Source organism: Oreochromis aureus, linkage group 11 (assembly GCF_013358895.1).
Source record: "Oreochromis aureus strain Israel breed Guangdong linkage group 11, ZZ_aureus, whole genome shotgun sequence".
NCBI lineage: Eukaryota > Metazoa > Chordata > Actinopteri > Cichliformes > Cichlidae > Oreochromis > Oreochromis aureus.
In genome coordinates, this window is record NC_052952.1 from 4,000,377 (window position 1) to 4,072,465 (window position 72,089).

General features: G+C 42.2%; 1 protein-coding gene across 1 annotated transcript; it reads left to right on the forward strand.

Moving 5' to 3' along the window:
• Window positions 1–14,732: 14,732 nt before the first annotated feature.
• On the forward strand, window positions 14,733–37,989 carry zgc:114181 (uncharacterized protein LOC619255 homolog). The gene is made up of 12 exons (XM_031751587.2): window positions 14,733–15,684; window positions 15,971–16,081; window positions 16,899–17,042; window positions 17,633–17,795; window positions 30,107–30,195; window positions 30,747–30,944; window positions 31,046–31,130; window positions 34,328–34,488; window positions 34,855–35,019; window positions 35,113–35,254; window positions 36,831–36,978; window positions 37,632–37,989. The coding sequence occupies exons 2-12, from the start codon at window positions 15,971–15,973 to the stop codon at window positions 37,708–37,710; spliced, it is 1,485 nt and encodes a 494-aa protein (XP_031607447.1). The 5' UTR covers window positions 14,733–15,684; the 3' UTR covers window positions 37,711–37,989.
• Window positions 37,990–72,089: the final 34,100 nt, after the last annotated feature.

Sequence of the window (72,089 nt, forward strand, 5' to 3'; positions counted from 1 at the left end):
AATCGGGTAGTTAATTGAGTTTAAAGTTAAAAATTTGCATCTAAAATCGTGCATGTGTAGAGTGAGACACACACTCTGTAATAGTGTGTTGGCTGTAAGAGAGAGTGGGAGAAGTGTTCCCCCAGTCTGCAGCTAGGCAGAATGACAGAGGGAGGAGGAGCAAGTGGCCCAACTCAGAGGGGTGGAGTTGGGCGCGACAGTGTAACTGAGGAGGAGCACAAAGAAAGACAGAAAAAGAACAAGGGTGACATCTGGTGGACAGTGGTAAGTATTACAATTGAGAAGTGAAAAATGGCAGATTCAAAGGAAATGGTCAGAGAGGACCCTAGGGCCCAAATAGAAGATGGAAGCAAATGGAAGGCCATTGGAAAACAGAAGGAAGAATTGGGAAAAGCCCTGAAGAATACCATTACTGGAAACAATACAGGGAAGGATGGGAAAATATTGGAAATGCGGAGAGAAATTAAAGAAATATGTGATGAGTAAGGGGTGACGGATGACATGTTCCACCCACTGGCTAAGGTGTTGCTGGAAGCAGCACGAGCTTCTGAAGAAAAGGAAAAGAAGCTGAGAAAGGAGATGGAGGGAGTTAAAACATTGAAGAAAAGGGGAATTAAGAAACAAATTAAGGATGAGGAGGAGAGAAGAGCTAAGCTAATGAGATGGGGAATTAGCTGCCAAAGGGTGGAGCACTGGATGAGGGAACCGGTGCAGGAAAAAGGTAAGCAGGATTTCAGTCCTCCACTGCCCCGGCCCACTGTGTCGCCTGCTGCGTATGCTCTGCCACTTTATTCCGAAAATTACCCTACGCTAGTGGTAATGGATGGAAGCATGGGGAATCGGGATGGCACAGTGGTAAGGCTCAAATCTGAGACCATCAATTGTGATTATGAGCTGACTCAACGAGCTAGACCCCTGAATAAAACCTCACCAACGACTTCTAACTCGGACCTGAAGAACGCCACCTTGGGAATGGCCACAAAAGGGGGCCTTGAGGAGGCCTCGGTGGAAAGTGAAGGAGGAGAAGAGCTGGTCCACTTTAAAGAGTTACCCACTCCAGGCCAGACTGAGGGAGAGGACAGAGGGCGCAGTGCAGCCTGCGAGGAAGAGGAAAGTCTGGAGGAGTTTAAGTGTCAGATACAGAGCGCGAGGAAAATGGAATACACCTGGTGTGACCCTGGCCCCTAAGAAATTGGTGAAGAAATTAAAGGGAGATCTGGAGCAAGGGAGCCGGGAAAAATATTATAAGGGGTCTACTCCGCCGCTCTAGCGTAAAATGAAAATAAATGATAAAGAGTGGGATGATGATTCTTGGGGCTGTTGGCTGACGGCTGCATTGGAGGAGGACGAGGACCCCACGAAACAGTGACTGAACTTTAATGAGACTGAAGAGCCTGAAGAGTATGAAGCATTTTGTAGGCGGGACAGAGAGAACGACATGAGGAGGAGGAGCGAGGACCAGAAAGAGAAGGTTGTCGTATGCGCCTACGCAGCCACTCCAAAGGGGGGAAGGTCCATTGGGATCCTCAGAGCCAGGGTCCTAGAATGTACCCCATATTGGCTTCGGGCGACGGAGACAGAAGGTACAAACCCTATAGTGTGGGGATGTAACCAGTCTGGTACAGATGTTGCCTCCAATTCCTGATGGAGGGGCTGAGACAACTGGATAAAGTGACTTCAGGCACCCAATTGGCTCTGGGAGACTTTAGGGCCATAGCTGGAAGATGCATTACTATAACAGTGTTAGAAGAGGTGCAGGTGATAGCAAGGGTGGTGGATCTTCCACACCTTACTGCCTTGTGCAGGAGAGAGTGGGGAATGCTATCAGACAAAAGTATCCAACCCGAAACGCTTCGGCTATTACTAAGTTGAAGTGGAAATTAGACCAGAACCCCAGAGACTATATAGAGTAGGGCAAAGAGCAGTGGCTTCAGCAAACTGGCCACAACCCCACTACAAGGGGTCTTAATCAGGATTGGTTTATGAAAGCAGTGTTGGAAGGAGTTCCAGAGGAGGTGAGGGAGAAAATTTTGGGGGCAGAGGCACACAGTTGGGCGAAACATTTGGTGCATCATCTTGAAAAGCACAAACAGGGGAAAGGCAAAAAGAAAGGTGATTTGGAGGAACTCCAAGAACAATTATTGAAGTTTAAGGTGGGAGAAAAAAGGCTCAGTAATTCTAGTGTTAAAAGGAAATGGTCAGAGACTAGGGCCCAAATAGAGCAACAGGCAACAGGCAACAGGCGACAGGCAGAAAGAAAGAAGAGAAAGCCTCTAAGGTGATGGTGGCACAAGGCTACCCACCTGATTTTAATTGGCCTGATTTTTATTCCAATAATTATCCGTCAAATCCATATCCAGGACACTATGACAGACTGCAGGCTCCACCCATGGCCAGCTGGGGTGGTAATATGGGGCCCAGTAGTGGCAGGGCAAGAGGCCGTGGTGGCTCGGTGGGTGTGAGGGGGGCACCTGGCTACGGAGGGGGAGCGCCTGGGGTGGGATGTGGGCCGTGTGGCGTTTGTTGCATCTGTGGTCAGCCAGGGCACTGCGCCAGAGACTGTTATCAGCAGCACCCTCAACAATAAACTGGTCAGCCACAAGGGGGCAGAGGGGGACCCCAATACCAAGCACCTAACCCACACATGACATGACGATTCTGGACCATGCCCAAAATTGCCGACCTGGGAGGCCGGCTGAGACGGGCAGCAGTGGATGCAGTGACACCCCACAGAGAAGATGGGGAGACAGGGGAAAGACAGATCCTTTACTCCCAATGACGGTGAATGGACTGACTGCCGTTCCTGGTTGATAGAGGAGCCACATACTCCACCATTTGTGAGGCTCCACGCTTTGTCCCCACACTTATCTGGGGACGAAGTCAGTGTGGTCGGCTTCTCTGGGGTTCCAATGACGCTGCCTGTGACAACACCTCTAAAGACTGAAATTGGTAATCAAGCAGTGACGCACCCGTACGTGATTTCAGCACAAGATTTTCAGCTCTGGCACCCCTGGATAATGGCCTTGGATGTCCACTCTTCTCCCATTGACCCATACCACGTGACGCTCTTTTCCGATCGTGATAAAACTGAATGGTATGAAGATCTGTTCTTCGAGTTTCTCAAAGGCAAATCTTGGGAGATCTGTTCTAAAGACATTGTGGGACATGTGGAACCTCAGGGTGTTGTCGCCCTGGTCCTGTTACCGGAAGCCAAACAGAGCTGGTTCACAATGGGCAACGAGTCAGTCCCTCATGTGTCCTTGGCAGTGCACTCCAGACATCAGGCGAAGGACCTGGGTCCCATGATACGGGTGGCATCACGAGCAACCGATTGGCAACATACTCAGATTCCTGAGGTCTCCTTCGCCCTAAGCACAAGCATGTACAGAATCTCTACTACCCAGAAAGATGAGGGGGTGTTGGACTACTGCCCCATTCGCAGGTCTCATGGCAGGGAGCTCACAGACCACCCGGAGGCTGGTAAAGGCCTGGCAGGCCCCAGGTTACATTCCTGGGAATAGAGATCCAGCAGTTTTGGGTAGGAATGTTGGCCAACTTTAGAAGTCCACCACAAAATTCGACCTTGTTGTCAACCCAAGTACCACTTTTACCTTTAACAGAGAATTTTACTGGGATTATTGAAGCAGATTACACTAAACAGAAACCCAGACAACTGATCTCTATGGCTACTGGCTATAGGGATTGTAATTTGTGGTTAGACTGTGACAAGGTTTCGTAAACGGACTCAGGCGCAGACCAGGAGACTCTTGCAGAAACTGATAGTGCGTTTATTTACAGTGGTGTCACCGGTGAATATATATACAAGGTGCTTGGGAAAGGGGTCCGGGGCTCCAGGGTGCGATGGGAAGGAAAGGGTCCAAAACCACACTGGGAGATCTCTCAGCCAACAATCCCACTCAGGGTGTTTCCTCCAGTCGCTCCGGAAGCCAAACAGAGGGGTACAGGGACGGGTCCGGGTGTCTCTGGCAGTGCACACACACACACAGAAAAACCCGATTAGCTCTAACTCATCAGAGAAACTCATTGGCAACTTAGGCAGATTGCTGAAGCACTAAGCACACGGGTGGCTCAACGTTCCAGCGATGAGTAGTGTAGGTCTGCCATCTTAAAAGGCCCTTCTGATTGCAGTAAACAGCGACAGGTGTGATGAAGAGCACAGGTGCGTGGGCCAGGCGGAGCCCAGTGAGCACCGTCCGGCAAAATTCGACCTTGTTGTCAACCCAAGAGAGAGAGGAGAGAGAGAGAGAACAAAAACAACGACATATTACACTAACAGAATCAGCCAGTGAGGCACGGGGACCGTGACAGTCTGGCTAATTCAAAACTTCCAAGAGCAAAATGTGTCAGTGGCCAGACCACATCTGTTTACTGAACTGGCACCCCTCTATCCAGAGGACCGCTGGGGATTTAAGTGTATGCTCAGATTAACTAGGGAGGCGGTTTCGAAGGGTAACTGTACCACACTAGCCAGCCTGTTTCCCCCAAATGATAATAAAACTATTACGACCGTTCACACCGAGAAAAGCAAATTACACCTGTTGTAACTTTACTGTTTCTGGACCTTCCAGCCACAAGCATGATGTTAGGTTTATATTATTGATTGTCATTTATGCTTAGAAATATATACTCATATATGCTTAGAGTTTTATAATCGATTGCATAATGATAGAGGTCTGATCCTTAGTAGTCTCCAAAGACACTGTGTGCCTTCCAGAGTGTTCTGGCATGCACACACACCCTGAGGTCATGAGAGAGGTCATACCTTCTCTCTCTGATTTATACCATAGGAGGGCACCTACCTCCTCTGTATCTGTTTAAGTGAACTGCTGGACTCCCTGGTGCCAGCAGGATTGGGAGGTCTTCACACACACACACACATGCCTATACGTACACACAGACAAGGTACTCTTTGTTCACATGTATGCCTATGTAAGACGTCATATCTTAATGAACCTTTGCATATTCATGTAACCACAATAAAGAGCAGTGTACGTGGAAAGCTGGCTGAGAGCGACTGGGGTGAGCGACAGGAACACGCTTGTCACAGTTCTCTCCCTCGTGCACGAGATCAAAGAGCTCTACTTTGTGTCCAATGCTTTTTGCTGTTGTAGTAGAATTGTCTCGTTCCAGCAAGGGGTCTGTGCTAGACAGACCCATCACATGATGCCAGTGAAATTCCAGCTGACTGGTGTGTAAAAGTCTGTCCAGCCAGGGGGAACGCCCACAGGACAATGACACGTATATTGGTTCATGGGCACGATCTGATTTGTATTACTTTTGTGGAGAATATCGATTGTTCGTGAATCCCAAGGGGAACATTTGTCCTGTGCGCGCTGGTGCGGTTGGGGGCCCTATTAATCCTAGTGGGTGAAAAGGGGGTGAGACTGGGTAAACCCAGCACTACCCAATTAACGGTGAGGCGTAGATGCCATGTTTTGAGAAAGCGTTCGACAAGTTTGTTTGTTTGACCTTTCTGTGGGTTCACCAATGTATATAGACTCTATTGGTGTGCCCAGAGGGGTGCCGAATGAGTATAAATTGGCTGACCCAATTGCGACTGGGTTTGAGAATGTCATGGCTGTGTGCAGGCAGGCACGGGGAAAGGACCCAAAATGCAGGACTCGGAGGCAGATGTGAACTCAAAAACACACAGCTTTATTGCTGGGCAGAAAAAGGTGCATAAACTTAACTAAACTGAGAATACAGAAATAAACTACGCAGGCAGGCAGGCTAGCAGACGGAACACACAGATAACTAGAGGGTAGGAGATGTTAACGACGCGACAGTGAGCACGGGAAAACGCAGGGCTTAAATACACTGAGGCAGTAATCAAGGGATGAGAGACAGGAGGGAAACACACCTGGGGAAAATCACAACTGACGAGGCAGGGGAAACGTAAACTGAACATACTCACGTAAGACAAGGACCTTCAGAATAAAACAGGAAACTAACAGACACAGGACCAGACAAGACACCATGGACAGACAGAGGGACATACGGGCAGAGAAGACTAAGCACAAGCAAAACTAAACATGAGGGCAAGATAACAAAACCTAAACCAGAAATAATCATCATCATCATCATCATCATCATCATCATCAGATAGCTACAGAATCAGAACATAATTATAATCAAGACAGTATCACAAAGAAACAGCATATAACTAATAATCCCGAGAAAAAACATACACTTAAGAATTAATCCCTCACCAAGAATAAGACATATTTATAATCACAATCAAAGCACCAGAGGATAAGGAACAATCCATAATGCAGAAAATAAACTAAAACATAAGAAACTCAAAATGCTGGGTCGAACCAACCCAGGACCGTGACAGTACCCCCCACTCAAGGGCTGGCCCCAGACAGCCCAACAGAAACACAAACACGCCCCCAAAAAAACAGAAAACGACCCGACCAGGGTGGGCGGTGGGGGTCCAGGACGGAGGGACAGAGGCCAAACACAAACCAAAAACCCAGACGGTCAAGAAACACAGACCTAAAAAACAGTTCAGGGGGCCGACCCGGAGGCCGACCGCACAGGAGGCCAAAACAGTTCAGTTCCGGAGGCCGACTGTGTGAAAGGCAGCGGCAGCGGGGCAGGTCCGGAGGCGGGCCATGCAGTAGCCAGTGGCGCGGAAACAGTTCTGGGGGCCGACCGTGTGGACGGCAATGGTGTAGAAACAGTTCTGGGGGCCGACCGTGCTGGCAGCCACGGCGGCAAGGCAAACGAAGGCAGTCCGGAGGCCGGCCACGCGGAAGGCAGTGGCGGAAACGGAGCAAGCCCGGAGGCCGGCCACGCGGAAGGCAGTGGCGGCGTTCAGGTGGTCGTCCACGCGGGGGGCGGGGGCGGCAACAGAAGTCCGGAGGCCGGCCACGGTGGTGATGATGCCCAACAAGCAGCCTGACAAATGACCGATGATGTTGAGGCGGCAGTTTGGGACCTGAAGGTGGCGTGGCCCCCGCAGCACCAGGCGAGGCAGAGGCTGGACCAGACGAGGCAGAAGCTGGGCCAGACGAGGCCGAAGCGGATGATGAGGCTGGACCAGGTGACGCTGAAGCGGATACAGAGGCTGGACCAGGCGACGCTGACGAAGCTGAAGCGGAGGCTGGACCAGACGAAGGTGGAGCCGGAGCTGGACCAGGCGAGGGTGGAGCCGGAGCTGGACCAGGCGACGGCGTGGGTGAAGCCGAAGCTGGACCAGGCGAAGGCGAAGCCGATGCAGAGGCTGGGCCAAATGAAGCTGATGAGGAGGCCACTGCAGGCGACGTCGAAGCCAATGTGGAGGCGGGACCAGGTGAGGATGAGGCCGAAGCAGAGGCTGGACCAGGCGATGGCGAAGCAAACGATGAGGCTGGACCAGGTGAGGCGGAAGAGGCTGCTGCTGGACCAAGCGACGCTGGAGCTGATGCTGAATCTGGACCAGGCGAAGCTGAAGGCTCGGAGGCTGGACCAGACGAGAATGGCGCTGCAGGCGACGGCATGGGTGAAACAGCTGCTGCTGCAGGTGACGCTGATCCAGCTGATGAGGAGGCTGCAGCTGAAGGCGGCGCCGATGCAGCTGGCGAGGCTGATGAAGCTGCAGGCAGCGCCGATGCAGCTGGCGAGGCTGATGAGGCTGCAGCTGGCGAGGCTGATGAGGCTGCAGCTGGCGAGGCTGATGAGGCTGCAGCTGGCGAGGCTGATGAGGCTGCAGCTGGCGAGGATGATGAGGCTGCAGCTGGCGAGGATGATGAGGCTGCAGCTGGCGGCTGGACGGGCTCCTCGGGCCCTCCAGCTGACGAGGCAGGAAGCTGGCTAGGTTCTCCTGAACCTCCAGCTGACGAGGCAGGAGGCTGGACGGGCTCCTCGGGCCCTCCAGCTGACGAGGCAGGAAGCTGGCTAGGTTCTCCTGAACCTCCAGCTGACGAGGCAGGAGGCTGGATGGGTTCCTCGGGCCCTCCAGCTGACGAGGCAGAAGGCTGGCTAGGTTCTCCTGAACCTCCAGCTGACGAGGCAGGAGGCTGGACGGGTTCTCCTGAACCCCCAGCTGATGAGGCAGGAGGCTGGACGGGCCTCGGGACCCCAGCGGAAGGCAGGTGGCTGGACAGAACCGGGACCCCAGCGGACGAGGCAGGTGGCTGGACGGGCCCTGGCCCCCACGAAAACAGTCTCAGAACCAGTGGGCACGGGGCCCCTGGCGGGACAAGGCTGAACCAGCAGGCACGTGGGCCTCTGGCCGGGACAAAACAAAACCAGCAGGCTCACAGGCCTCTGGCAGGGACAAAACAGAACCAGCAGGCACACGGGCCTCTGGCAAACACACAGCAGACTGCAGCTGCACAGAGCATTGATTCTGCTCAGGCAGTGACGGCCGGGTGCAGTCCTCAGCTGGCTTCTTTATGTCCAGGGGGCCAGAGTTAACTGAATGCTGATATTTAACCTCTGGGGAGGCCCCGGAAAGAGTAAAAGTCTCCGATTTAGCCAGGTCTTGAGGAGCAGCAAAAGTCGGTGTGGGGCTATCCTCCTCCTGAAACTGAGTGGGTGGAGATGGTGGCTGAGGAGCGGGCAGTGCTAATGGCTGAGGTGCTGGCAATACAAGAGAGTGCACTGAACTCGACTGAACAGACTGGAGAACAGGACGAGATTGAACTGACTGAAGAACAGGTTGTAGTGGTGGTTGTGGTAAAGGTGGAACTGGTGATTGAGAGAATGACTGAGCTACAGGGGACTGGGCTGCTATAGGCTGAAGTATCGGGTGAGGAGAGGATGAAACTAGCGGTGGAGAAGATGGTTGAACAACAGGTAATGAGGACACTGGAGACTGACCTGATGATAAGGCTAGTGACTCTTCTGCCAACTGAGCTACTGACTGGGTTATGGATTGTAATAAGTCTGGCTGTGGTTGTGACTGTGCTATGGGTAATGAGGCTGAATGTGGTGGAGGTGGCGACTGGGCTTCAGGCCAGGCGGCTAACTGCTTCGGGCCGGGCAGCTAACTGAGCTTCGGGCCGGGCGGCTAACTGAGCTTCGGGCCGGGCGGCTAACTGAACAGCCATAGCCCCAGGATAAACACTTCCAGTCTTAACTCCTGGGTCCGAAGGAGCAACAGAAGCACAGTCTTTTGACTCAACGGGAAAACGATCGCTCTCAAACGAATACTTTCATTTTCCCCAACAGGAGAAACACGAATCTCAGAGTTCATGAAGCCGGCATTAGCGGCCTTGGGGAAACAGTCTGTTTATCCCTCGACACAGAAGGCGAATGTAGCGAGACTTTGTCACTCACCCTAGGCGGTTGTTCGAAAAGAGTCCCAGGCTCCTGCTGGAGCGGTGAGTGCTGGCGGCGCGTTCGCCGCTACTCAGAGAAGAGGGAGCAGCGCTGGCAGAATGCGACGAGGGATGACTCGGCTGAGGCTGCTCCTGCTGTAATGTGGAAACGCTGGGTGAGTCGGGTGGCACGATAATAATCCCTAACATCTTATAGAATGCCTGAGCCGGCGTAAGCTGGTTGCTTGCGGGCTCGTAGTAATCCTCCCGGGACCAGCTGGAGTGTTTTCTGCGAGACCGGGGCGTCCGAGGGGAGGAAGCAGATGAGCGGGCCGAAGGGTAGGCTGCTAGCGAGGAACGGCAACACGGAGGCCCTCCAAGCGCTAGCCGGGTCCCGTCAAAATGGGAGCTGCGCTTCCACCGTGAGTCCGCTGGGTCCGTGTACTGGTCGCGTCGTTCTGTCATGGCTGTGTGCAGGCAGGCACGGGGAAAGGACCCAAAATGAAGGACTCGGAGGCAGATGTGAACTCAAAAACACACAGCTTTATTGCTGGGCAGAAAAAGGTGCATAAACTTAACTAAACTGAGAATACAGAAATAAACTACGCAGGCAGGCAGGCTAGCAGACGGAACACACAGATAACTAGAGGGTAGGAGACGTTAACGACGCGACAGTGAGCACGGGAAAACGCAGGGCTTAAATACACTGAGGCAGTAATCAAGGGATGAGAGACAGGAGGGAAACACACCTGGGGAAAATCACAACTGACGAGGCAGGGGAAACGTAAACTGAACATACTCACGTAAGACAAGGACCTTCAGAATAAAACAGGAAACTAACAGACACAGGACCAGACAAGACACCATGGACAGACAGAGGGACATACGGGCAGAGAAGACTAAGCACAAGCAAAACTAAACATGAGGGCAAGATAACAAAACCTAAACCAGAAATAATAATAATCATCATCATCATCATCATCATCATCAGATAGCTACAGAATCAGAACATAATTATAATCAAAACAGTATCACAAAGAAACAGCATATAACTAATAATCCCGAGAAAAACCATACACATAAGAATTAATCCCTCACCAAGAACAAGACATATTTATAATCACAATCAAAGCACCAGAGGATAAGGAACAATCCATAATGCAGAAAATAAACTAAAACATTAGAAACTCAAAATGCTGGGTCGAACTGACCCAGGACCGTGACAGAGAATTTGCCTGTGGTTGCGGGGATTATTCCAATTACTCCAAATAAGAATGTGGACCATATTAACCACGTCCACTACGATATCCTCAGATTGGAAAACTTAACCTGTGATGCAGTAGAAGGATTAGCAGAACAATTAGGCCCCACTTCTCTTATGGCTGTGCAGAATTGAATGGCAATAGACATGTTGGTGGAAAAAGGGGGCATTTGCGCAATGTTTGGCGATATGTGCTGTACTTTTATTCCTAATAATACAGCCCCTGATGGATCCATGACCAGAGCATTGGAAGGCCTGAAGACTTTGTCTAACATCACGCATGAGCACTCGGGAGTCAATAATCCGTTGGAGGAGTGGATGACCTCTGTCTTTGGGCAATGGAAGGGTTTTATTATGTCTATTATGGTTTCTCTAGCCATTTTTACAGCTATTCTGGTAACTTGTGGTTGTTGTTGTGTGACTTGTATCAGAGCATTATTGGTAAGATTGATTAACCACGCTGTTGGGGAATCTGATACCAGGGCAGACAACATGATCCCGCTGTTGGGAACTGGGGAGAATCAAAATGCTGATATTATGTTTGATGATTTGCAGTAGTGTTGATCTGCCATTGGGGCAGATCAAAAGGGGGAATGTTAAAATGATGTTTCTGAAGTACCTTAATGCTGTGCTTTATATTAACCAAAATGTCATATAATCATATAGTGTAGTATTGAGTGGACGCGGCCCTGATAATAAAGGCATTAGACTATGTGACCTTCGCCCACACTTGTCTGTAGCAGTAGATTACAGGGAACCATCTTTTAGGGCAGTGGTTCCCAAACTTTTTTTGCCAGGCCCCCCTTTTTCACAAGGAAAATGTTTGTGCCCCCCACCACCTAACCCCCCCGCACAAACACATCCTCCAAACACACACACACCTATATTTTGTTTACAAACTACATTGCGGTTTATTTCACACCTCAAACATTTAGTAAACAATTAAGCAAATACAAGTAAACTGTAATAAATTACAGTTAGTAATAAAATATACTACTAACTCTTTTACGCTACGTCCACACCTACACGGGTATTTTTGAAAACGCAGCTGTTTCTATGCGTTTGGGCTTTTCGTCAACATGTAAACGGCGTTGCGATTCACCGAAAACGGAGATTATTTAAAACTCCTTTTTTGCGTTTACGTGTGGACGAGGAATACAGAGTTCGTCACGCAACGACAAGGGTATGTGCCTCTTTTCACGTCACGCTGTGTGCCACGTTATTGTTTACATGAGCTGGATTGCAGAATGGCAGATAGAGACAAAATACTGTTACTGTTAATCTGACTATCTTCAGGTTTTACACGCTTACATAGACACACACGCAGTTACTGTCCCTCCATTTAGAAAGGCAGAGGCATCACGGTGTAATTATTTTACGTGTAGTTGTTTTTTTTCCCTGTGTAATAATATTCAACAGTGCTATCAATACATTTTTCAAAAAATGCCTCTCTGTGCAAAATAGGTTCAAAAACAAAAACAGCTGTGGGATACTGTTTGTCCGTGATTTGAACCGGGGGAACAAATTACGGCAGGATCAGCCTGATATTATTTGTATCCCACTGTAACTTTACTGCATAAAGAGCTAACATGTCCAAAATGTCAGGAGTAGTTAGTTATTACAAGAAGTGTTTGTGAACTAAAAATCAAGAATGTTGGATACTGTTTGTCCGTGATTTGGAGAGCCCAGCGCATGCTCCCGACGCAGGGAAAACTAATTTTGCAGGGGAGACCTACCTTGTGAAGATATGCTTCACCATATTTTCTAGTCTTTGGCTTGGAAGGAAGTTGGTTTGGAAACATATTTGGCGATGCTTCATCTCCTGCTTTGCGTTTGTGTGGGAGCCCCGTCAAAAACCTGTCCATTATGCTAGCAGTGTCCAAGCGCTCTTTTTTTTTTTTTTTTCCTTTCATACCGCGCGCCCCCCCCCCCGCAATGGTTGCGGGCCCCACACTTTGGGAACCTCTGTTTTAGGGGAAATTTACTGAAATGATGTTGTTTAGACTAGAATGGAACACCTGGTAATAAAACTGTTAGGGGCGCACCGCCATTTCGAGATCCGTGGCAGCGTGTCATTCAGGACGCTTCTCCCTTCTAGAAGTGTTTTGTGAGAGAATAAAAGTGTTAAATGATCTACTGAGCAGTGTGTTGTCTTCCATCGGATGCCTATGAGGAATCAAAAGAACCTGGTGAAGTGTTGATATTTAACAGTATGCAGTTGTACCTGATGACTTATGCTTAAAGTTTTAAGGTCAACTATGGCTTGTGCAAGAGACTGATCATTGAAAGAAGCCTCTGCTCTTTCAATGAAAATATTTTTTTGTTTCACAGCCTGTGCATTTTTTTAGTTTTTCAAATCACATTTTATCCACCATTAGCTCAAACCTTTTGTATAAGCATGGTTGTGATTAATTTCAAAAAACGTAATTTTAGACATGCTCAGTGTTTTATGAAAAGCCATGATAGCAGAACAGGTACTTACAAAAAAGCAATGCATGCTTAATGCTTTGTTGTGATTAATACAAAATGTAAATAACTGAGTTTAGATATCTGAGGGGTTATTTAAAAAATTATTAGTTCTCTTTATGCATTTTATAGTGACCTTAGAGCACACCCAATCTTGTCTGATCTCAGACAGAAAGCTAGGTCAGTCAATCTTCAAGCTGGCTGGAGTTAAACATACTTAAAAATCCATCACTTGACTGTCTTAGGTAATTACAGACCAATCTCTAACCTTCCATTTATCTCAGAAATTCTTGAAAAAGTAGTTGTAAAACAGCTAACTGGTCATCTCCAGTGGAATAGTTTATTTGGACAGTTTCAGGTTTCAGCACTCACAGTACAGAAACAGCTTTAGTAAACGTTACAAACAACCTTATGGCTTCTGAGTGGACTCATCTCTCTGCTTGTCCTCCTAGATTGGATTCGGGAGAAATATACCCTCTCTACTTTTAAGATTATGTTTTAAACATTCCTTTTTGTTAAAGAATATAGTCAGCGCTGAATCAGATGCACCAATAGGTTTAGGCTGTTGGGGGATTCCCGTGATACATTAAGTGTTTTATTCTTCAGTCAACTTTTTCACTCTCTGCACCTCTCTGCATTTAATCATTATCAATCTCGGACTCTCTTCCACAGCATGTCTTTGTCCTGACTTCTCCTCTCACCTCAACCTGTCGTAGCAGATGGCCGCCCCTCCCTGAGCCTGGTTTTGCTGGAGGTTTCTTCCTGTTAAAAGGGAGTTTTTCCTTCTCACTGTCGCCACTGTAGCTTGACGATTGTTTCTATTGCTAGTTTTCTTGGAAGGCTCTCCTGAGCAGTCATTGTATACTAATACTCTTTGTTTGTCACCATCATCAAATTTGTCAGACAAGGAGACTTATTTCATGTCTCTTAAGAGAGAGAGTATTTACAAGAGTATTGCCAATTTAGTGATCATAGATCAAACATAAATTTCGAAGTTCAGGTATTTAGGGTAACTTACTTACTGTTTCTCACATTATTGTGGGTGAAGTTTGGCCCACTCATCTTTATGATGTTGCTTCAGTTCAGATCAGTTGAGGTTTGCTGGCATTTAATTCAGCTCTCTCCTGCCACAGCATTTCAATTAGGTTGAGGTTTGGACTTTGACTGGGCTACTGTAACACACTGATTCTTTTCATTTTCAGTCATTCTGTTGTAGATTTGTTGCTGTGCTTGGGTTGTTTTCCTGTTGTGAAACAGATGGTGTTACATTTGACTCTACATTACTGCGGTATACAGAGGAGTTGGTTGACACAGTGGCTGTACAGAGCCTGTGGGTGCAAAACAAGCCCAAATCAGCACGTCTGACCAGTTGGTACAAGGTAATTGTGTTGGTGTGCTGTCTTTGGTTTTCACCAATCTTGGTGCTGTGCATTATGGCCAGACATCTGCATTCCAAAATGACATTGTTCCAGAAATTATGTGTCTGTTCATATCCTTTGCAAGCCTAAGTTGTGTTAATGTGTCATATTCTTTTTAGAGAGAACAGGCTTTCTCCTGGTAACCCTTTGAACAAACCATAATATATATATTTTTAATGATAGTCCTTTTTTTCACTGTCTTGAATCCTTTTCACTTATGAGTAATCTATCTTGAATTTAAAAGTGAATTGAATTTCTCAGTGTAGAATGAGATAGTTCACATTTTTTCGATATGACCTTTTCCACAATGATGGGAACAACTGCTTCTCTAAGATGACTGGTAATGTCTTTCCTTGTTGGTATAGTGTTTACTCAGTGCTCCACATCAGCAAACTGCCAAAACTTTCTTCTATAGAAGTGCTTGCTGATGAGCAGTTAATCAATTGCATTTGATTAGCAGCAGCTTCTACATACCCTCTTAATTCCTATGCAAGCAGTAGGAGGCTGCTTAGTTTAGGGCTACATTAAAAAAAAAACCTTCTTTTTCGCATGACTGTATCAGCTCATTGTGGAAAATAAGAAAGACCATAAGAACATTAATGCATATAGGTAAACAAAGTAAGAACTAAGAAGTTGGCAGCTGTCTTTGGCTTTCTTGACCCCTGCCTCCGTACATTTTTATTTCAGTGTGACAACTCCTGAGTCTCTTTTCCTGTCTCACACTGAGACACACAAAAAGAAACAGGATGTTGTGAGCAAGGACAATTTATCCAATGAACAGGAGGTGGTGACGGGATTAAATATGTTCAGACAATCCCAGCTTAGGTTAATAATGTCAGGTAGAAATGGTCGACATTAAGTTCACCACAGTGGGACACCAGGCTAATATGGAACAACAAAAGCTTTGCTGAGCTCTGTTTTTGTCCTCATGGCTGGGTTTGCTTGGAGATTCCAAAACACAAACAACGGGACTTTCACATGCTCTTTTGTTCCCGCTGACCCTGCATTCCTAAGGTCCACTCTTCGCCCACAGGTACACATACTTGGAGTCAAATCAATAGATCAGAGTGTAATTCCTGCACTTTTCAGCAAAAAAAAAATCACTTTGTCAGCTGTCCTGGCTTTATGTCAAGAAATGTTTCACTGCTTGACCCTGGGGCTCGGTAGGAGTGTGATAAGAAGGGTGGGTGTATAAAAATCAAGTCAACAGCACAGGGCCACAGTCTGGGAGCCTGAGGAAACGATCTTACACATTTCCAGCAGAGAAAAGGTAAGACAGAAGTTAGCGGACGGTAACTTTCAGAACGCTTGTAGGTGAATTTTATATCAAACTAAATTAAAACATGCATCATTTCAGGATACAGTCCTCCCATTCTGCTTATATTCTAAACTGATGGGGAGATTAACAAAAATGTGACAAAAATTTAAAATAGGAAAGTTTTATTCTTTTGTGTTTGGACTGTGGGAGCTTTCGGAGTACATACATCTAGTGTAATAAAGTAATAATCTTTTTGTGTGTGTGGTTTTGCTGATTTTGTTTCTGACTCTTGTAACAGATGAACCCTCAAGTCCTGCCTTCCATCCTGCTGCTCATTTCTGCTGCCCATGCTTTCCATTATACGGATCTAGCTCAGTATGTTGACAGCCACCAAGACGAATATGTGGAGGTACAAATATCTGCTCCTTACTCTAGCAGCACTGAACTCTGAACGCTAGAACTGTTGTAATCTATGCTGTTAGGTGTATTGGGTTTAGACAATTTACTTTAATATCTGAGCTTGTGACTCAAACAAAATCTCAATCATCATCAATAACGACCCTAGTGCCAGCCCTAATCCTAACCCTACACAGATTCAAAATATATGAGTTTTGTTTTTATTAAATTATTCTGTCAAGACGTCAAGGTTTATTGTCATTTCATATGGTCTCTAAAACATCAAATAAAGGCTCAGGAACAGAGTTTTTAGAGAGAAAACTTAATTGAAAAATGGGGTAGGGTAATCTCCAAATATCATGAATAGTAGTATTTTACTATTCATTGGTATCCACAAATATAGCCGCTGAAGCACAAAGCAAGCTTGAAGAAGAAATTAGCCAACTCTCACATTCAGCTTATTCCAAGACATTGCAGACGACTTGAATAAATCATCAACAGTATTTCACACTTCTTGTGTGTTTTTTACATATTGAACACAGTGATTTTCCAACAGGGAGAAATGTAATATGTAATGTCCTATGAATGAGTGTTGGTGGAGGTGGTTTCTTGTGCTCAAAAAAATCAAAGCCAAAGTCAAAAAGTCAAAAAGTGACAATATAGCAACTGACAATTTCTGAATGTCAGTGTTCCCAATAAAATATGTCTTTAGAATCAAGTGCACATTTTGCTTAGTTGTGGACAGGAGTATTAAATAACATAAAACTCAGTGGCAGGTGGATTAGATCAAGTCCAGTGACGATGTTTTGGATCTTGGTTGTGTGTTTCAGATGCTGAGGGACTGGGTTGCAATCGAAAGCGACTCCAGCAATGTCCAAAAGAGACCAGAGCTGCACCGTATGATGGAGACTGTGGCTCAGAAACTCCGGCTGATGGGAGGGACTGTACAGCTGGTGGATATCGGAGAACAAGAAGTCAGTGAAAGAACCACCTCTCTTTGCAATATTACCCCTCCCTGCTCTTTAGAAGTGCTTGTTGATATATTGGAGCTTTGTATCTAATCGTCAGTCTAATTGGCTGGTAAATGTGGTGGATTTCTCACAGAGGTCAGCTCATTGGCAAACTTCAAAAAAGCAGGAGAGCGCTCAGGACTAACTCTGCCTTCTTATTACTGACTGGGCCACAACAAAGCCGCTTTCCACACTCATTAAACACACTGTGTAGGTGTGTGTGTGAGAGAGAGAGAAAGAGGCCATACTAGAGGGCCACATCTTAGCTTCTCACCATTAACCATTAATTAGGTGCTACCCAGTGTGAACTGTTACTGTTCTATAATGCCTCCAGAAAAGCAGATCTTCTGGCCTCCTGGAGGATTATCCCTTTTATAGTCTTACACACAGTGCATTGTTGAAATTTCATTGATATGTGAGAGAGACATAGACTAAGTGTGCATCCAGCTGAATACTATTGCAAGCGTTTTGAACACACTTTAAAATCAAAATGATTGATAGATTGATGGAAAAGAAATTGTGTGCTGATCTCGATTGTTCTGTTGTATGTGCAGCTTCCTGATGGCCAGACATTAGAGTTGCCTAAAGTGGTGACGGCTCAGTTTGGTAATGTCTCCAGCAAGCACACAGTGTGCATCTACGGCCATGTGGATGTTCAGCCAGCAAAACTGGAGGACGGCTGGGCAACAGATCCATACAACCTGACTGAGATCAATGGTAAGAGCCTTTAAGCTAATTAAAAATACAGAGCAATGCTATCAAAACCCACAGACTTCATTTGATTCTAAAAAAGAGGAACATGTCTGGGTAAACCTTTGGTGAAGTGTAAATGCTGCACTTGTTGCCTCCCTAAGACGATGACCAGAAAGGGCAACTGGTTTCCTGTTCAACAACGTGTTGTGCTGTGATAAAGAATAGAAAAAGGGACACACGTTGAGCTGATGTCAGTTTCATAACAGAAGGTTTATTCTTCACAGCAGCTTCAGGTATCACCACACTAACTGCAAAGAAATGGCCTTATGCTTCAGTCCAATTTACAGTACATGGCCACAGTTTCATGAGCTAGAGACTGGACTTCCTTCTACCACCTGCCGCTGGATCAGAGACTTCCTCTCAGACCGTGTACAGAGAGTTAGAGTGGGGCCTCATCTTTCCTCAGCCCTCAGCCTTAACACCGGCTCTCCACAAGGCTGTGTACTGAGTCCCCTACTGTACACTCTGTACACACATGACTGTGTTAGTACCCACCCAGACAACTCAGTCATCAAGTTTGCAGATGATACCACCGTGGTGGGGCTCACGGCGTACAGAGCTGAAGTTCAGAGGCTGTCAGATTGGTGTGTAGATAACAACCTGGACCTCAATACCACCAAGACAAAAGAACTGGTAGTTGATTTCAGAAGGAGGAAGTCTGAGCTGCAGCCTGTCAGCATCAACGGGGAGTGTGTGGAAATGGTCTCCAGTTTCAAGTTTCTGGGTGTGCACATAGACACAGACCTCCAATGGAGCTCTAACATCTCTGTGGTTTTAAAGAAGGCCCAACAGCATCTCCACTTTCTGAGAATCCTCAGAAAAATGGACCTGAAGAAGGAGCTGCTGACCGTCTTCTACCGCTGCTCCATTGAAAGTGTGCTGACATATTGCATCGGTGTTTGGTTCTCCTGCTGCACCACAGCACACAGAAAGGCACTTCAGAGGGTCATCAATATGGCCCAAAAAATCATTGGACATCCTCTTCCCTCCCTGAAGGACCTGTACAGCACTCGCTGTCTCAAGAGGGCACGCAGCATCCTACGGGACGGTACACACCCAGGACACGGGGTGTTTAAGCTGCTGCCGTCTGGCAGGAGGTTCGGGCTGCTGAGGTCCCGAACAAATAGACACAAGGACAGCTTTTACAACAGGGCAATAGCCCTGATCAATGCAAATAGCTGACCTGACTGGCTACCTACCTGGACTTTTTTGGGGGGGAGTTAACAATGGTAAAAACAGTAATAATAATAATATTTATATTTATAACAAGGTGCAATAATAATTAATGTGCAATAATAACAGTGTGCAATACAAATACACTTATTCTTCTTTTTATTACTAAGTTATTATACTGTGTTGTGTTGGTTGTGTTGTTTGTGTTGCGTTGTGTCGTATCGTGTCGTGTTGTGTTACATGTAGTGCCGACGTAGGACAGTTTTCCAATTTCATTGTACTATTGTACTATGTATGACTGTGCAATGAAAATAAAGAGTTAGACCCATACGAGCATACAGAGTGGAGTAAATGGTAAATGGTAAATGGCCTGTATTTGTATAGCGCCTTTACTAGTCCCTAAGGACCCCAAAGCACTTTACACATCCAGTCATCCACCCATTCACACGCACATTCACACACTGGTGATGGCAAGCTACATTGTAGCCACAGCCACTCTGGGGCGCACTGACAGAGTGGAGTAAGGACGTTAGCGTGCTGCCCAACTTTCATCACAGACATATTTATTATTATATGGTCCTAAGTGTGAGTGCATACACTCACAAGATGTTTATTAACTTCAGATCCCTGCAACAAGCCCAGGTCCACTTTACTTGATTGGTAATTTGGACTATTCCATTTCACAGCTGTTGTTACATTTTTTTCCTTTGCGTTTGCCTGTACAGGAGATAATCTACAGTGGCTTGCAAAAGTATTCGGCCCCCTTGAACTTTTCCACATTTTGTCACATTACAGCCACAAACATGAATCAATTTTATTGGAAATCCACGTGAAAGACCAATACAAAGTGGTGTACACGTGAGAAGTGGAAAGAAAATCATACATGATTCCAAACATTTTTTACAAATAAATAACTGCAAAGTGGGGTGTGCGTAATTATTCAGCCTCCCAAGTCAATACTTTGTAGAACCACCTTTTGCTGCAATTACAGCTGCCAGTCTTTTAGGGTATGTCTCTACGAGCTTTGCACATCTAGAGACTGAAATTCTTGCCCATTCTTCTTGGCAAAACAGCTCCACAACTGCCCTGTGACGGCCTCAGAGGTTGTCTCAGAGAATATTGGGAGCAACAACACCATGAAGTCCAAAGAACACACCAGACAGGTCAGGGATAAAGTTATTGAGAAATTTAAAGCAGGCTTAGGCTACAAAAGATTTCCCAAGCCTTGAACATCCCACAGAGCACTGTTCAAGCCATCATTCAGAAATGGAAGGAGTATGGCACAACTGTAAACCTACCAAGACAAGGCCGTCCACCTAAACTCACAGGCCGAACAAGGAGAGCGCTGATCAGAAATGCAGCCAAGAGGCCCATGGTGACTCTGGACGAGCTGCAGAGATCTACAGCTCAGGTGGGGGAATCTGTCCATAGGACAACTATTAGTCGTGCACTGCAGAAAGTTGGCCTTTATGGAAGAGTGGCAAGAAGAAAGCCATTGTTAACAGAAAACCATAAGAAGTCCCGTTTGCAGTTTGCCACAAGCCATGTGGGGACACAGCAAACATGTGGAAGAAGGTGCTCTGGTCAGATGAGACCAAAATGCAAAACGCTATGTGTGGTGGAAAACTAACACTGCACATCACTCTGAACACACCATCCCCACTGTCAAATATGGTGGTGGCAGCATCATGCTCTGGGGTGCTTCTCTTCAGCAGGGACAGGGAAGCTGGTCAGAGTTGATGGGAAGATGGATGGAGCCAAATACAGGGCAATCTTGGAAGAAAACCTCTTGGAGTCTGCAAAAGACTTGAGACTGGGGCGGAGGTTCACCTTCCAGCAGGACAACGACCTTAAACATAAAGCCAGGGCAACAATGGAATGGTTTAAAACAAAACATATCCATGTGTTAGAATGGCCCAGTCAAAGTCCAGATCTAAATCCAATCGAGAATCTGTGGCAAGATCTGAAAACTGCTGTTCACAAACACTGTCCATGTAATCTGACTGAGCTGGAGCTGTTTTGCAAAGAAGAATGGGCAAGAATTTCAGTCTGTAGATGTGCAAAGCTGGTAGAGACATACCCTAAAAGACTGGCACCTGGAATTGCAGCAAAAGGTGGTTCTACAAAGTATTGACTCAGGGGGCTGAATAATTATGCACACCCCACTTTTCACTTATTTATTTGTAAAATATGTTTGGAATCATGTATGATTTTCGTTCCACTTCTCACGTGTACACCACTTTGTATTGGTCTTTCACGTGGAATTCCAATAAAATTGATTCATGTTTGTGGCTGTAATGTGACAAAATGTGGAAAAGTTCAAGGGGGCCGAATACTTTTGCAAGCCACTGTATTTGTCGTTTCAGGTTGTAGTATTGCACAACATTTTCAGATCCAATAGAAATAAAGTGAGTGTTTCGTAATTCATTCAATTTATTGTCTTTATTTATAACTGGCATTATTGTTTAATTCTATTATAGAATCTTACAGGAAAGAGGCAAAATTGTATTCAGTTATGCTTTATTAGCTGCTTCGGTAAAAAACAAATCAACAATGCAACCAAAAAAAAAAAAAAACCATTGCAAAACAACATACTAGAAAACAGTTATTCATCACTTGATTGCTTCAATACAACCCTTGGGCACATATATGTGAAACGTTTCGTGGCTGTTTTGATATCGCTCTCTCTCTTAACCGATCAAATCTCGCTGTGGTAGCAGCTTTAAACTCGGTATGACCCAGGTTGATAGAGAGTGCCCAGTCTGGATCGCATTCCAGCATTTTGTAGGCTGGTTTTCCTACAAAACACAACAAACATTAGCCCGCAAAGCCACAGTGAACAAAGCAGCATAGCGCAACGAATTCAGTTTAATAATATAATTCATATAAGACTTATTTGTAACCTACATCAACAATTATGTTATGATAAATTACGTAATAACTACAACAGAAGACTTACCTTTGTGGAAATGCTTGGAGCAGACTAACATGTGAGCTGGAGTGTTCTGGAACGTTATATTTGGTCTTCGAATGGCTGCAATCCAGGCCATCCGTTGGCTCTTTGTTACTTTGGAAACATGGCTTGAACAATTTCTCTTCCACGATGTAATCCGATAAAAACCATCTCTATACCTGTCGGCTTCCCGTGGCTGTCATGTGACGGGCTATTGCAGTTAATAATACAACACCTTCTTGCCATTTTTTTGTGTTTCTTTTTATCGCTGTGTGACTGTTGTCATGTGAAAGCCTGTGTGCGCTAGTACCGCTTGCCACTCGTTCCCACAATCCTTTGCGGTTTTACCCCGGAATGACGTCACATTTTCAATCTCTATTGTCTTTGGTATTAAACCACAAAATTGTTCTTCTAAACACAACATTAACCAGAAAAATAAAACACTGTATAAAACCCATTTAACAGAGAGCATAATACATTAATGGTTCAGGGTCCAGCAGTCTCTCAGAGGTTAGATTAGCTTCCCCACACACAGACACAATTAATTACTATTCCACGTTAGCCAGGTCCACTAGCATTAGCATTATTTAGCCTGCAACCTTATCCCACAATTCAGTCACAACTCAGAACTAACCCATTTCTTTAACGAGTTGAGCTCATTACCCACATAAACAACATCCTCTCTTTGTAAGGTCTGCAGTATACATTCATTTAAATGCATTTACTAACCTGTGATAAAGAATAGAAAAAGGGACACATGTTGAGCTGATGTCAGTTTCACAACAGGAAGGTTTATTCTTCCTCTCTGTGCCCCAAAACGCTACTCGATACCCCTGCGCGCAATGCGCCCTCTAGCGGCTGGATGCAGAATAGCGTGTTTAAATGACAGGTACACAAATACAATCATAACAAAAACCTTTAGGGGGGGCGGTGTTTTTCCCAGTCTATTTCTGATACCAGATTATTATAGAAAGCTATTTCCAACTCTCTACACACTAAACAGCTAGAATATTCTCATGTGATGAAATGGTGCAGCCAAAAAAAGCATAAGAGAAGCATGTACAAGGAAATTATGGGCGCTCCATGCCAACTGTGCAGGAATAACATACAAATAGTAAAACAGCAGGAATAAATAACAAACAGGACAAATATATGCAGTTAAGAGAAATATATACAAACTAGAGGAATATACACAAAACAAGAGAAAGACACACATTGGAGTGCAAAGTCGAAGTAGTGCAAAGAACTTGGTCTGAGTATAGTCCACATATGAATGGCTTGAGTGATGAGGGTTACTCAGACCATGGCTCAGATTGGTGAGGTGAGTGGTGTTAAAATCTCCCAATTCTTTTAATCTTTGGGCTGAAGGAAGGACAATACTCGGTGTATAAATGCTCAATCAACCATTATTTATTTCCATACAATTCAACACTTATGAGCACAAACCATCCGGATGGGGAGAGATGCATGAAGAGGGTCACAGCAAATCTCAAACTGGTGGAGGGTTACTCAAGCTCTTATAGCCTCTAGTGGCCCCCACCTAGTCGTAAAAATCTAAACATTCACATTCTTTCTCTCACACGGCGCCTAAGTTATGACCTCAGCTACTTGTTTTATCTCCTCCTGATGAGATGGGGCAGAAAACCTCTCTGGTATGTTCTGTTCTCTTCTAATCAGACAAATAAGGCCATGACTCTCTGAAAACGGTATTTCTTATAACTCAGCAGTATAATGCATCATAAAACAATATCATCCATTCACAATAAATCAGCAGTCTAATCTAATACAAATCAGTTTAATAAATCTAATAGTTATCACCTCTTCAGAAGAATAAAGCAAACTAAAACTGCATAATAATTTCACAATCATTAATCAGGGATATAACATGGCATAAGATAATATAATAATCTCACAATTCCCCCTTTTGATCTCTTTTCCAAAGAGATCACTTACATGTTGCAATCCAACATTATGAGGTCCATTTCTTCTTGCCCTTGAGGCCCTCTGTCCCCCTTTAACGGGTGGACCATATGTGGGATGACCTCTGTGTTTGCGCAGTTCAGATTAAAAAAAACTATGATTACAACAACAAAGTACAGATGACATTCCCATCACTCCCCAATTCTCCCACAACTTTATTTTGGTGCTCCAGTTTCCCACCCCCATCTTGGTGCTACCTTATACCCTCAAATGTACTCAGACTAGAATCTCTGTCCGAGGGGCTTTTAACCTTTATTTTATTGCTGCAGCTACCAGTGTCTTCCAGTCGGGTGATTCTCTGCTCTTCTTTCTTCGACCTCAGGGGTTAGACCACCCTTCAGTCGTTGCACAGATCAGGGGATTATTCTGCCCCTATTTCAAACAACGATCTGTGGATTCTGGGGTCACAGGCGTGTCCCCCTTTTTACCGAGAGCCTCTTGAACCTCGTTGGTCTGGTGTTCCTAGTTTTTCGCCAACCCCTTCATGGTTATTGCTGTGCTCCTGGAATCCATCCTCTTGAGGTGACTAGTCGGAGCCCAAACGCCATGACACTCGACCCCAGTGGCTGTCTTGGCAGTCTCTGTGTCTGTCTCTGCTGTGAAGGATCCTCGTATCTCCGTGACCTCGTCTGGTGTCTGTTCCCTTCTCTGTACGAGACAGAAAACCAAAACACCTCTCTGCCTAGCCTTGATAATCTAATGTTATTGTCCATTGTTCTTCCAGTGATTCAAAGTTGGTTTAGAATCTCATGTTCAGGACTCTCTGACCCAGGGACTTATTCTAATCATAACCTATGTGTGTGTAAGCATGTTTGCATTTACCCCTCTGCACTCAAAGTCAATACCTACAATATATCAGTCCGGACAGTCATGCCGAACGAAGCTTATGACCTTCAAAAGACTGAGTGCTAACTCATTATGAGCACCCATTGCCCAAAAACAGAAGTCATCCATTCCTCCAGCGGGTTCTCAATGCCTGAGTGTTCATGCATATTTTGGGCCAGTGTTCGCAGCCCCTCCATCTGCTCCATTCTCCTCTCCAGTCTCTCTTATCCTCCTGCTCCTGCAAAAACAAAACAAAACAAAGCGAAGCATCCACCCTTCTCTTGCCGGCTGGGTGAATTGTTTGTCAGCATTTCCTAATCCTAAAGTTCATGCAGTCTTTGTCTCAGTATCAAGTCAGTCCATCACAGTCCAGTCACATGCATTCATTCACACACATTCATACCAGATGTTGCTGATAATGGAGTCTCACACTCAACCTATTCGAGCATCCATCACCAGCAAGATGACGTCATCATTTTAAAGGAAACTATTCCTTGTTTTTTGGACTGGATTGACTCACGCAATCCTTTTAGACTCAGGACTTCTCATATGATCAGTGTCCCCCATAAGTGAATTTCTCCCAAGCCCATTACAATCATGGAGAAGCACACTTTGCAACTGTTTTCAGTAAAAATATTTCATAGCGCTTTAAATTTCAATCTTTCAGGCCTGGTTTAAAGAGCTGATTGTTAAATAATGAACTCACAAAATATCGCCACCGGTGGATCACACCTCTCCGATTTTCTTATCTCAGTGCACTGTAACAAGCAAACACAAGCATAACCAATAAAATACTAATAGAATAACACATACTAGGGCCCGTTGCAGACATGTCCAAGCATAAAACCATCTCTCTCTCTCACTTAGAGAAAGAAAACAACCCAAACCTCACTAAAAAAATCAACCTAGTGCTAAGCAAAACCCAAAAATCAGCCAGAAATTCACAGGAAAGTTTTTGCTTCTCCTGGGACAATATTGTGTGGGAATGAGAACCTCAGGTGCCGTAACACCCTTTTGTTCCTCCTTCAATTAACTCTCAATCACAGAAAATGCAGCACTCTGAAATAAAACTTACACTATTAGTTAAATGGCCTGTATTTATATAGCACTTTACTAGTCCCTAAGGACCCCAAAGCGCTTTACATATCCAGTCATTCACCCATTCACGCACACATTCACACACTGGTGATGGCAAGCTACGTTGTAGCTCATCATGTAGTTCATCATTTTTCACTCTGTGCCACTGTTCCTCATCAGGGCTGTAGGGAGCACAATAAACAATTCAGTCAAGGCCTTGAGCCATAAACAGACATCTCGCACAAACATTATTTTCATAACCAAACTGTCTTAGACCTTGTCCCTTAAATCTACTTAAATGCCCCCTGGGTGACATAAAACACATTCTAAGTAATCAATAGCTTCTTATAACAAATTCTGTATATTTGGATGTTGGTGTGCAGCATTTTGCATATCAGCATAAGCATTTGTTAGCAAAGCATTCTTCATTGCATCAGCATGTGTGTGTGTGCATCACTCTTCATTGCACCGGAGTGTGCATGTGTATGTGTGTGGATCACTTCTCAGTGAATCAGCATTTCGATTTGTGTGTGTATCATTTCTCACTCAATCAACGAGTGCACATGTGTTCATGTGTGTATTTCATTTCATTCTGAATTGGTGTGTGTGTGTAGACGTGTGTGTGTGTGTTCATCACTTTCCTGTTCTGGTGTCTTGGGTAAACCATGGCCTGAAGCATGCCCTGGGGTCCTGCCCTCCTCCTTTTCAGTCTGTTTGCCACCATTGCTGCTGCTGTTCAAAGTTCAGTCCGTCCTGGTTCTGACCCCAATTGGGGCAGTCCTTTTCTCCAGTGTCCATGCTCACTGCAGGTGAAACCTGCATCTTCCTCTGTATTTTGTCCATTCTGAGGTGCCTTTTGACCTCACTTGCTCCTCCTGTCCCTGGCACGCCCTTTTGCTGCCCAATCATCCGTGTTGGTCCATCACTGTCCTGCACAGTGTTAATGCAGAGTTGTTAAGGTCAGCATTCTTTTGCTCACCCTCACTTTTCATTCGGGCTTGGCGGGCGTCTCGTCACAGCTCTGTCAGCTGAAGCTGTCTGGGAATTTCCCCCGTGTAGTGAAACGGGCCTTAGGTTTAGCGCTCTCCATCTCCGCTGCATGAGATTGCTTTCCTGCAGCACTGTTGACATTTTCAGGTCATTGTTGTGGGTCCAGCCGCTGCAGTGTTTGGTCAGGGTCACGTCGAAGATGGTAGAGGGGAGAGCAGGAGTCCAGGTCAGCCTCGGCTTTCAGGGCCAGCAAAGCAGCCTGTAATAAACCATAAAGAGAAGAAAAAACAAAAACAAAACAACAACAGACGAACAGGAAAATGATGTCGTTTTGGCTGTGTTATTCAGAGAGGGGAGAAACACCGGGCCAGGCCCTGTGTCAGCCTTCTCTCCCCCTTTTTTCGTTTTTTCTCACAATGTAATCAACTCATAACCCACCAAGTTGACAAGACAACACAGGTACATGTTTAAATTCTTAAGATCATGTTTAAAAGCACAAAAAGGAATTTTCCTTCCTTGAGTAATCACTTAACCACTAAATTTGTTGTTTCATCACTGGTTGGTCATACCAGTCTCTTTATTTTCTTTTTCTTTGAAGTTAAATTGTTGTCCTGCAACCCAGAGAGTTTATTTGTTAGTAATAGATAAAATTCATCCTTTAACAACAGGTGTATGTTAATTTTCGCTGCTTTAACCTTGCTGGAAAATCTTCACGTGTTCGTGAATGTAAGCTGCTTTTCATTGCGTGTGTGTTTTTGTTTCACCTTTTGTTGCGATGCTCCGGACGTCTTCCTAACCTCCACAAGTCCGTTGGCCCCAAATTTCAACCCAATTTTATGTGCTCTTAAGGTAATAACTACTCATCACAACCAAGCTATGTAGGCTAGAGTATATCACCCGTAGGGCACCTTTGGGACTGTTCATCTAGATGTAGCGTTTTCAGTGGGAAAAACTTTTTGTCACTCATCCAAGTGACTTCTTCAGTCTCAACTGACTGCAGCTTACCCCAACCTTACAAACAGTACCTTTGCACAATGGCTGAAACTAGTATCACTGGTGAACATCACTGGTGGGCAGTTGAGTTTCTTGGGGAAACCATGAGCTGAGACTGAAGAAGTCACTTGGATGGTTGACGAAACTCTTCTCCCACTGCAAATGCAATGTCCAGATGAACAGAATCAACTTTTGGGGTTTTATGTAATGAGTCTCAATTCTTTTTGTCACCAGTTTATACAATGGTTTTTAATTCAAAACGATTTGGAAGGTGATGCTTTTTTCATATGAGGCTTCATGGATGCATGTAGATACATTTAAAAAAAATAGGATGAAAAATAGAATGCAAAAGTTTTATCTACATCAGGGGTATTCAACTAAAATTTGAGGAGGTCCAGCTGGAGAAAATCTTCTCAAGCAGAGGTCCGGGACATCATAATGTCTAACTTGCGTTATGACTGTGATACAGAAGCAGCCTATTTTTTTTTTATCAATATATAAGTTTAAGTTTATATGTAAAAATATAAGTTTAAAAAATTTCAACAAAATTTATTGTTAACACTGAAACACACAGTGGGCCTACATTCGATATAGCGCTGCAGTTTAAAATGAATTAGAGAAAATAAATAAAATGGCTAAATTGTGCATCTTAAAACAAAGTGCTTAATTTCAGAAAAATAGCAGCAGCTTGAGTTTCCTTTTTCTTTACCTTTCACATCTCAACTTAACAGTCTCAATACATTTTCAACAGATAACATCAAAACATCTTAACAATTTTACAGTTTCTCTTTCTTTCGCTCTTATATTCCACTTCCCACTTTCTGTTGTTCAATGAGAGAATTGAGCTTTAGTTTGACCTACCAGGATTTTAAACCTGGGCTGGAATGGTGTCAGGCCATTCTCATACACGTGTAGGTGCTCATTGGTGAGCCTGGAACGATCTTTAGTTTTTTTTATGTTCATTGTGGAGAAAGCTGCCTCGCAGCTGTATGTGGAGCCAAACATGGTCAAGACGTAAAGGGCTACTTTCCTCAGATTTGGGAAAGCTGTCTCAGAGACCATTTGGAGCTAGAAAGTGTCAGGTTCAGTTCTTTCAAACTGCTCTTTCAGGGCCACATCTGCTTGGAGATCAACCAGTTGCATCTGGAGAGGCCCAGCATTTGCCCACTTGAAGTGCTATGTGACTTCCTTTAAGAACCCTCTGACATCAGTGGTGAGAAATGTGTTCTTTATGAACATGGTGAGGTGCTGTCCAAAGCTATCAAAACCTTTGCTGAAGTTTTCAATCAGCTTATCAACAAAGTCAACAAAAGAGACACATCTCTCTGTCCCTGAACCTGTCCATTCACTGTTGAGAAGTGTACATAGTCTCCTCGCAGATCTTCTTTGAACACTTCAAGTTTCCTCTGAAAGGAGCGACAGCTGTCATCAGTTCACACATCGAATTGTCTTTCCCCTGCAGCTTCAAATTCAGTTCATTCAGGTGTAAAGTGATATCAACACAAAAGGCCACAATATCCGTGTTTTTCTCATCATTTAAAAAGAGAGAAAAGTTTGTTGCTTTCTGACTTTTCAGCTCTTCCAAGAAAGCTGCTGCTTCACTTCTGATGGACCAAAATCTCCAAAAACGTCAGAGCACTTTTGCAAATATGCGATGTCTTGATAAACCAAGCAGATATTTGAAGTTTACACAGTTACTTTCTCGCCTGAAAATGTTAACGTTTATTTAGTGACCCACAAAGATTAATAAGAGTAATATTAAAACTTAGTAGTGGCCGCTATTGTTGGAAACTGGAATTGGCTGGGCCGCGGTATGAATTCTGGGATATGGTGGGCCACGAAGAATACACCCGACCCATCCTTCAAATCTGGGGAAAAGGAGTACGCATTTGTTGGCCGGATTCGGAGGAGTCCACGAATTGGGACAGCCTTCGTCCGACGCTGTGACATAATCGGTATACAAGAAGATGATGCAGCCTACGTGCATTCAGCGTTGCGATCGCCTTGAATGCACAGATTTGATTGGCTAAGTAGCGTCACGTGGGTGGCTTAACTCGCACACAATTGGTTTGTTTATTCCCTGGTCTCTTAATACAAGGTAACGTTACCGCTTAAAATTGAATCGCCTGTCACAATTAAAAGTAATTTAATATTTTGTTAACTATGGTTTCGGGTCAGTATAGGATGGCGTCTGGGTCCGGACTCGGACTCCGGTCCGCCTGTTAGTGACCCCTGATCTACATCATAAATAAATACAGTGATATTATAATTTTTATACTTTTAGGCAATCTGTATGGACGAGGAGCATCAGACAACAAGGCCCCAGTTTTAGCCTGGATCCATGCTGTGGAGGCTTACCAGGCTCTCAGTATGGTAAGAGACTGAGTTCATCATATTGTTAGATAGGCTTTCATGTCCCAGCTGAATGGAAACATTTGAAATGCAAAGAGTGGGAACAGAGAGAGGTGCCTTCGGCAGGCTAGATTCAAGAGATAACTTCTATTGCTGTAGCAGATTTTTTAAGCTGAGTGAAGTACTCAGCAGATATATGGGGAACAAAGTGCGTACCCTCAGGCTAGTGAGACAGCAGAGCCAAGTCTAAGGCAGACTAACTTTCCGTGTCAGTGCTAGTTGTGTGGAGTCACTAGAGCAGTCTGTTCCTGCCATCCATGCTGCTTTGTTGTCTGTGTTAAAAAATATGGAGCTATATGTACATATCAGAAGGCCTCAGCCACATGCTGAGTGCACTGTGGAAGAAGAAATGCGTTGGTGTGGATGTTGAGAAGACTGATTCAAACAAAGCTAATCACTCATAGTGTCAAAAAGACAATTTAGGTTTTTGTGGAAACAACAATTTTCTGCCCAGAAAGCCTGTTTGTTTGCTTCCTACCAAACATCATGGAGCTGTTCCCCCCATTCACCAGGATCTGCCAGTGAATGTGAAGTTTGTCATAGAAGGCATGGAGGAGACGGGCTCTAATGGCCTGGATGCCATGATCATGGCCCAGCGAGACACCTTCTTCTCAGAAGTGGATTACATCATCATATCAGACTGTGGCTGGCTCAGCAGACGCCCCTCCCTCACCTATGGCACCAGAGGCAACTGCTACTTCTTTGCTGAGGTGGTGTATTAAGAAGCATCCATCCATCCATCCATCCATCCATCCATCCTTTATTCAAAGAGTCACCCTCCAGTCTTTGATTTGTGCTGCCATGTTTGCAGGTTGAAGGACCGGAGCAGGACTTGCATTCTGGTGTTTATGGAGGCACTGTGATTGAACCAATGACCGACCTCATTGGAATTCTTGGTGAGTCTCATATTTGAATGCGCGTAAGCGAGCAACCCTTGTTCATGAACCGCATAATTCAGTCAAATGTATGAAGAACTTCTCTGAATGTCCAACACATCAGACCTTGAAGCAGATGGGTTACAGCAGCAGAACTGGGTGCCACTCTTCAACCAAAGAAAATTGGAAAAATGTTGCCAGTTCTGATGAGTCTTAATTTCTTCAGTGACATTGATGGAAGTGTCAGAATTTGGCATTAACAACATTAAATGATTCTTCATCCTGCCTGTTATCAACAATGCAATATTTCAGTAGATACTTTCCTTAGTACCAGTGGAGCATAGTTTAAATGCCAATCATCTGTACCCTTCTTCTGATGGCTGCTTCAGGCTGCATAATGCACCATGTCATAAAGCTCACATCATGTCAGACTGGTGTCATGAACATCCCTTTTTGGGATGTGGAAGATTCACAACACTGTGAAATGCCATCATGTCAATACGGGCCAAGTGGGTCCAACTAGCAAGATTTACCTAATGAAGTGCCCACCAAGGGTATACATATATATATATGTGTGTGTTTGTTATCGTTATACAAGCACTGGTGCAATTGGGATTACAGCTGATGTGTTCTGTGCACTGTCCGGCAAAGTGCTTCAGTGCTGACCGGCTTACATATTTGTGAGAGTTGCTTCTCATCCTTCAGTCTGGAAGCACTTGGAAACTGTTGCTTTAAAAGTACTCTTGGCTCATCAGTAGAATACCAGTTATCTCCCCTTAATTCAAGTTTCTTGAGGGCTGCATTCAGCCCAAGCTAACATCCAGTCAGGCGCCCTGTTTTATTACATTAGACTTAAATAATCAAGGAACTGATCTCCCAGCCCATTGTTTATTGAGTGGACTAGTTTCAGTTATCGTGCAAATGTACTGTTATATGGTTGGGGAAACCTTCAGTCAGCTGCACAAGTCAGTTGGATGAGTGACAAAAAGTTTCTCTCAATGAAAATGAACAGAATCAACCTTTTGGGATTTACTTACCTGAATGATTGAGCATGCATCAAGACATAGACTTACATAAATTGTAGAAGCTAAATTGTTGTCAGAAAATATACCCAGTACTCTCAACATTGCATTTCCAGTTCCCTGGAAGCAATGACTACAAATGGAAACTGGAGGAGCTCTCTGTAACAAGAAATCTTTTTCCTACCTTCAGATAACACACTGCAGACAGATTGCTAATCAAGCGTTCTGTCTGTTGCTGACAAGTCGCTGTTTCATTGATTTTGTTCAGCAGGGTTTATATGAGCCCAGTGGTGACAAGGTTAATCCTTGGTGCTTTCAAACATTTTGAAATCACTGTGATAAGGAATCCCACTATTCCAGCCAGAAATTTGAAATGAGACCACATTTCCAGAAAGATTGTCTTCTTAGGGTGCTGGTTTAGCTCAGTGCGTTGAGCAGGCGCCCACATGCTACATGGCTGAGAGCGGCCAGCCTGGGTTTGAGTCCGAAGTGCGGTCCTTTGCCACATGTCTGCCCCCGCTTTTCTGTTGTTTCTTCACTGATCTATCTATAAAGCCGAAAAAGGCCAAAACAAAAGAATGTGTTCTTGGAAGGGTGTGCTATATCAGCATTAGGCAAAAATAGTTCTGACAGTACCAGATCTCCTGGAGACAGGAGATTGAGTTAGTGTGTGTTCATGGCTATGTGATTTTGTACAAGCTACAATGTGTGTCTGTGTGTGTGTGAGAGAGAGGTGGTAGCATATCAGCATTCTTTGAGGTTTGCGCTCCTCTGGGAAATTTTCTGTTGCATAAAAACAGACGTTCTGATGGTGTAGATCAGAGATTCCCAAAGTGCTGGTGTCCCCTTGTGGGTTATGTAGGTACTGCATGTGGGCTGTAGCAATAACAGAAATTTAGTTTTAAATTAAAGCATAAAAGTATGTACAGTTCTATATTTTATAAATGTAATTATTTATATAAAACATGAATTCAAATTGTTAACAGGAGGTGATTAGTTTGTGATACTAGTCATTACTGTGACCTTCATTTATTGCTGTTGTATTTATGTTTGTGTCCCAATCACACACTGGCCTTAACACTTTACATGTGATTGGCCAGCTGTGTTGTTTATATTTTTTTTAAATAAAATCATCAGGGAAGATCATCACATTCGCTTGTATTTTGATTAGACTGAAGCTTTAAGATTGGGCATCTGTTTTTTAACTGGGCAGCAGCATTCTTGTCTGTGTAGTCTTAGACTCCGACTCTACATTAAACTGCTTACATGGTGAGAACTGAGCTTCATTTAATCCACAATCGTGGATTAAATGAAGCATCAGAGCAAAAGAATTGCAACGAGAGTTTTTTATTTACAGTTTGATAAATCTTTGTAGACCTATGACAGGCCTTGCAGCCAAGGCCTGTCATAGGTCTGCTGCAACTTTAAATCTCAGTGAAGTTTAAGTTTACTTTATTAATTACAAACATGCATTTTTTAACCGTTGGCTATTTTAAATTGAAGAAGATGGGGATTTTAATAGTAAGAAAAGGCCTTTGTTTCATTTAAGTTATTATGCACTCATTAATTCAGTTCATTAGATCGTATTTAGCATATTCACAAGCAAATTCATGTTTTGTCAAACTGACAAAAGTCAGGTGACAATAAGCAGTGCTGGTGTCTAGTCACATCTAACAATATATTTATCATCTTTGTCTTGTGTCTTTTCAACAATGCAAGACTTCCTTGTTGACAACTCCAGCTGACATTACATTTAATAAAAACATTCAGTAAGCTAAATTCTCTTGGATCAGGCATAAGAGGCATGCGTAATAATAAGTGGGACCCCAGCATCAGGAGGATCAGGTCTCATCAGTATGTGTTTAACCCTGTGAGGCCTAAGTCAGTGTCAAAGATGAGAAGTAAACCAAATAAAAATAAAATCTAAGAGTTGGTTGAAAAGTGTTAATAATGTTCACTGATTTGGGAGTGGGAGAAATTTTTTTACATTTTCAAATGTCATATACAGTAATCAGTAATCATAATATAGATTTTTTTAGTCCTTACAGTGTTGAAAGAATCTTCCCTACTGAAGTCTTTGAGCAAAGCATCAAATAATTCTCCTAAGTATTTGCAATAAACCAGTCCAGTCTTATCTTTGGAAAATCTAAGTTTAGTTCCATTAACAATAACATCATCCTATTATTACTTCATTAGACACACTGATCAGCCCCAGTGGAAAGATCCTGATTCCTGGGATCAGAGAGGCTGTAGCTCCCCTCTCTGATGAAGAATGGAAAATGTACCAGGATATCCAGTTTGACATGGACAACTACAAGAATAAGATTGGTGTCAACCAGCTCATGTACAGCAACAAGGTAATGTAAGGCATCCTTGGTGTCAGAAGACCATTAAGAGCAGGTGAGCACAATCCAGAATTTAGATTGTCATTACCCTTGCTTCCAATGCTACTGTGAAGAACCTTTTTAACTACTGTTTAAACAAGTCTCTCATATGTCTTTATTTCTTACGTAAAACCTTACCAGAACTAGGATGATCCTGAAAAAATATTTCATCTATTTGCTTCTCTCCATGTATAGAAAGTGCTTGGTCATAGGAGATCAACGCTTAAAATCTCGTGAGATCTTTACAGGATAAAGCTCCTTGAAATGAGTGTTGTTTTCATTGACCATATATAAGTAAAATTTTTAGTGAAAATAAAGAATTATGTCCCTCTCCCAAAGGTGGACTTGTTGGCTCACATGTGGCGCTACCCCACAGTCTCCATCCACGGTATTGAGGGGGCCTTTTCAGACCCTGGGACTAAGACTGTCATCCCTGCTAAGGTTACTGCTAAGTTTTCAATTAGACAAGTTCCTGACATGGACCCTGCTATGGTCAAGAAACAGGTAAAATACATGAAAAGTATGTACATGCTCTGTGCTGTTGCATTTACTTTTTGTAAACTGCTTCTCCTGTTTTCTTGTTGTGCTGTTCTTCAGGTAACAGACTACCTTCACTCTGTGTTTGCCAAAAGAAGGAGTCCCAACAAGCTCAAAGTCACAATGGTGATAGGAGCTAAACCTTGGCTGGCTGACACTCACCATCCACTCTACGAGGCTGGAAAGGCTGCTATTAAGAGAGGTATTGACCGATCACCTTACCTTGATCCCTGGTGATGTTGCTATCAGAATGTCGGGTCTCAGGTTTGATAAACTGCAAATAAATTTTCACCAAAACTAGCTCTTACAAGCCAGAAAATTACTGACAGTTTTTACCCAAATAATCTTCATTTTCATATGTTAACATTACTAGGCAAACTTTTTCAGTTTTAGGTCATTTGAATAGACTTTAATGAAATGATAAAGCATTGGGACATTGTGTTGATACTGATTTTCCCTGTCCCACAGCAGTTATAAATGACTTTTGTTTGCATAAGGCCACTCTGTTTTGACAGGAGTACATCCTAAACCTAGTGGAACTAGTAGTAATAATAACAACCATTTCTTAGTTATGAAGACTGCCATCCAAAACACCAATGTGATATTGGTGTTTTGGATGGCAGTCTTCAGTTTCCCTTATATAACAGTCTCCTCAAGGCAAAGTATTAACAAAAACTGATGACATCAAAGAAGTGGGTTGGAACAGTGGGAATGAAGAACTCTTTTTAATAGGAAGAAACCTCCAGAACCAGAACCAGTCTCAGGGAGGAGCAGTCATCTGCTTTTTCATCATATTTTAAAACGATTCTTGGTGGTTATAGTTATTGTTTAAACTAGTGCTGTCAGCGTAAATCTCGTTAAAATGATGTTAACGCCATTACCACATTAACACGACAAATCTCCGTTAGCGAGTTAACGTGGATCGCCCCGTGCAAGGGCTGCACGGCGTCAACGTGTTAGCGCAGTTAGCCTGTTAATCCGTTAGCGCCGTGCAGCTCCTCGCACAGGGCGAGCCGCGTTAACTCGCTAACGGACATATGCCGCATTAATGCGGTTATGACCTTAACGTCATTTTAATGAGACTAACGCTGACAGCACTAGTATATACACAAAGTATTGTAGCGTCTGTTGTGTGATAGAGAACTAGGCGACATAGGAGTTAGAAACTGACATGATATAGGTGTATGTACTAAAAATCTTCGATGAGATCAAATCCCAGTGACCTTGATCTCAAGGCCAAGGTCAGAGGTCATGTTTTCGAAAATCTTGCGAATGCAACAACGTAGGACCTAGGTGACTTAGGATTTGGAAATTGATACCATAGGTGTATCTACTAGGAGGCTGAGGGGTAGCACTATAAGGCCACCAGTATTTTTACTTCTAGTCTCTCTTCCTGCTTCAGCACTTCTTCCAAAATACAAAACCTGGAGCTCTTAGTTTAGTGGAAACACAAGAAATGCATTTTCAGTGGTTTTGACACAGCCTTACTTAACTTTTGTATCCTTTTATTATTATTATTATAGCTTCATTCCTTTGTAGTGTGCTTTGTTGCATGTATATCCTGCAGGTGTTTTGAAAGGTTACCAAAGAAACAGTGTATGTTTTCACCTGTCCTTGTTTAGTATTATAGAAATGTAAAAAATGTGAGACAATGTAAAGAAAACAAGTTAGTCTTTCAATTTTCACAATTAGTCATTCAAACATGCCAGAATAGTTCCCACATAGTGTTCATGTCCACTTTACTAGCAGAAAATATTCTGTCTTTGCTCTATCTTTAGTTTTCAACACGGATCCTGATCTAATCCGTGAGGGTGGAACCATCCCAATTGCCAGGACCTTCCAAGATGTGACGGGAAAAAGCATCATCATGATGCCCATCGGAGGCTTTGATGATGGTCTGCACTCTCAGAATGAGAAAATGAGCAGGTTAGACTGTACTGTCTGTACACTCCTGCAGTTTTATTCATTTCACAGGAATGTTTAAAGAAAGCAGCTTGTACTGTGTCTTTCTGAGTGTTTAACACAATATTTAAGAGAAAAGCTTGAGGGAGAAAGCTTTGCAGTCTGTTAGAACCATCCACAACCTTGAACTGAAAAATAATAATAATAATTTAACTACCATAGAGACACCATACAGGACCTGGACACAGGAAATTATGTTAACACTGAAACATTAAGCAGACCCAAGTAGACAAATTTTAGAGGCAGATTTGTTGGTATCCAGCATAAGACAACAAGGGTAAATGGGCAGATTCTGGAGAAATCAGAAAAGATGGTTAAAAGCTATTTAAGGACACAGCAGACTTCTCCGATTATAAGGTGGATGCTGTGAGACTTAAGCAGCAGATATAAAGACATACTGGTCTGTTTCCAGAGGGCTTTGTAAGTCTTACAAGCTGCTGGCAGCAGAAAAGTAGAACAATGGTTTGGGGACTTCTAAGAAGGTGTCATGTACCCATCTATTGCTGCAAATAATAGTGTATGTGAATTTATTGTATTTATGTTAAGGAAACTTGGAAATTTGCAACCCAACAAACAGGACCTTTAACTCTGCCAACCAAATTTTTTCTCTCTCCTAGGTACAATTATATTGAAGGAACCAAGTTATTCATCGCGTACCTGAATGAAGTGTCCCAGATTAAGAGGACTAGCGTGTGATGTTTTATGGTATGATCACATGACCTCATAAAAAACATTCCAGCTATAGAAAAGTGTGTTTTGATATTTTTACTGTGCCTTTATCTTTATTTCATAAGGTTTTGAAACTTGTGGCACATTTATTGATCTGCACCTCAAGTCTGTCTATCTGTCTATCTATTTTTGCATTATCTCATGGTTATTTGGCTGTTTCCATCTCTTTTGCCAGTGTTTATGTTCACATAAACTTAGGCGATACTGTGAGGGTGTATGTATGTGTGTCATGTAGTAAAAGCTGTACAATGCAATATTATGAATACGTCTTTTATTTTATGAGAAATACAAAATGTTATTTTATGAATGTTAATAATACGAGACACATATACAAATACTGTTTCTTTAGCCATTAGTCATTTATTCACTCCTGAAAAATTCACTCTTATAGTATGTCATTCCTTAATCAAATTATTAGTTCATTACCAGGCCTCTGGAGAACTTCAAAACATGTTGAGGAGGTAATTTAGCCATTTATAGCATTTACAGTTTTTCTCAGTCGCTTTGGTGCGTTTCTCACATCACTATTAACATTTGCACAGCAGTTAGTGTATTTCTCAAAACAATTGGTGCAAACTGCAAAACCTGGATAACCTGCAAAAGCAGGTCACTTGCTCAAAATCGATAATCCATTCCTCAAAAGCAAGTATTCATGTCAATGAAACTGGCAGTGTCATCAAAATGAGAAGTCGTGACACCATCTTTATGAACAAGATAGTCAAATGGCTTTGTCATGTTTTCATTATGACAGTGTACAGTATTCTCTCAGTGTTTTCCAATGCAAAAAAAGGTCAGAACTCGGTGACACTACCTGAAAATGCTCAAGAAAATGCTCCACCCTCTCCATGACTCTGCTGTGATGTTGTCACATGCTGCATCCATGGCTGCAAGCAGGGCCATTTGCACATGTGAATGCCGGTCATAAAACTTCCACCTCCAGGCAGAGAAAAACTCCTCTATCGGATTAAGGAATGGGGAGTAGGAAGGGAGATATTCAACCAGCATTCTGTCATGTGCTGCAAACCACTGTCTGACCAGATGTGAGTGGTGAAAACTGACATTATCCCACACGACAACTTGTTGAGTTGGCCTCCACCCTTCTCATTCTCAGGGACTATGTCCCTGTAAAGAGTGTCTAAAAAGGTCAGGAGATGTTGATAGGTTTGTAGCTTAAACCTATTCGCTGGAACGTTGAAGACAAGGTAATTACACAGCAAAAGCATTGAACACCAAGCAGAGCTCTTTATGATTCTCGTATACGAGGGAGACCAACTGGACAACCGCCGTTCCTTCGCTTGACCCCAGTTGTTCTCGTCGGCTCCCTCATAACACTGCTCTTTTATTAAGGTTACATGAATATGCATAGGTTCATTAACATATGACGTATACATACACACAAAGAGTACCTTGCCTATGCGTTGTGAAAGTATGTGTGTGTGTGTGTGTGTGTGTGTGTGTGTGTGTGTGGGTGAACCTGTGAAGACTCCCCAACGCTGGTGCCAGGAGTCTAACGGTCCATCTAAACAAAAGGCTCTTATACTTAACCAGATACAGAGTAGGTGTCCTCCTATACCATAAATCAGTAAGAGCAGATATAACCTCTCCTGACCGTAAGTTGTGTGTGCATGCCAGAGTGCTCTGGAAGGCACACAGAATCTCCACAGGCTACTAAGGATCAAACCTCTACCAATCTACAACTAATTATAAAACTCTAAGCATATATGAGTAGATATTTCTAAGCATAAATGACAATCAACAATACAAAATCTGACAATGTTGTGTATTGTATGGACCAAGAAGGGGAATATGGGTGAGAACGCCATTGTCTGAGATGGCTGCACACATTTTAACATTCCCTCCGCGCCGGCTTGGGACATCATTGGTTGCTCTCTGTCCAATGTGATTTCTTCCACGCCTTCTGCTTTTGGCCAGATTGAAACCCGCATCATCAAAGTATATGAATGTGTGCAGTGGTTCCCTGGCTTCCAGCTCCAGTACACGATTTAGAGAGAGAGAGAGAGAGAGAGAGAAATGTTACACTTTTCCTGTGTAACATAATGCATTTTGTATGTTCTGTGAATATATATACAGAATTGCTAGTCTACTGCATGAAACTACACAAAGTAAAACAGTTTACAGTGCTGAACATTAGAGTATACATAGAAGACATGTTTTACCTGTACATGCTGGTGACGGATCTCCTTCACTCTTTCACTGTTCCGTTCAAATGGCACTTTGTACAATTGTTTCATGTGCATTTCTTTTGTCTTGAGCACTCTGTCAATTGTTGCAATTGACACAAATCCAATATTGCCAAATACACCGTTATCCTCTATGACAGCACTTTGAATTTCTTTCAACTTTATTGCATTGTTTGCAATCACCATTGTACAAATGGCTTCCTCTTGCTGCGGGGTAAAAAGGGGCCTCTTCTACCTCTGCGAGGTTGTCTTTCAATCCTTTGTGGTGCAGATTACAGTAAAATTACAATAATGTACATTAAACATAAGATAAAGATAAGATAACCTTTATTAGTCTCACACGTGGGAAATTTGTTTTGTCACAGCAGGAAGTGGACAGTGCAAAAGTTATATAGCAAAATTAGAATACAATAAGAATAGAATAGAAATAAGAATACTGTACACAACTGTAAAGAATAGAATAAAATAAAATACTATATACAGTAGAATAAATAGAATAAAATATACAATAGGATAAAAATAGAATGCAAATGCTTTATACAACTGAGTAAAAAATAAAACTTTTTCAGAAAAAGAGTATTGCACTTAGTGTTATTGCACATGTGTGTGTTTGATCAGTTGAAGTCTTTGTTGTGGAGTCTGACAGCAGTGGGGAGGAAAGACCTGCGAAGTCTCTCCGTCCCACACCGTGGGTGCCGCAGCCTGCCACTGAAGGAGCTGCTCAGGGCTGTCAGAGTCTCCTGCATGGGGTGGGAGATGTTGTCCAACAGGGATGACAGCTTAGCCACCATTCTCCTGTCACTCACCACCTCCACTGGGTCCAGAGGGCATCCTAGAACAGAGCTGGCCCTTCGGATCAGCTTGTTCAGTCTCTTTCTGTCCCTGGCAGAGATGCTGCCACCCCAGCAGACCACACCGTAAAAGATGGCTGAGGCCTCCACAGAGTCATAGAAGGTCTTCAGGAGTGGGCCCTCCACTCCAAACGACCTGAGTCTCCGCAGCAGGTACAGCCTGCTCTGCCCTTTCCTGTAGAGGGCGTCTGAGTTATGAGTCCAGTCCAGTTTGTTGTTCAGATGAACACCAAGGTACCTGTAGCTGTCCACAGCCTCAATGTCCATACCTTGGATGTTCAGTGGTTGCAGTGGAGGATGCTTGTGCCTGCGGAAGTCTACCACCAGCTCCCTGGTTTTACTGGCGTTGCTCTGGAGGTAGTTCAGCTGGCACCAGTCCACAAAGTCTTGACATGAGATATTATGAGATGTTGGATTACTGTCCAGTACTATACATACCTGTTCTCCCTACAAAATGTTTGAATGATTAAATTCACAGTGGTTCTTCCAACACCCTCCAACCAGCCTCATCCATTGTGAGGCCGTGATTGACAACATGGTCAACAAGTGTTGCCCTAATTTAATTAGGGATCTGCCTATGTCTTTGGCGTCTTCTCCCTCTTCCCCTGTTTTGTCCCCCCCGCATCCTCACCCCTCTTCCACGATGCTGACCTTCCATTTCTGTGTCACAGAATTGTAGAAATGGTACACACTATGTCCTGCTCGGTTCATATATGCTTGCCAATTGAGGGTTCATGGGATTGATCCATGAGTGACTGTGAACAAGTGGCTTGTCATTGGTTACAACTAATACTTCCTGCACCTCCTCGTCAGTGAAAGCTGAAGTTCACCTGAGAGAAATTGTTCTATTTAGGAGACATTTCCAGGAAAAAATAATAGCAAAAGGTATAAAATTTGCTGGGCAGAATTTGATAACTAATTCAACAATTTTGTATGTAATGACTCAAGCAATGAAATGAAGACTATTAGTGTTGGAGTCAAACTGTTAAATGTTGTCACTGTGTTACTTAAATTTGTAAGTCTTAGTTCAAACTATATGATCAAAGACATTCCTTTATTTCTGACTACTTCCACAGTCAGTTTGAATGGTGGGGGAGGCTATAGTGTTTTATCATAGGGACATCCTATGTGAAGGTTCTGTTTTGTTGTTTAGTAAACTTCCTGCCTTTATGACCCTTTTGGTGAGCAGGAGGTCACACACAAACACACACACACACATACAGATGCTCGCACATACATGCGCACACACACACACACACACACACACACACACACACACACACACATACATTCTCGCACATGCATATACACACACAAATACACACAAGTGCTTACACGTGCACACACATACACACATGGTGCCTTATCTTTTAGAACCATAGGGGGGCTTTACAATGGGTGGTGCTTGTGTGTACTGTAACTGTTTTCAATAAAAGGCTGCAAGGAAGGCTGTTTATTTGAAGTTTGCTAGGAAACAGGTGAGAAGCGTTCAGCTCCAAGAGCCTGGTTCCGACCAGCCTCCCTTGCTAGCAAGTAAAATCGCTGTTCGTCTTGCTTCCTTGTCGTTAACGGGAATAAGTTTCTAAACCAGCGGGGCCTGTGGAAGCGTAGACCCAACAATTAGTTTTATTGGGAACGACTATTCAGCATCCAAAAGTAGAGTTCATTTTGACTGACATGACATAAGCAAATGATAATGTTATAAAACGGCAGAGATTTGTATGAAAGCAACTGACACATGTCCAAGAGCATTTGCAATTTGTTCAGAGGAAGGATAAATTGCTACTATGATGTGCACAAATGACTAAATGTTTTGGAGGTTGCACTAATGGTTTTGAGAATTTTCATTCTGATCTGAGAAAAGCACCAAAGCAACTGAGAAAAACTGTAAATGAACTGTGTTGTATCAAGGACACATCTAAAACCTGCAGGCCCTTGAGGCCTGGAGTTCCCCCACACCTGGTCTAGATTGAGAGTGGCTGCAAAAATACATACTCTGCTCCAAGTAGTCGATGTGCAGACTGACAGTCCAGGCATTGTCAGAAGTTCCCCATGAGTCCCGTTGAGATAAATGCACATTCTTCATGCATCTGACAGCTGGCGTTGTTCACTAAGATCGTGGCAGATTTCCTTAATGACTAAGACTATTTCTTAAATGTAACATTTAAAATGTGTTTGTTCTTCTGCTAGCACAAGAAACAGTTACGATATTTTTTTCTTTATAGTTTTAGAATTTTTAAAAAATTAATGTCAGTAGTTCACTGTAAAATAGACTCAATAATATCCAGTCAAATAGATTGGCTTTATTAATTAGACACATGGATTTGTGTCTTAAATCTCTAGTATATATACAGCATATCTGGCCCACCAGAGCATTAAACCACAGGTGACACAAATAACACCAACTGTCAGCCACCTACTTTTGAGATGCCTTTCCAGGCACCTCAATCCCCACTCACATCTTGTGTCAGGTGATCTGAATGGGTCACATGATAGGGTGAGGTAAGGTCTCACAATTTCTTCACCCAAAGCCTCTGCTGATAATGACCCACACCCTTTTTCAAACCTTGGCGCATGTGGTGAGGCACATGATAAATAGTGGGTCAATGACCCTCTTAAGGGACAACTCCTACTAGGGATTAAATATCTGGGACTCACCAACACTGGGTTTCCGATCCAATCCAATCAAATCCAACTTTATTTATAAAGTGCTTTAAAATACCCAGCACAGGACCAAAGGGCTGTACAGTAAATAAGTTAAGAACAATAGAATAAAACTAAACAAAACAAAAAAACAAACATAATATATAAAATTAAAACAGCCCTTTATTAAAAAACAAGATAAAACAGCATAGAATCAACTCAAACAACTGAAATAAAAATAAACTAAAACCAACATCTCACAAGGCGTCAAGGCCAAGGTGAAGAGATGGGTATTCAGAAGCAATTTAAAAACAGGCAGAGAAGAGCCTGTCTAATCTCTACAGGCAGATCATTCCACAGTATTTGAGCTGCTACAGCAAAAGCATGATCTCCTCTAAGTTTACACTCAGTCCTGGGTACATTCAGGAACAGCTGATCAGCTGACCCAAGAGAGCGGGTGTGCCTATAAGGCTGTAGCAGTTCAGAGAGATAAGATGGGGCTAGGCCATGGAGGGCTTTAAAATCAAAGGTTTTAGAACTGGAGAAGCTTCTCGACAGAGAGGTGAAATGTTTTCAAGAAACTTAAAGCAGGCAAGTTGCTTTCTTTCCAAGCCCCTTATACTGTCCAGTGGTTCCCAATCCCAGTGAACAGTAACACACACACACACACACAAAAAAAACTGTTGTGGTTGGTTTTAGCCACACGTAACACTGTGCATTATGGTCAACCACGTCCACTTGTCTGTCCAAACATTACTATTCCAGAAATCTTGTAAATTGCAGATATAACAGATGTAACTTTGCAAATCTAAAGCTGTATTGCAATCTATTTTTCAGTGAGAACAAGCATCCTGGAAACCATTCCTAACGAGTCAGTTTAGTTTTTGCACTGTCATGAGCTTTAACATTTAACGTGTTAACTGAGGTCTAAAGATGACCAGATGAGTTTTTATTGTGCCTTGATATAAAAACTCTTAAAACTGACTTTCTTTATGCCATGACTGTACTGTAGCAATACAGATTAAATGAAAAGACAATACAAGACTGCTATGTAAGTAAATGCTGAGGAACACGCTTAGTCTACTCTCTATTCTAAGAAATATTAAATGTGAAATTGATTGTCTTATAGCAATAGACTGGAGAAAATGAAAGAAACTCCCAATGGCTTTAGATCAATTAACAAATGAATTTGTTCAAAATTATTCTTTTATTCTTTACACTCTTATGCAATACTACTTACACCAGGACATTCAGAATAAACTGACAGTCTAACATGAAGCAACCCTACAAGCATTTCAGAGAAGAAAAAAGAGATACCGAAATATATACAAAAAGTCTCAAGCCACCCCTCATTTCCTGATATTTTGCTTTCAATTTGCTAGACTTTCTTTTTTGCTTTTTATTTTTATTTCTTTTTTCTTTTTTCTTTCTTTGTTCTCCAGGCTTTCTGAAAGTCTCTCAAAGCTTTTCTTCAGACATTGCACTGGATCATTTTCAGAATTTTTGGATTTCTAAATTTTTTGAATGTTTTTAAGACACTTGTCTAAAAAGGTACAAGTGAAAAACCATTGTTGTGTCATACAACAGACAACTTAGCAATGAACCTATTTTACGCAGACATTTTGTTATTAGAACCTCCCACCCTGTTTCTTTATTTAAAACTATGAAAAATGCCAAATAAAATACAATTTGACAGACAGAAAATAATATTTCCAGAGGTGGTGAAAGCTTGACATGTCTCGAGAGGCAGCAAAGTGGGTCCTGTAAAACTCTGAGGAAACTGGACAAGCAGAGCACAAAAACATAAGTGGCAGGGCTGAAACAGATGAACTGATTCTGAAAGTCATGCCCTTAAATAACTGGAATAAATTCAACAAAGACCTAATACAGGACCTGAGAGATGCACCTGACACCTGGTGATCCATCTACTGTTTACTGAAGCCTCATCAACTAGTCTCAGTGGAATGGTGACTGTCAAGAAGCCATTCTTAGAGATGGCAGGAAAAACGGCTAAGGTATGTAAAATTACACAAAAACTGGACTGAAAACCAGTGGCCACAGTTTTGATGGAGTAATGGAGCTATTTTACTTTTTTTTTTTTTTGGTCAAATTGCTGTCAGGAGAGAGGTACAACAGTGAATATCCATCTGTAAATTTTGTCAAAATTAATGGAATTGTGATGACAGAAAAACACATTTTAACCCTCTATGATATACCATCTGAAGAGTGTTTGGTTGGGAACAGCTTAATTTTTCAGCACAAAAAAGATCCCAAACACTCTGTAAATGCAGTAAATAGATACCTGGACAGCAAAAAAAAAACTATCAATGCAACACTGTCAGTCATGGATTGGCCTTCCCAGAGCCAGGACCTCAACATTTCTAATGCAGTGTGGGATAATGTTGAAAGAATGATAGTGTGGAACAAAAGACAGCCAGCATCCAGAGAAGAGCTTGTAATGTCATTCAATGAGCCTAAAGTTATCAAAGTATTCCTGAAGAATACTTCAACAAATGACAAGAAAGCTTGTCTAAGAGAGTTCATGCTGTGTTGAAGAATAAATGTGCTCAAAGCAAGGATTGACTTTCAAGCTTGTTAGAATTGCAGTGAAATGTAGGGTGGCTCAAGACTTTTGCAAAGTCCTAAAGTCATAAAGTAGATTATTATAGTGTAAATAGTTTAGTGTGTAACATGGCAAGAAAATATACCTATATATATATATATATATATATATATATATATATATATATATATACACAGCACATATATATTTTCAGTTTCAAAAGGTCACAACAGTGTAGATGATAGTGATAATAGCAAACTGTTCCAAACCTGGTAGGTAACACGATACTATTGGTAATAAGTCATAAGTTAATAGTTATTTACATTCTTTAAAAACTGGTTAGTAACTCGTACATTTACACTTTGTGTTTTGCTGTATTCTAATGTACAGCATTGTGCAGACACATCCTAGCAGGAAGTAGTAGGGAGGAACCCTGGTGTTGTGAAAAAGCCGTGTGTGACACTTCAGCGGCCTGATTCACAACACCAGCTGACCCTCCCCACCCATCAGTGTTGCGGTAGCTAATGGAAGCTAATCTTCAGTGAAAGGACCAAGTCAAACTGTCAACCAGTATTTTTGAAGCTTTTTTGTTCATCACACTGTGGAGCCATTAAAACCATTTATTTGCATGAGAAGTTGGTTGACTGAGAATACTCACCTTTCCTCTCCACTTTTGCTATACAACTAACTGCAGCAGCAGATGGTGATTAACTAACACACACTGAAAGGAGAGGGGGGGGAGCACTTTGCACACAGTACACACTGTCTCCACCGGGGGGCACCCGACATCTTTCCTTCTTGCCCCCACACTTTGAGGACGATGATCTGATGCTGACAGCTTGCACACACCACGACTTAACCTGCAGATAATGAGGCAGAATCAGGAACATTAATTTCATGCTGGAGGATTAGCTTTCAATGCAAAAGTAGTGTTTGAGAATTAAAGTTGAATAAAAACAGCAGGTTGTGACCCAAGGACAGCCTTAAACATCACACAGGACTCAGCTACATAAACACATCTTTACCAAAAAAAAAAGTGTGTGACTGTAGAGTGAAATGCAAAGCAGGGCCCTTGGATGTAACAGTGCTCTATTTATTGCCTATTTTTAAAGTGCTTTGGAATTGAGGTTAGGGCCATGATGGAGCTGAGAATAACTTTGGTTTCACAGCGGCAAGCCTTAATCCACCTTGAAGCGGCCCGCCGTGTACCAAAGCTCAGAGTAATGTCACTGTAAAGTAGGTTTACAGTAAAATGATCTGCATGCAGGGCTTCAGTATAACAGGGCATGTTAGGAAAATCAGTTTCCTGGTATGTCTATTTGTTGGAATTGTTAACAGAATTGTGTACAGACTTGTGCAATGACCAGATCCTAAAGAGTCATGACGTTTAAGAGCCAGGAGCAAAGTTAGATAGAATTTGTCAGTCTATGAAATATGAAGAATGCCAACCAATTTGTGTCCTGATACTTTGGTATTAAAATCCAAAACATAAAAATATCACCATTAATCAAAGTTCAGGCATTCGGGTATCAAAGGGAAAAACCTGAACTCCTGACCACTAAAATGTTTGGTGGGTCTGTCATGCTGTGCCAGGCTCTTTTGTTCCTCTTTTGTAACACTGTGTGCTTGATTCTTCTTATTTATGACAGCAGCTAGTCAGATCTGGGCTGTGTCATGTGCAGTATTTATATTTCTGTTATTAATGGGAGGCCTTTATTCAGCTCTCCCACAGAGCTCTGTTAAAAATCCAAATGCTTGCCATCTTAAACGGCACTTGGGCACTTTGGCAGTTACCCAAAATATTTCGCCTAAATAGGCACTTCACCCCAATCTAACCCTTCTGGGACAGACCGAGACCCAGAGGCTTCATACTGTAGAAGGAAGTATCTGTCCTCATGATGGTGTTCACTCAATTAAACTGTGTGTCTTGCTTTATCTGTCAACTTGAGAGAATTTCTTATTTAAAAAGTGCTCTGATTTTCTTGCTGCTACATTAACTGAAGTGTATCAGTTTATTGTGCTAAGACGAATGTAAATTCTTAAAATCATTGTTTCCCCCCATACTGTCATTTAAACCTCTGGCTGTCCTAACAGACGGGTTGCCTTTATTCCTGGAGCGGACTAATATTTATAACAAGATGTGAGCTGAATGAAATCTTTACGGCACCTAAGACCTGATCAAAACCTCCACATTTCCTGGTACTATAAACTTTTACAAAATACTGTACCAAAGTTGTAAAGTCACGCTCAATCATTGAATTTGTAAAAAATGTTTTGGTTATTACTTTATTTACCTTGATCAACAAGGGGCAGGTGAAAAACCCAAATATACCGACGATTTGTCACCTAGCGTAAAATGTTACACTTTGGGAGTGAGAACGTGTTGGACATGCATTATATAAACAAATATCAATTTTACAAATATGTGTTTCATTGTTTAGAAAATTTGTTTCTCTGTTTAGGAATAAATATCAAGTTTACTTTGTTATGATAATTATAGCTGTTCAGAAATGTATGTTTTTGTATTCTAATTGTTATATATTTAAAAGGTAATAATTTGTTACTGTAATACATGTAAGAAAAAGTCATAATAAAATAATGTGGCAAAATAATAACAAAGTATAGAACATGCTGTTGTATTATAATGTATTATATTAGCCTAGGTCACCATCAGTGTGTGGTAACTGTGGGGATTTAGAAAGGATAGACTGTGGACCCGGGCACCGCATCTATATTTTATATTCATCCATATTGAATGTAATTCTAATAGAACTATGCGATCTATTGAGGCTGGTCAAATCTGATCTTTTCCTGGACCACCCATGTTGGCATAAATCATATTTTGGTCTGGGGGTGGGGCACCCCTCACTCCACCGGTTTGGGCCCTGCTGACTGGGGCTGACTACACTGGCCTGTTTGACGTAACAGATTTTCCTGGCAACCTGACTCAGTCCAGTTTAAGAAGCATCATAAAACTGGTGCAGGCAGCTCCTCCCTTATCATTCTAATAATGATGCTGATCATACCACTATGCTGCTGAGGCATATTCTTGGGCTCTGTGGAGTTTGAAGTAAATCACCAGCTTCAGTTAAAGATCAATAAAGTAACAAGAGCATAAAAGTTTTCCAGAAGCAGAAGTCCAGTCCCAGATCCTGCATGGTGTCGCCCCCTTTAGGCCAAACTCTGCACCCTCACAGTGGGCGACCTCACAGGATGAAGTTGCACCCTGCTGTTCTGGAGTGCTGTGCTGGACAGCAGTCGAGAGGGACACTTTACAATACGATGGGAGCTGTGCAGTAGGACCAGTGTCCACAATGTTGTGTTGTGAAACTGGGTTGTAAGTGTAGTCTCTGATCACTCCATTAATCACAGGTTTGTCCTTTTGCCTGACTAATCCAGGACGGGTCAGGCCTGCACTAATTCTTCCACAAGCGCCCATGTCACACTGAACATAATATCCCAGCAATGCATTTCTTCTAATCCCTTTTTATCAGGTCTTCTGGCCTTTCTGGTCAATCTAATTGTGACAAAGCACACATAAGGGCTTTTGTGCCAAAAGAAAGTTCTTTTACGGTTTCAATTAAACGCCTCGGCCGGCCCAGCGGAAGCCTCTTGGCTCAACGCCAGTGTCCTTCAGACAAAGAATGTCACTGCGCAAAATGGATAGAAACACTTGAGTGAGGAAGGAGGAAAAGAGGTGAAAATGTGGGGGGATAAGAAAAACCTACCCCACAGTTTAGCTCATTTCAGTACCAAAGGTTTGGTATTTTTTTTCTTTTCAGAGGAAAGGAACACAAAGATTTAAGTAACAATCAAAACTAGCCTGAGGGATTAGGAGCTGGAGAAAGCTGTGTGTGTGTGTGCGTGTGGAAATAGAGGGGGAAGCTCAGTCACAGTTCAGTCACAGAAAGCTATTGAAGGAAACACGGTTTGGAAAAAAAGGTGAAAACAGTCTAGCATTACAGTTTGAAGTTTTTGGGCAATGACTTTTTTAAAAGCTTCCATTGATTTCTGTTTTGTTTGATGTTCCAGCATGTCCAAAAACCTTTCATATTTTACCACAGCTCACAGAATCTTTCCTTTCCATCCTAAAACATCTAAGTGCATGATTCCAGAAATCTTTCATTCTCTCACTGTCCAGAATGATTTTAAGCTTTTCCACCCAACTCGCTCAGCAGCCTTCACATCACCAGTTCTCCTATCTCATTTGGACCGAGTCACATATACGGCTTCGCAGAGCTTGTGAAAAAGTTGATTGCAGTGCACTTTGTCAGAAAAGGCTCATATGTATTTGTCCATACACATCAGTGTGTACAGTTGTAGAGACTTCAGTGCCAATGCTGTTAGTGTGCTGCACAGAGGCAGAAAGTGAGGGTGGTGGAGGTTTCCCTGCAGTGAATGATTCAGTGTTAAACCAATACTTCGTTGTAATGTTAGGAACTTCTAATATTTTGGCATCTGCTAAGAATTGAAACCACAGATGTATTAAGAGAGCAGCAAACAGAGCTGCCACTCAGCCTCATTTCCGGTTTCTCTTAAAGGTCACTTGCTCCAATGCAAGGAATAAAAAAATTCCAAAAAGCATGCTGCTGTGAAAGAGACATCTGTTTCACTCTTTTTCTGTTCTTAGCTGTTGGTGTTTATCATTGCTTTATTTAATCCTTAAATATTAAATGTTCAGACCTTCTTAATCATTTTGACTTTCATGTCTTATTACGTTTTGCTGGGGGGTTGATGGTTAGAATGGGAACATTTCTTTAATAGTTTTATATATCTAATATTTTTTCTTCACATTATCTATTAAGCTTTTCTATCATGGCTTTTGTGGCAGCACACTATGCCTCCACCTGGTGTAAAATTTGCTATTCACTGCAGTCTTAAAAAAATGTCTGTTTATGACAACGATGCCAAGGTAATTTACTGGTTAAGACAGGTTAAGACCTTAAATATCTGAGAGATAACTCTAGTGATGAAACAATTAGATCCCCTGGAAATGGTGGGAAGGAAAAACTCCCCTTAAACAGGAAGAAACCGCCACCAGAACCAGGCTCACAATGGGTTGCCTTCTGCCACAATCTGTTGGGGGTGATGGGAGGAAGGACAGGACAAAGACACGGTATGTAAAAGAGCCAGAGACTACTGATAACTAATGATTAACTGCAGAGAGGTGTATAGACACGTAGTGAATGAAGAAGAAACAGTCAGTGCCTCATGGGAAGCCCCCAGCAGCCTAGGCCTATTGCAACGTAACTAAGAGAGCATTCAGGGTCACATGATCCAGCCCTCACTCTATTCCTTATCAAAAGAAAGTTTTAAAGCTAATCTTAAAAGTAGAGAGGGTGGTGGTTCCCCTATGCACTGAAAAACACACTTAATCAAAAGCAGCTGAAAATCTTCAAGTGTAAAAAGTAAAATAATTAATTTTGCAAAGGGGCCCATAGGCTCATTTTGTAAATGAGGTATTGTAATTGACTGAATAATACATATACATATGGATATGCAAGCATCAGATTAATACCGTCAAGCTAATTTGAAAAACTTCCTAATAATCTCTTTGCTCTCTCTCTCTTACTGCTGTATCAAGCCTCAGCTGTCTGCATAAGATGGTCACTGACTGCACTGAGTATAGGACAAAACCCTCTTGGTGCCTCTCTTCTGCAAGGCTGGCAGCCCCTCTGTGGTTTTCACCTGTTTCATTCATCATATTATCTTCCACAGCAGACACAATTTTCGTTTTTTAACAGAGCAACTGAAGATAAATGTCATCTGAAGATGTCCATTGTGATACAGGCCATACAGGCCCTCCGGTATGTCTTTCACAGTAAAGAGTGGATATCTATCAATATGCAATAAGCATTAGCATGAATTGTGTGAATGGTGAAATATGCTGGCATGTGGATTTCATTTTTCTTTCTCAGCTTTCACAAACTGTCAGAAGCTTTGAGAGTAGCTGAAAATCTAACTGAACCTTGGGAAACCATTTAATATGTCTTATTACAGATTGTCTCTAATTTCCTTCATCCTGACCAACAGAATATGGTAATAAGTATTGAAGTAAAGGGAGGGTGTGAGGATTTGAATCTGTGCTTAAAGAAGCAGACAGATTTCCTCTGCAGTGACAGTGTGTTAAAACGCCATCATGATCACGTTGGACCTCTAAGCAATGCTTCAGGAAGACTGATAATTTTGTGAGCATCGGAAAAGAAATGTAATATTTAATCCCAAGGGCAGTCATTTTTATATTGAATATTCCTCAATTTGTTGCATTTAAACATTTTACTGAATGCAGGTAACTTAGGTTTTATGGTCTGAATCCCAGGCTTTGAAATTTCCAGCCCTTGACAGAGCTTTAGGTCAGGCGGGCCAAGAAGTCAAGCTTCACCACGGTCCTGACAGATCTCAGTGCCAGCCCACAATGCAATACTACTGACTGACATCCTACTAATAAATCTCCTAGTGGCTGTGTTATTTAAGCTCCTTCAGTCTGTCCACTGCTACAGCAGGTGTTTGCATACCACTTTGCAACCCAGCTCCTCCCTTTCTGCTGCCCCTGACTTAATCAGAATAATTAAGGACAGTCCTGTTGTGTGCTGGGGTCTATCTGCTGCACTCTCTGTCTTATGCCTTCCATGGAAGGATGGGGGCGGGGGTCCCAGAATGGAAATAACAATCTGCCTTTGACAGATGGGTGGTCCTGACTGAACGTCACTTTAGGGAAAGATTTCCCATGGTCTAATAGGACAATTAAAGCTTTGGTTATTAAAAATACTGCGTAGGTTCATGTTATCATCAAAGTTGTTATTAAAGGTTTGGACCTAACTTTTTTTCCTGTGAAGACAAGACAACAGAGACAACAACTCTGTATCTTTAATGACGAGTTGTGACACCTTCATATGTATCACTTAAGATGTGGTTTGACAACCATCAGAATAGTTTCCAGGTTTTCCCAGGGTAGCTGCAAAGGCAGAGAGCACCCTCACTAACCTCGGTACCACTCAGTTCAGAAAAGAGCTTCAAGTGTTACTTCTGATAGTCTTTAAAGAGGTAAAGAGTTAAGTTTGGGAACAGCATGAAACATGAAGTCCAGAGCTGAAGCTTTGATCAGTTTTTGTGGCTTTCAGAAGATGCTCAGTAGCAGCATCGCACACTGCTACTGAGCATCTTCTGAAGGTTTTCTCCCTGTTAGGCAAAAAAAAAAAAAAAAGCCACACCCAGTTGGCACTGCTCTCCCCCGGGTCCAAGCCTTCCCCACCTCCTTCCTTCTTCCCTCAGCTCCTGTAAGAGACGTCCATCCTTCATGCTGCTTTTAGACAGCTGTGCTTACGCTGCATTACGCAGAGGGGAAGGGTGGGGATGACAGAAGATGGAGGGGAGAAACAGAGAGTGCCTGCTGGATAAAAGCAAACTTTTTGTTTCCTAATGGAGCCTTGCCCATTTTATTCAGATCACTCATGCAGGCGGTGGCTGACATTGGCATCTTTGATTTAACATCATTCACTTCAGAAGGAGGGTGAGGAGGAGGAGAACGAGGAGATGAAGGTAGATGACACTTGTGAGAAATGAGGAGAGTGGCAGGAATTCTGCATTCACTCAGTCATTCATTAAGTCGCATTCTTTTTTATAAATATGTCAATTTAAAGTATTCTCTGTATAACCAGAATCGTTTGATTCCAGCGTACCGCCATTAAAGGCCTTTTCATTGCTCAAGCAGATGTTTTCCTATTTTAACATTTAATTGTGAATCAAATCCTTTATTTAACTTTAGTTACAGGAAGAGAGTGTAGAAATAAACCTGTTTCTCAGTTATGGATTCAAAAAAATTACCAGGAAAAAAAAAACACAAAAGGGATTTACAAACGAGCTCATTCACCCTCATCCCGGCCGACTGAATGACAGTGAGAAATCCGTGTTCTGGTTTGTGAGGAGACAGAGAGGCTAAGCGATCGGCACGCAGCCAGACTGAGTCCGGTATTTTCAGCCTCAGAATAAACTCCAGTCTTATCACAGGCGGAGCAGCTGGCTGCCGAGCAGGACAGGTGACGGAGACAGATACTGACAGCAGCCCGACCTGCCAATCTAACGTCTTTCCAGATTCCCAGAGCGAGGAGGGAAACAGTGGAGGTGAACTCCACTGCTGCTTGAAAGGAGCTGCACAGTTAAAGTTGCAGTCTTCTCGTGAGTCACAGAAAAATGTAGCTGATCTGCAGATTGAGCTGTACTTACAGCTTGGGAAATGCAAAATGTGACTTCCTGACATGCGTCATCTAATAGGATCGAGGAATTTGGAACAATCCCCGGGCTGAGTGACTGGTACAGCATGTTCAAAACGTACTGACAGAGCCTGATCTCAGAGGAAATTCCTTTTGACACTCACCAAAAATATGTTTTTGTCACTATGTCACGTTCCCTTCATCTGCTGAAGAAGGGAACGTTTCTCTATACTCAGCTCAACTCTGAGTTTGACACGTGGATCTACAAGCAGGATTTTGTGACATTGCAGCTAATTTTACAACATTCATGCTCCAGAATTTGGGGAAGGTCATTCAGCTTTTATTCACAAATATATCTGCAGGGAATCTTGGAAAAAAACAAAACAGGCATTAAGCAAAACTATATATTGTTTTTTCCTGGTGGTTCATTTTCAGCATCTTTATCTTCTCTTTTCTGTTCATTTAAACTGTGTTTAAAATGCCTTCAGTGCTGCAGATCATCAGCGCAAAGGAGCTCTTAACATTGATGTGGGAAACACCTGAAAAGAGCATTAATGTAAATGCTCTGAAAAACACCAACACAAAGCATGCTTGTTGTTATGTTGAACTTTATGATATTTGTTTTCCCTCGAGTCAGAATCAATTTTCAAGGTCAGAAAGGTTTCATTACTTTATGTTTAACTAATTAGAAAAAAAGTGACCATTTAAAATCATAAAGAATTAAACTCTGAATGTTGCACTGAAGGCATCACAAAGACTACACAAACAGACGTGCTTGCATAAACACACACTCTTGATAATTCCATCAAAACTGCCACTAACACGACAAACGTGACACCCAAATGCAGTGACTGGAATTAGAAGAGGTGAATCCTCATAGAGGGGTAACTTGTGTTTTCATCCACCTGTCAGCTTTATTTAAAACAGTCAGTTTTATATAGCAAAATTAGCTATACATGCTAAAATTTAAGCAGCTGTTTGGTTTTAATACTTACCTAACCCTTCATTTTCTCTCCAAAGTAAATGTGGCAGTATCTCCAGGTCATATCAGGACAGTGGCAGAGCCTCAGGAAGATTAATTAATGCCTATCAACAGCAGACTGTCTCTTTCTGTGCTGGTAGATGTCTAAACTCGAACCAGGCGTTACCAGACTCTGACTGCAAATGCAAATGAAACATAGGAATGAAAATTCCGATTTTTTCCCCCCTCCCCCAGTAGTTTTCTTTGACTTGCATAAAAATCTGGACTTTCTTGTCGAAGAAGGCAACTTTTAGTGCTTAATTAGTTCATAAAATCTTGCAATGTGTGCCAGCCCTGAAGCAGGGTCCCCACGGCAGACCAACAACAGTCTGCTCATTAGAGGAAGCCACTGGTCTGTGTCTGTTGCTCTGCATGGGCTGCTATCAAAGTCTCTGTGGTTTAGAGGACGCTACAGGAACACACATGCTCAAATGTAGGTACATGTGCACGCTACGCACTCTGAAAACTCTGAGATTTTTTTCTTTGTGCCTACAAATCCCAAGAAAAGAACCAAAACCAACTAACAAATATATCTTTTTCCTTTTTGTGCCAGAGAGCTCACATATAAAAACACGTCAAATCTTTAGTTTATAAATTTGTACACCACAAATTAAAAACTAAAGATTTTTAATTTGTGGTATTAATGCCTTTACCATCTCAACTGATGTAGGTATTATACTGATTGCTCTCTCAGTTCATATATAATTTACAGAGCTACACTGAAGGAGGACACTATTTTGGTTTAAGTTAGGAAAATAGCTCAGCAACAGGGCTGCTTCTATTTACAATAGCACAAAGAGATTAAGATAATGTAAAAGACCTGGAATATTTTACTATGTTAACACTGGAAACAAAAGAAATGGAAATATACTGGATAACAAGATGTGAAATATATATGCTTCAACAGAATTAATTATATAAGACGAAATGCAAACAGCTCCAAATTCTGCAAATTATAAGCATACTGCGGACTTAAATAAATATAGCGTTCTAAAATGTTTAACTATATATGTAGATGGATGTAAAGAAAAGCTGAACGGTAGTATTAGCTTTATTTAACTGGAAAAATCTGGTATGTTTTTATCTTTTCTTGATCTTTGCTGCCTTAGTGTTTTGATATGTCACCTATATTAGTGCCTTTTTGGCATGATAAGCAACCTTTAATCTAAACCCTGCTGCATCCTGTTCAATGAAATTAATTTTAAAGCATCTTATGTGTGTGGAAATGGAACCGGACTTTGTATTTATATACTGCTCTAGTCTTATCGTCCACTTAAAAGTCTGTAGGCTGTACAGAACTTTACTGCACAGCCTGATTTAGAATCACCAGTTAGCCTAATGTGGATGTCTTTGGGATGTGGGAGGAAGCTGGACTACCTGACGGATTCTCACCTTTTGCTTTAAGAGGACAGCACTAACCAGTGTTTACTGTCACTCTCATCCCTCTCCCTGCCGTTTTTCTTTTCCTTTTTAGGATCTGTGTGTCAGCACTCTGACAGAGAACACCAACTATACCACCATCTGTGCCCGCAAGTAAGAGGCACAATGCAACAAAGTGGTGTGTCACGCTGTCGCAAGGCGAGGCCGTGGAGCCACCAATAATTTCATGATGGGGGAGCTATTGTGTTGCAGCTGCAGAGAGGGTTGAGAAAAGAGAGAGGGACTCTGGGCTGGATGCTTGGCAGGCGTGGCACCACAGCAACAGCAGCAGCAGCTCTGAAGCAGCTGGCATCCACAATTAGAAAGATGGGAACATAGGAAGAGACAGGAAGGAAGCTATGAGACAGAGGTGAAGAAAGGGAGGGTGAGGGAAGGTTAGGAGGGATAGAAAGGAATGGAAGACAAGCACTCTTTGCACACACATGTGAGAAATGTTCACATCTGGCTCTCTCCTCTCTGTGTACAGAGCACCAAATTGAGTTGTCATCTGCAAGAGCCCATGGTAGCGAATTACCTATTAAATTGTTGCTCTCACTGATTAGCTCCAGTGTGAACTCTGAGGCCCAGCGTCCCAGAATGTGTGTCACTTTTATAATCCTTCCCGCAAAGCAATTTAAAATGGAAGGTAACTACCTTTAGGCTGCACCGTGGCTGGGGTCATTTCCAGGCCACATTAAATGATAAGATCTGTAATAGGACTGAAATATAGCTTAGCTGATTGAGCCAGGTGAAGGAGACAACTCTTGTCATATTAATCCTAATGTGAAAATGATGGAAGAAAAATGAAGTCAGGGATGAAAATGATTAATCGCGCAAGGAGCTGGATGTGCCAGTTGTGTAACAAAAACGAGAAAGGAAAAGAAAAAAAAATACATTCAAGCATTTAAGCAATTATGTAATTTGTTCCATGCTTCGAAGAGTGCAAATGCAAATTGAATACAGTGACTCACAGCCACGAAGCAGGTGCACACGAGCAGAGGCAGGATTATCTGATTGAATCCAACCCAGAACTCGAAACTAATTAAAACATTCTCAGACACAAGAGCTTTATCTCCTGGTCTTTATGAGCAAGTTTGTTGTGTGTTTAGTGTCGATTTTTCGAGCAAAGGAAGAACTTTCAGGGATAAGAGTGAAAGTGTGGGATTATTCGGAGGAGAGAAAAGGTTGCTATGGCGTTCCTCAAGAGCTGTGCAGACAGTTTGCTTTATCCCTCTAGTTAACTGAGTAGGATGTCTGCCAAGCTCTCCAGGGATCTGTGTGTGCGTGAGAGAAAGAAAACAGAGCGAGAGGAAGGAGAGTAGTTCCAGTGGGGCAGGATTTGCTGAATGGACTGACAGACAGAGACTTTATGAAAGTGGTCTGTCACAGCGGACACACAGCCACGCCAGAGGACAGCTTGACGTGAAGCTCAGCCGGCTGGCAGAAATCATTTTCGTACTGTACATGTTAGAGCTGAGCAACCAGTAAGGAGACCCTTAACTCCCAACACTGCATTATGTAGCTCACGAGTGTGTAAAGAACCAGAGCCTATTCATCATATTTTGTCACTGTAGACATCAGTGTGTGTTGACAGAAGAGAATTTAACTGGATTTATGTCTGCCAGGAGGTAGTAAACTACTCCACCACAAGTGAAAATAGCAGAATATATCAAAATTCTAAAGAGTAAAAGACCTCAGCGTGCAGTAAGGCAGTCGATGTCTAGTTAATTGAGGTTTAATGCTTTTGGAGCAAGGCAAAAGCACTGGAGCAAGTAGATTATAATATGTGTGCGTGTGAATCATTACAGATGATGACTTAGACTTCAGAGGGTAGAACATATGATAAAAAGTTGTTTTAATGTGAGAAAATATTATTAAAAAAATAGAAACATAAAAGGCTCAAACTGTTGGGAAAGCGTTTTTTCTACGTGGAAGAATAAATAGTACAAATTTTGGTCTTCTACTGGGCTCGAAGAGATTTGAAGAGAGTGTTGAAGGGTTTGGGGATGGTTTTTGAATTTAAATCAATAGAAAGAGTTGTTTTTTTTTTCTTAAACGGCATATGTTTTTTTTATATTTGAATTAATTTCTTATTTTTAGAATGCTATGGGCTAAATGTGATGAGCAGGTTGTTCCATTTGTTTTTTCATAATAAAAAAATGGAAATTTATCAACAAAGTTCAGAAAACGTAATCATCACCCATGATACGGGTATTTTCCTGTGTAAAAAGGAATATTGTAACTTCTAAGTAAGGCAGTCAGACAAATTCTGTCATGGTCATGGGTCGAGTGACCCAGTGTTTGAGTTTTATGTACCTTTTGTATTCATTTGTGTCTTAGCTTAGTTCACCTAGTTAATTTCTAGATTGCTGTGTAGTCCTGTTTCTTAGTTGTTTATGTCATCTCCCCCTGTACTAAGTCTCCCTGGTTCATGCGTCATGTCTGTGTGGTTATGTTTAGTTCAGGTCATGTCTAGTCTCCATGTTTCCTGTTTTACTTTGAAAGTCTGTATTCAATGTCAGTATTTGTAGTTTCACTCTCCCTGTCCATTAGGTTCATGTGTATCAGCTGTTCCCCCTCATGTGTTTCCACTTCCCTTGATCATCCCTTATGTGTATTTAGTCTCTGTGTTTCATTCAGTCTGTGTCGTGTCGTCTGTGTTATCTCCCCTACCCCTTGTCACAGTTTCCCAGCCATAGTCAGTCATCGTTTGTATATTGTTTAGTCATAGTCTAACTTCTCAGTAAGAGTCATAGTTTCCTAGTCTTTGTTCAGGTTTTCCCTCAGTTACTTTGTTGCCTTTTCCTGTGAGTTTTTGGCCTCAATAAAAGGCTCGCTTTTTGTTAAGTCCAGTTTTGTCTCCTCGCCTCTGTCTGCTCTTGGGTCCTCTACTCACTCCACATGGTCTGCCCCAGCAGTACGTGACAAATTCAGTTATGTAAGTGCAAAAAGTACTTCTAGGCTGGTGCTGGAACAGTAGTAAGAAATTTCCCAAAAAAAAAAAAAAAAAAAAAAATCACACTGAAGTTTAGTGCTTGAGACTAAATTATATACCACCACTTGTGGTGACTGGTTTATGTTCATGAGAAAGTATTATTAATGAATAATGTTAACAGTGAAACACTTTGATGGTCATTTATAGGCACTAGCTTATAATATAAATACAAGGTTATTATTTATCTTTATTCTTAAAAGATGCTTTGCTGGACATAAATTAGTCAACACTTAGTATGGCCATCATACACCCCAACCACCTCCTGCTGACTGTGATGAACTTTATGAATATGTTGCTTCATTCATTCATGAAAAAAATTCTCCAAAAACCCATTTAGTCAGTAATTACATTTCTTAGTTGGAAAACAGTTTATCCATATATGAAAATAAATAAGCACCCACTCATTTTTATAGACATGTAAAGAAATAATGGTCCTTTGTTACTACGTCACTGTCTTTTTTTATATATATAAAACACAATTTATAAGACCTTAGCATAAAAATAAGAGACTCTAATTAAAATAACTGCCTTTTTATCATTATCTTTGGAAAAATATGGATAGTCCCGAATGTTAGAGTCACATTTAAATAGCTGCCTTGGTGCATTTCAGCTGAATCATTGAAGTTTCCAGGAGGAAACGGAGTCTTCCTGCTGCCACCTCACGCTATCAGCCACAGGGGCCTCCTAATCAGCAGTGGAACCAGCCCAACTGAACAAATAGGCAGTTTTATACAGAGGAGGCAAGCGTGACCTTGACCTGAGTGCCAACCAGTGCAAACCCACTGGAAACCACAAAAAAGCAAATGCTTTACATTGATTTATGGAGCTATATTTGTTAAATGTAATTTATTTCTTTTTTTTTTTTTTTTTTTTTTTTTTTTTTTTTTGGCTCAATTTGAACCCATGATTGGGTGCAAGTAAATTCAAGCACAGGAGGATCAGGATTTTTTTTTCTTTTCTCACAAAGAGTTTGGTTACAAGGTCACTGCAGCTGTTACATCTGAAAAGGAGAAACTTGAAGTATTGATTTAATGCAATCAAATGAGTGCAATCAAAGCCAAATGAAAGTGACCTTCATGTTCACACGGCTGAAGCAAAACAGGCAGTAAACAGACTCATTTGCAGTAATTCCTACCTCTCAGCTGATTTCAGGTAGTGTGGAAAAGCTTCTGCTCTCCAAATAAAGGCTGACGGCCGGCCTGTGGGGGGAAAGCAAATGTCAGAGTAATTAATTTGTTTTCCTTTAAGAATAATAATAGAGGGCCAGTGGTGTGTGTTACACAGGCTGGACTGGGACTCCTCACACATATAGAATTTTTGTATTAATTCACTGTAATAAATCATATAACCATGGTCAGCGACTGAACACAGGCGTATGATGCATGTGCTCTGCATCCGTGTGTGCACGTTTACATATACATGCACCTGCCCGTTGACTGTGTCTGTCCCAAGCAGTGCTGTGGCGCTGAGGTCCGTTTTGTGTTGATAGCAGTCTCGTTAATCATGCATACGCACAGCCTGCAGCTCCACACCTATGATTATCAGCATCGATTGGCTCAGAGAAAAAGCAACTGCCGCCTTTGGACCAATGGAGGCAGAGGTTGTTGGGGTGTAAAAGAGTGGACGGTTATCGATTTAGGTGTGAGAGGAGACTAAATGGAATCTGAATATTTTTCCTCAGAGATGAGACAGTTATTGGTGGTGCTGGGTGTGTCAGCGAGAGACAGTCCCCAAAAGATGGATTCAGTTTTGCGCTCAGGATATAATAACTTCATATTAATTAAGAATCTATAATAATTAAACAGCTTGATCACAAAATTCACAGCAAATATGTTTTTATACTCTTATTCAATTCTGTTGATTTTAATGTATGCATTAGATTCTAAACCAGTCCTGCAAAAGCAGTAAAACATCACTTTTACACTGAAAATTTCCAAAATAATACACCTCATCTGTTTTTTTCTGGTGTTTTTTTTGTTTGAATTAATTATTATTATAATTTTTAATATAACAAAAGTGGTGCTGTTATAGCAGATCACAAAGGGCTAAAATATATTTACCACAACATGGAATTAAAGATGGTACAAATATCATCAATTCAATTCAACCTTATATATACAGTGTAAAATCACAACAGCAGTCGCCTCAAGGTGCTTAATAATGTAAGGTAGACCCTACAATAATAAATATTGTGTAAAAGATTTGAATTTTTCTTCATAACAGGTATCTGAAAGTGTGATTACCTGCTTCTGTGACAGGGTGCAGCTGCAGACTGTCATGATATCAAAATTTCACTGCATGATTATTGCATCCAAAAAGACTCACAATAATGATTTCCTTTAAAAGGCAGTAGAAAATGTAATCACTATATGTGCATTTATACTGTGTAAAACTCATCTTTAATATGCGTTTGTCTATTTTTTGGCAAATGAATTTACTCAGACTGTACGGAGGTGGATTTTAAATTTTAAGCTTCACATTATGAAGTGAAAAGACTGTATGGTGGATAATCTTTACATTATGGAGCTACTGAAATATAAATTCTTATGTTAAATGATGAATACAATTCACTTTTTCATGCTTACATCATGTCATGTTGTACTTGATGCCACTGATGCAGGGATTTATCTATTTTTTTATCTTTAGTGTGTTTTATGCATATTCTGTGTATGTCATTCAAATTTAATAAAATCCTATGCAACAGAGTTATTCATTCAGGGTGAATAATAATAATGAACTATAACAATAAATAAATAATAAATAATAAAAGTCATTAATGTAGTTTATCGTTGTTTGTAAGCACATTATAAAATAACTGTTTGCTATTATTCTTGTGTATGTTTGGAAATAGGCTGCAATCACAAAAATCGATTACCAGCATTAACAAACTGGATATATTATGTAAATAACATTCATTTAAATGCATAATCACTTATTAGGCTTCCATACATTGCGCTTTAATTCGGCTTACAAATGCATGAATGAGGCCCATTTTGTTCAGTGTCAGCTCAAAGTCATATGCAGATCATCTGACTGATCACACAAACTGATATTAGTATTTGCAAAAAAAAAATGAAAAGAAAGAAAGAAAAGAAAAGAAAAGAAGAAAAAAAAAGAACCAAGAAGCTGTTTAAACCATTTATAATTAGCAACAACTCTAAAATCCACGTTTAGGTTAACACAACCATGTGGATAATGTTGCTTTTATCTGACTTTGCTAACAGTGTTGTTTGTATTTTAGGCAAACTGAGCCATTAATTCCTGTGAAAGCCTGAACTGTATCAGTCGGTGAAATATAATGAGGCATCATATGGCGCACTCAGGGGTGCGTTATCTTCACATGTATCTCTGTTACCATCAGGGTGAATGCTGTACTTTGTGCTACAACAGTCCCTCACCTCCTCTACAAAAAAACCAGGATATGGAATCAGGGCAGCCTAAAAAAGAGATGGGAATAGAAAAGATGAGCACAGAGGCTCCAGGGTCTGGTCAAAATTACCTCGGTCTGCTCCTCAAATCAAAGCAAATGTGTCCTCAAAGCCCCGCTAAAAGCGTCAGACGGAGGCTGCTGGGAGACACACTCACACAAGGCCTTGAATAGTATTAGCTTTCAACTGTGGCACAAACTTTTCGAGCACTGATTAACAAACTCGGGACTCACGTATGTCCGTGTGTGAAAAAAGGGTCATTTTTGCTCTTTCCTGGAGGTGATTCGAACTGTGTGAGAATCTGGAGATCTCGACACAAATCACAGGATCTGGAGAGAAATGACATGCAAGGATGTTCACATCTTTTAAAGCCTCCCCTCCGAGTGGCCTATCAAAGCTCTCTGATTTCAAGTTTCTGTTGGGATCAAGAGGCTTTTGAGACAGCTGCGCACGCTGAGGAAGGAAGCGGCACCTGGTTCACCTATCCTTGCTCTCACACCTCCTGCCTACACCCTAGGAACACCCGAAACCAGCAGACCAAAAAAAGAAAAAAAAAGAGAGACTCAGTAAGACCACACAAGCATGAATCCTATTTTTCTCACAAGCCTGCACACACACACACACACACACACACACACACACACACACACACACACACACACACACACACACACACACACACACACACACATACATCCTGTGATAAAACCCACTAGCAAACTATGTCACTCAATTAATGTCTCGTTTTATCTGGTTTAACATACCTGCCATCCTCAGCTGGAATTAAAGCCTTACCTCTTTCTCCCCCCTCTCTCCCCTCCCCTTCATGCACACACTTTCTCTCTCTCTCTCTCTCTCTAAGTAGCTGCACACAGGGTGCAGGATTAAGCGCTGTGGTAATAACTTCCATATTGAAAAAAAAATGCAGGATTGGCTTCCTCATGTTCACAAAGACTTCTTAGAAACAGAAATGCCTAACACTTTGTATATACCCACAGACTTCGTGTCCTCTGTGGGTTTTACTTCTGGTTTTATCATGGAGAGACACCAGCCTGTGTTTTATGTTTCAAGTTTGGTTTTGTTTTGTTTTTTTAAGGATTCCAAGTGGGGCTGATGCCGTGAACTACCTTGTACCGTGTTTTCCCACAGTGTTTTGCAGTTCAAATGGCGGATTGGAAAGTGCTGACATTCTGGTGGCAGATACTGCTCTCTTGCCCACAAGGGCCCTAAATCCCCTGTTGCGAGGAGTGTGGTGTGAAATCCATTTAGCACAGATTCCTGCAGAAAGCTTGTCATCTCATTGAAAAGATCCCCCCCTGAAATATGGAAGAAGCCTTAACTACAAAACAGAAAAAAAATTGGATGTTCTTTTACTGCCACAAAATCAACCCCACCACCACCCTCAAGACCAAGCCTTTGATTCTTCTTCAATGTAATACACAAGAAGAAAAGCTGGTAGTAAACAAAGATGGCTGCAGCATCTCTGTCATGGTGTTGTTAATCTTTCATAAAGTCTGTATGCAGTCCCCCCCCCCGAGGCACAGGAGCACTAACAGGTATAAGTGAAGCTTTATCATTTCTTTTACTGCAGCACTTCTGCTCCCGTGCCCCGACAATGCAACAGTGTTTAATCTATAGCTGATTTCACCAGACACACAGACACGCACGCTGGTGCACCAATCACTTTCATGCCGGGTTATCACTGAAAGCCCCTTCATCGTTCAGGCACCATATGGAGGCAAAATGCTGCTCTTACTCACGATCCATATGCAACAAACCTTCTTTTTAAAAAAAAAATCCTACCCACAACAGACACTCTGGCTCCAGTTCTGAATACAAAACTGGAAGATGAAAAAAAAAAAAACATTGATCGCTGAGGACTGTACATTCAGTGTAATGATTCATGTCGGGTCTCTGCGAGGATGCCAGTGACAGTCGACTCGCATCACCTCAGGACAGGAACGGTCTCGAGCTGATGTGCTCTGTAGAGTCAATAGCTCCTCTTTTGTCTGAGGGGAGACAAAGGTCTCTTGCAGCTTCTCTTGGAAGCAGCTTCATCATTAGTGCATTTTATAATGTCAGAGAAGAAGAGTGCAGACGTTTGGAAAGAGAAATGCAACCAGAAGCATTGTTTGATTGTAGAGGCAACCTCCAGCATCAGCACGTTGTTTAGTTTGAGCCAATCAGAAGTGGTCCTGATGAGAGTGTCTGACTCTGTGTGTGTGTGTGTGTGTGTGTGTGTGTGTGTGTGTGTGTGTGTGTGTACTCTCCATTGCTATTTCAGGTCTGGATGTCTTTGTGTGCAGCTATATGTCAAACAAAGGGCCCCTATGCCTGCCTGCATGCCGTCTATACGCCCTGGCTGGCGGGGTGGGGGTGGGGGGCAGAGATGTTGTGTGTGTGTGTGTGTGTGTGTGTGATTTTGGAGTGGGGGGGGGGCGGTGCTGTCTGCAGGGAGCAACCAGGCGTGTGAAATTACTCCACACTGCCTGTCTCTTTCCTCTTCCTCCTGACGCCTTTGTGCTCTTTCTTTTCTTTCCACTGTCCTTTTCCTTCATTTCATTCACGCTCGCCTCATCTCCACGACCCCTCTACATTTCACCCTCTACTCCCTTCTAATTCTCCCACCTCCCGCCATGCTTCCTCTTCCTGTCTGTCCCTCAGATGTCATTCCAATACACAGCCAGGAGCTAATATTAGCCTGCAACAAATGATTATGGAAAGTTTACCCCCCATTACAGCTCCTTAGGTGGGAGACAGTCTTTGATATGGAAATGCCGCCACTGCCACCATGTAGGATGCACGCATATGCACTGCATTTGTGTGCTTCTGTGTGTGTGTGTGTGTGTGTGTGTGTGTGTGTGTGTGTGTGTGTGTGTGTGTGTGTGTGTGTGTGTGTGTGTGTGTGTGTGTGTGTGTGTGTGTGTGTGTGTATGTGTCAGAGAGAGAGAGACAAGCGTGGGAAGACAATGAAAAATGCAAGGTGTATCCACGGGGAACCCTGTCATAAACCATTTGGACAAATTGGGACTGGGGGTAAACTGTCTCAGAGGGTTTGTCGCATCCCACAGCTAATATACGCACACATCAAACTGACACATGACGAATGGTAGGTGTGGATGATGGAGTTACTGTGAGCCAATAATCTCTTTAATATGTTCAATCCTGCTTAGACACACTAAGTACCTAAGTGCTCAAAGTGGAGAGGCAGGCAACGTGAACAAAGAAAGATGAGCGTACAGTTAAGACACGTTAGGGTGATAGATAGGAGTCAAATATATTCCAAGTGTGTCGAGAGAATATGAAAATTCATTTCAAAACATTGTTAAAGTCCATAGACTGAAGGAGTCCACAAAGACAAAGAAAAAGGGCTTACCTTTCAGTTCCACAGCCACATGTGAGAGTCCATCACTCTTCTCACACTCACTCACACACACACACACACACACACACACACACACACACACACACACACACACACACACACACACACACACACACACACACACACAGAGTCATCATGCATGTGCTCCCACGCGCTCATACACACTGTGTGCAGGGAGGGAGAGACGAGAACCCATCATTGTTCTCATAACCCCTCCCACACGGCTGCGTAGCTCTGTCTGGATGGATACATGTAGGAGTAGCACTCTCCCACACACACACACACACACACACACACACACACAGCATCAACCATCTATCTTCTTGTACCCTGTCTTTACTCTAGGAATTCCAACACATACACACACACACACACACACACACTTCCTCCACTCCTATATGCTTACAGCACACAAAGACTCCCACTCACACACCATGTGATCATGTGATGCGTGTGATGCACAATGCTTGTGAGAGCATGTGGTATATTTCCACAGTTACTTTGTCTACATTGCGCACATTTCCTTTTTGCACCCTGCTGTGATACAGCAATGTAAGATGTGTGTTTTCCTCGCACGTACACACTGTGTAACATGTGACTACATAAGCGCGTATTTGTGTGTTATCCACTAAAGGCATTAAGGGTGAGGATAAACAAACACACACCCTTACAAACCCTTGTTTGGCGAGGCCACTTGGGGGAGGAAACGGCTCTCGTGTCTGTTCTATTAGTCCTGAGGGGCAGTAAAGCTACCTGTACTTACCCCTGCTGCATTATTGATGGATGGTAATGGTGCCATTACAAGGATAGGAAGCTGCTGATGTTTTAACACAGGGCTGATGAGGAAGCGTTAAGGAATTAAAGTCCGCTGGGCCAACTGTGGCATTTTAAAGGGAGAGGAGCAGGAGGCAGAGTATTTTCACAGAGAATGAGGGTTACTAAAAGAATGGTGGTCCAAGCCCTAACACAGCTCAGCTATTTTCCAGGCCTTTATAAAAAAAGATGGACAGCTAATAAATGTTCTAAGATATGGCAGTTTGGTGTGATAGTACTGGTCTGAACCGAGCCACTGTGGTTTATATCCTGCTGACCGAGGCGTTTGAGTCCAGCCAAGTCGTCAACTTAGCCGTCTGTATTTTTTGAATGTGCAGACATGGTGTAAATCTTACAAACGTAAATCTTAAAAACAGCAGACAGCTACCTTTTAGCCAAGTGGTTGTGTGTGACAAAAAGCCGAGCTGGCTTCCCTTTCTGATCTGTAAAACGGCTGCATTTGTAGAAGGCAGCACTGCTGTGGAAACAAGACAGGTTGTGAGGGTCAGGATTTTATCCAAGCAACATTTACAATCTGTCTTACTAATTAGGAAAACACACACACACACACACACACACACACACACACACACACACACACACACACACACACACACACACACACACACACACACACGCACACACACACAAGAAAAGACACTTTGCTCTCCCATGAACACACCATACAGTGTTGATCCAGCACCAAAGTGCATTATGTTTTTTTCATGGTTTTTATTTAAAATAAATCAGAACACACCTGCTGAAGTTTGTAAATCGTATTTTTGCTTTGACTTGATTTTTTTTTAATTATAAGATGAAATTAATTAATGTCCTATCTGATAAGCCTTTGTACTTTCCTCAGCAGCTTTGTTAAACAACTTTACAAAAGTGTAATTAAATAAAATAAAAGGGTGCAAATGAAGTCACATTTGTAATTATTAACTCTGCAATGAAAGTGACATTTAGACAATTTTGCAACATGTCTGCAAGTACAGATGTGTTGAAACACCCATTTAAAAAAACCCTCTAATTAGATTTGTGGGTAAGTGTCTTTGTTATCGACTCTGTGATGGAGAACAAAGGATTTCAGCAACGTGCATGAATACACGTGGATGCTCAAGTAAGCGTTGTCTGATGTGCCTTCTATTCTGTTAACTGTACAGTACTTACACCTACCTGTTGGTAATTTTCACTACTTTTTCTTGCAGGTATTTTCTGCAAATGATGGAAACATTAAGAATGAATGAACATTTTTACTATTTTAAAAAGGCTTACATTTCATATCTATATTTTCTGTATATTTTAGCGTTTTCTTATGTCTGACTATTTCTTTTTAGGTCAAGCTTGTTATATACATTTGAAATAACAAATATGTATTAGTAGGAAATGGTAAAAAAAATAAAATAAAAAAAAAAACTATGGACAAGGATGCGAATGGGAATGAAGTGGATTAGAGAATTTGAGTTGCCTTTTTCACAAAGTTCACTTAGTGCAGCTTACATATGATAATTATTGCTCGTCCTATTACAGATACAAATGTTAGTTTGTTCTCAAGGAAACTTGACCCATGTGTACCATTGTCCGTTTTTTAAAACAGAGATAGATTTGAAAAATCTATATAATTGTAATTGTCCTTCTACTAACTAGTAGGTACTCTTTCACTTAACATACATATATTACCTTTTGGTAAAGATTACATGCAGGTGAAATCCAGTGAGCAGTGAGATTTCATCAGTAATGTAATCTTTGAGTATATTTCTTCAGTTTTGTGTTATTCCTTCATAATGTGTTTTCACCTGTAGAGAGCAGTGCAGAAGCACTTATCTACTGTCTGGAATTTAATGTGAACACAATGAGATCTGACTTTGGCTGATAACCTGTCAAAAGCCATGAAGACTTAAAGTTGTCACACATACATTTCACCTGCAGGCATTTATACATAATGTGTAAAAATGTTTTAAATGAATAGTATTTATTAACATCAGAAAATTTTGGATAACAACTGACCACTGGTTTAGCCCTACAGTTTTTATCAAAACATTAAAAAATCTAATACATTTCCTACTTTGAAAACTAATAAACTATTAAGGTTGAAGGTTAACTAAGGTTTCAAACATAAGGCGCAACAATTACTGTTAAATGTCAGGAATTATATTTCTTTGATAGACTGAAAAACAGTATAACTATATTACAGCCTTTAATTGCAACCATAATCAGGCAGCGCTTTAAAATAATGTATGAGTATGTCAGAGCTTCTTTGATTCTTTGCGTTTTCTCAGCTTCAATGCAATCCCGGTGGAAGATATGACTCTTTATAGTACACTGTGTTCCATTACATCTGCCTTTCACCATTTCCACCACTCCATGTCATTCTCTGAAAATGGTTTTAATAAAACTAACAAAGCTAAAGGAAACCAAAAAGGATGCAGACAAATTTTGAGAGGATTAAACACATCCGAGTGGCACAAAGGCGTTCAGTCAGTGAATGCCACACCCAAGGCCCCTCACTCAAACACGGTATATGGATACCCACTCCTTTTCCTTCAGAGGCCATCTCACTGACACACACAAACACACACACACAGCGGCAGGGTGAGTGGCCAGTCTCAGTGAAATACAAGTTGCCCCGTGTATGATGATACCGCTGTATTCTCTGAGATGGCCTGGCCATCGAGGCTGGCACCTCACAGCCTCTTGACAAGAGAGCACAAGGATGACCAAACAGTCAGCGAGACAAGCAGACTGAATTAGTGCCGATCGAATCAAATAAATAAAACAAAACTAATCAGATTTTTTTAAATATAAATGCTTGGTTTGGATTCATTTTTTATTGGGTTTTAAAATTGAAACATGACGTTTTTAAACCAGCTTGGAGCTCCGCTCTGGTTCCAAACACCTGTCACGACAAAGCAGGGAAACAATAGGAATTAATGAGAAATATTCTAACGTTTTCCAATAAGTGTTTGTGTGATTCACAGAAGAGCGGAGGGGGTTTGCAGTACACCGCTGCATACAGCAACTGCTCTGTGTATTTCAGATATTCAAATGATCTCTCGCTTGTGTTCGCTGGCATGTGAGAGCACAGAGGCTTCAGGGCATGAAAGCTGGCCAAATATACACACTCATAAGCTATCAGTATCAATGCTTTGGGCAATTATTAGCACATAAAAGAAGCTTTTAGATACATGGGGGGATGGGGGTGGGGGTCTAAACTGATCGTACTATGATAGAGTATGAAAAAGAAAACAGGATAAGAGAAAAAAAATGTTTTTGTGTGTGTGATATCAGCTTAGATAAACGGAACCTGTGGGGGAGGGCGGCGGATGAGGCAGGGTGGGCTGGTGCCACATGTACAGTACCTGCTCTATCTTGGCATAGTAATGAGCTACCCAGCTCTGTGTACTCCTCTCTGTGCCATTCAATGCAAATAAGGAGATCCCAAGCCCACGAACACAATCATTTAAACATCTTTGAGATATTTTACTTTACCAGAATTGACACTCGGCTCAATTTAAACGATGAAAAGACCTTTCGGGTTTTTTAAAAAAAACCTTTTTTGTTCAAAACAGCTTTCTGAATGCATCTGACACCAGCAGCTCTGAGCATGTGCAAGGCTGAATTTATCTGTGGATTAATGAATGAAGCACACGGTGTCAGAGCTGCGTTGATACTCTGTCAATATCAACACAAGCTGCAAGCTTGTTTTCAGAGCTTAGACAAAAAACCACTGACCCTGCCTTGTTTCTCCAGTCCCGCCATGTTAACAGCTGTTTCTTTTACTCTTGGTGAATAAAAAATAAACATTAAGTATTAAGACTTTCAGAGATACTAAACCAAATAATAATGTGAATGCTTACATTGTGAATAATGAAAAAAGAAAACTGCTCCAGGTAGAAAACAAGCATAATGATCTCACTAGACCAGGTGAGCCTCGTCCACAGGGTCCCCACCCACTCAACTTTATCACCAGTACATGCACAGTCTCCATGACAACCACTTACCATGACGACGACCCCCCCCCCTTCACCATGACGACCTCTGCCACCCAGCTGTCCTCCCGAGGCCTGTAACTGAGCTAATATGGCTGCTGTTGCGGAGCGCCCAGCGACACTGAGAGCACCAGCCCTCTCCTCCTCCTTTCCTGTAATTCCTCCACCCCAGGGGGTTAAAGCAACTCAATCCAAGGACTCATTCAGACAATAAAACCCACTCTATCCTACGGTTTCACTGGGTTAAGTGACCCATTGCCTCCTAGCATAAGAATCAATTTGATGTCCAATGCTGCTAACTATCAGCCTAACAACTTCTTAGAACTGGCAAGCCTCTCTCACATGAAAAATTCTACCCATGATTCCTCTCCCAGCCAGAAAAATTTCTTAAATGGCTTATGTAACCTGGTTTGGGTCATGCTTATTTTGAAACTGAGCTCAAATGAGAGGTTGATTGTGTGCTACAGGAATGTGTAAGTGCACTACAACTACAACCCAAACACACACACACACACACACACACACACACACACAGCTTTTTAAAGCATCTCTATGTCTGGAGGGTTGCATAATGATTCCATGACAGCCTGTCAGACATCATATGAAACTGATTCCATGCAGCCAAAGCTCGCCTCACTCTCTCTACATCATTGTCCCCTGATGACTCCGCTCTTGATCAATCCTATTATATGATAACATGCTACAGTATCCTAACAAACACAAAGAAAAGTACAGATCACAAACAGAGGCATCATTAATGTGCGTTAAACACTGTCACAGTTGATTTTGCGTGCAGAAGTTGGTACCTTTCAGGTCTGTCAGATCTTC

What these genes read in the sequence shown, in the direction of transcription:
- zgc:114181 (XM_031751587.2), top strand. Translation starts at nt 15,971, where the DNA reads ATGAACCCTCAAGTCCTGCCTTCCATCCTGCTGCTCATTTCTGCTGCC. An exon ending in AGCTCATGTACAGCAACAAG is followed by an intron (nt 34,489 to 34,854) that starts GTAATGTAAGGC and finishes CCTCTCCCAAAG; the next exon opens with GTGGACTTGTTGGCTCACAT. An exon ending in CAGAATGAGAAAATGAGCAG is followed by an intron (nt 36,979 to 37,631) that starts GTTAGACTGTAC and finishes TCTCTCTCCTAG; the next exon opens with GTACAATTATATTGAAGGAA.